Below are 72,089 nucleotides of genomic sequence, written 5' to 3' on the forward strand. Positions count from 1 at the left end.
GCAACATTTGCCTTGTGTCATCCTGGAAACAATCCCACAGTGCACCCCTATGCCTGTGTTTCCATCCCGGAAGTTTCGACAAGGAAATGGGCAGCCTGTCCTATATGATCACTCAAATCAGCTCTGGGGACAGCTCTCTACCCACTGGGATTGGTGTCTGCCTGAAAGAGGGAACAAACAAAGGGGCCTGTCGGGGTGTCACCTAACATCTGTCTGTGACAGGGGAAGCCCGTTTGAAGTAAATTGAGTTACTGGGCGCTGCCCAAATGGCTATTGTGGAAGCGAAACAGAAAACTACTCCCCAAATCTAGGCCTTTGTCTCTACTCTGGGAGCAGTTTTCACTCCTCATTTAGGGCAGCTCAAATTAGCCTCCAGAGGCTTTAGCCAGGGAAAAGGTACTTTCCTAAAAGTGCCCTATGCCTAACATTTATCAAAAGCAAACTTCACTGCTGAACTGGGCTATTAATAAATACTAACAAAAAAGGTTTAATTACAGTTCCAGCTGGTCTTTAACGTGAGATAGCAGAACTGGTATTTAATATTGCTTCCCGCTGTTTCTCTAAGGGCCAATTAATCTCATACAATGAAAATTGCTTTTGGGGGCTAGTCATTGTGAGGACATTAAATTTCTACATGTACCACTTTTAAATACCATACACCCTGCCTGATTGGCTGTAAGGCTAACATAGGAGTAACTTATTTTGTTTCTAAACAATGTTTTAAATTAATATTTCTATACACTGTTGATTACAATTGCCCAAACACTGAAATTGAAACAGTATACTTTAAAAAAATATATTGATGAGGCCCCTTCCATGGTATTGCTATTTCAGCCTGATATTTGATCAGGCTCACTGTAGTGTTTGTGGCCAGGTGGGGGCTGTCATTCAACCTTGGGAGGGGCACTAAATAAATGCCATGGTGCTGACATGTTGCTACTGTGCCAAAGGCAAGCCTGTTTATGCTCCTCCACGTCCAGCCTGTGTCCATCATCAGCCATGCTGGCCAACTGGTGAGAGATGAGACTTTTGTTTGGACCAAGGAAACATTGCTCCAACTAAAGGTGAGCACAAATATGATGTTAGCTTCTCATCTTCTTTTGAGGAAATCCCAGCAGGCTGCCCTCATTGTTCAGCTTCTCTCTTGATGCCCTTAAATACTTGGGTTGCTCCTACTACACCTGCTGATAACACCCGGCCTATCATAGGGGCCATGGTCAAAGCCTGTCACTTAATTGCTAGATCTCTTGTCAAACATGAGCTTGAAATATGGTTGCTTCTATCAACCCACAAATGGGTTCTAATGTTTGCTATAGAAAAATGGCTTAATCCTGCTGTCATTTCCGCTATTGTTTTTGCGATCTCTTGGAACAGTTATTCCATCTTGCTTCAAGACGATTAGAATAGAGTAAGTGGAAGCCTACCTATGAATTATTGCTCAATGTTCTCGCCGAGGATGAGCAGGCATGAGCTAATGAAATTAGGAGAATTACTCACTTTTCCTAATAAAATCTCTGAGAACTTCCCCCTCTTGGGTGTCCTGATTTATAGACCCTTGTGAAAGCTGGGCAACTTCCTGGATACTATGGCGGATGTTGTTATTCGTGCCTCAATAAAATATGCTAACCTCACATTCTTGGAGGACTTTAACATGCATATTGACAACACCAGTGGCACAGCCAGTCAAGCTATGATAACTGCATTGAAGGTTTTGAATTTAACCCTAAAACCAATGGGCCCCAATGCATCCCAGGGGTCACTAATTGGCCCTCATCTTTTCCAATTGGGACTCACTTCAAATTCTTCCCCCTTTGCTATTGATCTGGCCAGACACTGGCACTGATCCCATTTAAACTTGGCGTTCATGGTCCTAGTAGCTGCCATCATGCACTAGAAGGTAAAACAAGGTCCTGGCATAAAATTACCGATACCACTTTCAGACAGGCTTTTAGCTCTCACGTGACACTGACCAGTGACCACTGATCTGGATACACTTAACAAGATCAGGGCAGCATTAGATAAGATTGCGGTCATCAAAATGTCCTCAGGGAAATGTGCAAAATCATCTGCCTCATGGTTCCCCGACGAGCTAAGGGAGGGCAAGAATAAGTGCCTAGAGGACTAACTACAATGCAGGTGACAAAGTGACATGAAAGTTTGCTATGAAACTATTCAGGAAAAAAAATCTGATTCTCACAGTCTATGTATTTTCCTTTTCAAATATCCGAAACCTCTAATGAGCTCAAGGAGATCTTTAAAATAGTAAAAATATGCTTGTCGCATAGTGCCTGCCAGCAACATAGCCCCCCTTCTGAGGTGCCATATGACTCTCTGGCAGACTTCTTTACTGATAAGATACAGAACATTTACAGCCAATTTAAGCCAGTCTCTGAATCAGAGAAGCCAGTGACAGCAGGAGTTTGCTCTATAAATGTTGCTTGCCCGCCCTCCTCTTTCGGCCTGCTTACTGTGAACGAAACAGTGCAGCTCTTGGTCAAGTGCAGTGCTTTACTTCCGGATCCATGCTCTGCACAGTTTTTAAAAACTCTGGCCCGGGTGATTAGCCCGATGGTTATGGAAGTACTAAATAGTTCTCTGGCTTCAGCCTGCCAAATGAAAGAAGGCTCCGGTACTCCCATTGCTAAATAAAGTTGGGCTGACCCAGCAAACCCTTTCAACTGTAGGCCAATTTCACTGCTTCCAGGATTTCAAAAATTCTGGAAAAACAGGTGAATAAGCATCTGTCTGCCTATTCTGAGGAGAATGACATATTACATCTTACACAGTCTGTAGGGCCAATCTTGACCAGAGCAATAAAGCACAGGTAGTACTATTAGATCTATCGACTGCCTTTGGCACCATGTCTCAACAGATCATTTTAGATCACCTGGAGGCCATAGGAGTGACGGGTCAGGACTGTCACTGGCTAAGGTCCTAGGCTTAGGGCTGTCTGTCTGACTCCTTTCCTCTCCTCCTATGAGCAGTTGGAGCACGGTGCCAGCAAAACTCCACCCTGACATCACAGTTTAACATCTATATATCCCCATTGGCAGGAGTGGTGGAAAGATGAGGTTTTGAGGTTGTCTTGTATGTGGAAGACATCCAGCTGATGCTTTCCTTCAATCAGATAGAAGACCTCGTCACTGAAAAACCTCCAGGGCTGCCTCAGTGGAGTAGCAGACTGGGTAAAGAAGACATACCTCAAACCTAATGGGTAGAAATCTGAGATACTCTTCTTCGAGAACTCCATCCCCCAAAACAAACATAAATGGCAGCCTTCATGACTGGGTGACCTCCTGGCCCCATCTGCAGTAGCAAGGAACCTGGGAGTTAAGTTTGATAAAGACCTGTCCTTTGAACCACAGATTCAGTCAATGGTAGGCACATGCTCTGGCAAGATAAAACTATTAAGATAGTTCATGAAATATCTCCCGAAGCACTCTAGAATGACCATTGTATACACTCTGATTAACTCCAGGTTGGATTACTTCAACGCTCTTTACCTGGGGGCTTGAACCAGATAAATCAACAGATTGCAGAGGGTTCTGAATGCTGGCAGGTATCAAACTGCCACAAAGGCACTTGCTGAGCCAGGCAGTGAGGAATCTACACTGGCTCTCAGTTGAGAAGAGAATTCTTTTCAAGTCCCTGCTCAATACCTTCAAGTCCTTCCCTACTAAGAGACTTGCCTACCTTTTAAGGTACACATCCCCACATGTGTATCGTGCTCAGCCATTTTAGGCCTTCTGCAAGTTCCCAAGATCATCAGGGCTAGCAAGGGGAATCTCTCCTTTCCCTTTCTGGCAGCCAAGGCTTGGAACACTTTACTGTCTTCCCCATGACAGGCTTTTACTGTGGACATATTTTGAAGAAAAAGACAAAAACACATGTTTTCAATCTTTAAGCCACTTGCAATCAGCACACAGCGCCGGGACGCTTCTTATAGAGCAGCTGTTGTGCTATACAAGGCGTTCATTCATTTAATTCATTGTTAATATTTAAAAGCAAGGTTTTGACATTTGAAAAGAGTTTATTTTAGCAGGTTGAATTTCAGTAATTAAAATGATAAAGTTAGGCTGCATTGGTAGGCCTGAAGCCATGTTTATATTGCCATTGTAGTGAATGGCACAGGAGGTGTTGTAGTCCACTAATCACATTTAATTTATTGGTCCTGGTACACTGTGTACCACATACTAGAGACATAGGGGTACATAAAATATACCAATAAGGAGAATACCTACCAATTCAACCTTGTTAAAAGGGTGATCTGGGGCACTTTACTATTGGCTAGCATAGTAAAGTGTGCAGAGTTCTATAGACAGTTAAAACAAACAGGGCAAAATTCGGAGGGTATAATACCATAAATATGATAATTTCCTGCAATTATATTACCATATTATACCACTTTAAATGCAGACATATAGTTTCTGCTCATGGTTATTTTCAAATGTGTGTTTTCTCTCTTCCAAAGTGTCACTGTGTTTGTGTATGACTGATCAAAAAGCAATTTTTTGGTTTTCCTGGGGTGTTTCTGCACTGGTTGTGGGACTTTTTTCTCTAGCCTTATACCACCATTTGAACTCACTAACTGGTACAAAAAGTCACTCCTGCATTTCACACATCAACGCAACACTGCCAAAATATGGTATAAAAGTGAAAGTCAACAGTGCAGTTTGCATTCCAACTTTCTATTCACCTCTTCTACAGACTGTTGCTTCATTACATACTGGTAAGACATTAGGCATGTCTTAGGACCTTTTGCTATCAAAAATGTAATTCTTTATAAACAGTGTCCCTTTGACAGAATTTGTGACCTGTTAGAATGTGATGCATGGAATTATATACAACATTTTTTAATCCTGAGTAGAATGTCCAAAATAGTGACAGGAGGTGACATTTGAAAGTGGCAGGACATAAAGGTTGGGTATGACTTTTATGTACCTAGAGACGTCCATGAACAAATGTAGGGTTGGAGGGAAAGGTACTCCATTGAGAAAAATTTGAAAACAAATTGCCAAATAGTAAATTTTAAAGCAAACTTAAAAAAAGAATTTAGTGAAAAAGCAAAAAGGTTCATAAAGGAATTGCGAACATGTAGTCTTAAAATATATAAATGGGTTAAACAATGCCCCATGTACTACTGTATTAATATGTTCAACAGTTATTATAGTGTGCAAATTGTACAGCACGACAAATTCAGGCCCTTTAAAGTGTGTTTTGCACTGTATGTGGCATCGACTTTGGAAGAAAATTATCTAACCAGGCTTAAGAAGCACCCAGAGCTACTGGTTACAGTCAATCATACAGAAATATGTGTAGACAGGCCTTTAAGTGGGATGCAAAATGGGGGGTCTCTAAAAGAAATGTGGCTTCAACATGTAAATAAAATTTCCGTGATTCCCATAGAGTGCCAACCGGTCAGTATTTTGGTTTCTCTCTGAGCTTTTGGTTATTGCACCCAGACATATATCACAACAACAGATAGACGCCTAAAACCGGAAAACTTTTGACTTTGTCAAAGGTTGTTAGCTGTTTGAGATAAATGAGTAACAACAATGCTTTTGTTGGAAACAAATAATATTGAAAATGTTTGAATTCTAAAATTGTGAGACTGTTAATTAAATATTATCAAGGACTGTGGAAAGAGTATTGGTCTTCAGTTATGTGCACTTTATGCTAAACATGTATGGCCTTTTTCTCTCCACAAATCGCTCATCTGCATATCTTAAACCTCATTTTATTCCTCTTCAGCACCCTGTTTTCACTCACTCTTCTTCGCATCTCCTCAACTTTACCTCCTCCAAACACTCCAACACATGTAAACACTTTTACTTTCACCTTGTCAACAGTTTGACAACTGTGTACTCCTTCACAAACATAATTCCAATTGCAACTGGGAAATGTGACCGTTGCTCTGTGTGCTCTTTAGAGAGGCCAAACCACTGACAGGCATTGTGGGAAACTCACATTGTCTTCAGACTCAGAGCCAGAGCTCTCGATCCTGGCCGTCAAGGTATGCACACTGCAAGAGTAACAGGATGAAGGAAAAAAGCACAGAAAAACGTTATGATGGAAATAGTTAGTACTCTTAGGGAACGCAATGCAAGATAAACTTAAACATGTGAAATGGATACAGCAAATGAATTACTGGCATGCATTACCTTAACATTTTTAGCATTTATTGTTGGGAAATCAATCAGTGCTTTGGTACTAATGTTAAGGGCATGAATACAGGGACCAAAAGGGACCAGTTTCAATGTCTGTTTTAATGCCATATACCATATGATCAAGCCAGGTCCCTAGATTTACGTAACCACGAACATCAAGCATTCCACAGCATCTAACTGTATTTAAAATCAAAACATGTCCAGAGTGGGGATAAGACAATCTAGAAACATTGCACCGATCAAATTAAATAAATCAGGACCTTAATAGGGAGCAAATATGCACATTATATTCTAGGCATGCATACTCAATGTTTTGTTACTTTTTTTGGTCGTTCACAAATCAGGACAGTAGTAGCACAGATTTCTACCTTTGCACTGGACTCGGATATTTGGATCAACATCACAAGGAGCAAACACCAGCACATCTTTTGAATCAATTTTGCTAGAGAACAAATACAGCATCTCAGCTCTTAAGGGAGCCACCAACCTAGTGCCACAGCCAAGGGTGTCACAGTGGGGAAAGTCAGTATGACCAAGCATCTTAGCCCAATGTACCTGCTACAAGGTTAACATAATAACACTTACTATTACAGTGCTAAACCTCAGTTATGGCGCCTGCCTCCATGCCTCCCCTGTGACAAATGGGAAGGGTAGAATGTCTGTCTGTGAATGATGGATGTTTGGCCTCACGTGGGGATGCATCCAGGAATACCTGAAACCGTGACACCGGCAGCATCACTAGCCTACTGTGGATAACACCATCGACACCCATGGCACTAAAGGGCTTTGGAAACGTAAGCCCTGAGTTGTACGTCACATTGCAGAAAGTTGATTTACTGCTTGGCTTCCAGCTTCTTGTTCAGAGTGAGGCGTGGCAGGCAGGCTGGGACAGGCAGCCCAGACTTAAATAAATCAATGTAATTAATATTTTTTACAGTAGACATATTAGGAATATCATGGGGGTGTAGCCCCAGAGCCATAATGTAGAAAATGCCCCTGATCCCCAGTCTTTTAAATTTGTATTATTCATTATAGTTGATCTATTCAAAACCCTTGATTTACCTTCTGAAAAAACTGTGGCAGATGGTAACTTCATATGCATGCCTGAAACAATTTGCAAATGTTCATTATGGTTCCAGGGCTCAAAACCTGTTGCTCCACTCCAGTTTAATTGAATATTTGTCACAGATACAGACTACTCATTTCTTTCGTTAACTCTCCACTATCCAGTTGTTTACATTTTTCAGGAACTCCTATCAATAACCTTTACAAAAACTAACTTCCACAAAAACAACATCATTACAATGACATGAGGATTGACACAAGGCTCTAGACCTAAAATTCTTGAACTCAAGTTTGAATGTCAAATCTGCTAGGTGGAGGTCACAGTAGGTTGAGGTAAAGGTCATCTCGAAGTAAAGGTTTTGTCTAATCTCACATTGGTGGGGTAATGCTGTTGTAAACTTTGTGGAAGTGGAGGTAAAAAGCCACAGATATAGGAGTGCTAAAGGTCTTCAGATCTCTATTAATTTCTTATGTGCTATGTAAGGCTAAACACATTAAAACCATCAAACATTGAACTTCAGGAAAATTCTCATTCCCAATATCGAGTAGACTAATAATAGTTACATGGCTTCACAGAAACTGCACTGCAACCTTTTGCCATACATGGGAAAAAGCCAGCAGAGCATTTTTAAACTGCCAATTTGACCTGGCAAAATTAACCTGCTGCTAGGGTTTGTGTATTGCTTCCAGGCAGTAACACAAAAACAGTTCAGCTGTAGAATTGATGGGCCATCCTGGCAGGATGATTGTGAGAGGTTGTGCCCAGCCCCACTTAAACTTCAAAGGGCGTTGCCTCCTGTACACCCAAAGGAATCCCACACCAGGCCTTCTCTGTCCTTTGTCACCCAAGAAGGTTTGGAAGGGTTGGAGCCTTGACAGGGGAAAGGGTAGAAGAACTTTCCAGAACCAGATGTGGGGTTAGGACTGGGAGTCCCACCTGCACTGGATATAAATACTGGACCTACAGACCCATTCTTCAGAATCTTCAGAATGCTCCTGGACCTGTGGAAGCTACAGAAGAATGACTGACCTGCGGCTTGAAGGACTGTCTGAGAAGGAAAACTGGGCCTGCTTACCTTCATTTCAGGCTAACCTGAGTGACTTCTAGGGTCAGTTGGCTGAGCTTCTGTGTAAGTTACAGGGAGATAACAAGCTTCACAGTTCTCCCTGCAACTGTATAGCTTGCCTGCTACAATTTGACCTGCAAGAGCCCTTCTGGCTTCTCCTGGAGTGAGTCCCTGACCACCCAGAGGTGCCTTCCCCGGCACCATCCCCTGGCTGGTAAGAAAGTGTATTTCTCTTCAGAAAAAGGTGAAAATCCTGAAGTTTTGGCTCCTCGCAAATGTAAACTGGCCCATGCATGCAAAGACGCTGCCATCATCCATCTAACACTGTAGACCATGCAATGCTTATTAGTAGAATTTCAAAAGTATGCATGGTTGGCTGGACCCAGAACCCTTTCGGGCGAGTAAAACATTTCAGGTCCTAGACTGTTCATTATACTCTAACAGTCTCTGAGCCCCACTCTTTTAATTTATGTATGTACCCCCTGGCTGAAATTGTACGTTCCTTCGGGTTGTCTCTGTTCTCTTATGCCAATGATACTCAGTTAGTGCTGTCCATGTCTCCGGATCCCAACTCTAGTCATTTTTATCTTTCCCCCTGTCTTTAGGAAGTAGACCGATGGATAGCTAATTGCAAACTCAAGCTTAAAGCTTAATGAGAACAAGAAGGAGGTCATGCTACTGAGCAATATTTTTACCTGGAAAGTTTTGTTTTCTGTGCCTGACAGCCTCAAGGGGCTTCCTAGTCCCACACAAGTAATAAACAGCCTTGGAGTGTGAATTGGCTCTAGTCTCACCATGGAGTGCCAAGCCAAAACACTTGCTGCCTCTTGTTTTGGTGTCTTGTGACTACTAAGAAATGTTCTTAAGCTTCTTCCCTTCTTAGCCAGGAAACTAATTTTCCAGGTTCTTGTCATCTCTTGACTTGATTACTGCAATGTCCTCTATCTTGGTGCACCTCAATATGTGATCAAACGGTTTCAAGTCACACAAAATGCTGCAGCACAGCTTCTTATGGGCCTTCTGAGATATCAGTCAGTGAAAAAGGCCCTCAAAGATCTTCACTAGCTGCCAGAGGAGCAGTGGGTTCAATTCAAGGCATTATGTATTCTGCCCACACCCCTTCATAAGAGAAGTCCTATTCTGTTGAGGTCACTAGCTACCACGTACATCCCCAGTAGGCCCCTTAGATTGTCTTCTGCCCATTTAATACAGGTCCCCAAAATCTGCAGAATGCGCTGGGGGGGGCACTCCTTCTCGTATTGAGCTGCTAACCTCTGGAATACCCTCCCCTTGGAGCTGCAGTGGCTGCCCAATGAGCTCTTGTTTCATAAAGCCTTGAAAACAAGGCTGTTTAGTAATCAATCTTCCAGTTAGTGGATAACTATGATGACTGTTCCAGAACTGGGAAAACCTCAAGTAGCTCTGCAGTTTACACGACTTATAGAGTAGAATAGAATAGAATAGAATAGATTCTGCCCATCTAATACAGGTCCCCAAAATCTGCAGAATGTGCTGGGGGTGCACTCCTTCTCGTATCGAGCTGCTAATCTCTGGAATACTTTTCCCTTGGAGCTGCAGTGGCTGCCCAGCGAGCTCTTGTTTCTTAAAGCCTTGAAAACCTGGCTTTTTAGTAATCAGTCTTCCAATTAGTGGATAACTATGATGACTGTTCCAGAACTGGGAAACCCTTGAGTAGCTATGCAGTTTACAAGACTTATAGAGTAGAATAGAATAGAATAGAATAGAATATGCAACGGCTGCCAAAGCAAAGCTCTGGTGAGAAATGCTCATCACATCGGCAGTGACCGCCAGTGACAACTGGCAACGTGAGACCTGTATATTGAGGTACAGACTGACGCTCGACTGGCTCTTTGCCCTACAGCGATGACCATCTGCGCGGCCCAACCTTCTCTTTGTGCTATAGAGAGGACCGTTTGCAATGCTCAGCCAGCCTGCTGCTCATGGCCTCCTCCACCATGAACAGAACTCTTTGCGTTGGAATATGAAAGTAACTTTTCAGGGGACTAACCTGGTCCTGTATCCAACCCACGCTTCATTGTGGCTGGCCTCAATTTGTGACTTTCACCCAGTATAACGCAGCCAGATAACCACTTGTGTCTTTATGGCACTTTTCAGCACTATATTAAAACAACTTTAAATTGCTATTTCTGGTTCTACTGATAGGATTTTTGCCATACTAATATTTCATTTATTCAAATTTACTCAAATTTTCTAAATTGGTTTGTGATTTTCCGTGTGTTGTGTTTTTATTTTATTACTGTTTGTGTGTTGCATAAATACTTTACATATTGCTTCTCACTTAAGCCTGACTGCTTTGTGTCAATTTAGTGACTATTGTGACAAAGAATTTGGTTGTTGCCTGAGTGGGACTTCCGCTAATGCCACCCCTCCTCAAATCAATAACCCAGTTTCTTACAGTAGTGTTCGATAAATGTATTTGCTTAAAGGTTATCCTCTCCTAGGGTTGCCTTCCAGTGCTCAGCATTAACAAAATGGCTTCTGGCTAATCGACAATGTATATTTAGTGATTTTGCATAGCACAACAAATATACTGAGAGTACTGGCGCTAAGGCCCAAATGGGAAAAAGATGAAAAGCAAAATCTTAGAATAGGTATGTTGTAAGGTATATCCTGAAGGCTTGTACTGCCCATTCTTCTCACCAGGCATATTCCCTGTGGGCTGATGCCTTTGGAGGCCAGGTTTTAAGGCAATGGGACACTGTTGGTGCCTTTGTCACTATCCACTTTCTCCAGCTTCCCTGAGTAAATACAGCAGTCACTGGTGGGGGGGGGGACTTCATGACGGAGAGGAAGAAGACAGAAAATAGAAGAGAAATGGAAGAGGAAGGGAGCAGGCTGGTTTGGACATTTTTGCCAGGCCCTGGCTTCCTGAAGGTAGTGGGATTAGGAATGGACTACATTCTTGCATTCCTCCTTTTCCAAGCACTATAAATAGCAGATACTATTACTTAATTTTTCAGAACTCAGCTTACTGTCCTGGGAACGTTGAAGAAGAAAGCAGACGTTGGCAGCGAACATTTTGTTTACTGAGGCGTCCTCCCTGCCAGGGCCTAAGTTTGAAAAATGCAGTTCTATTACTCAGTGCACAATTTATCACTATTAGACAGCAAAATGGCTTAGTGAGCTCTGCTCGGAACTGCATAATGCAAGTTCAAAACGCCGGACTAAAGATTCAGTCTTTCAGTATTCCGGGGAGGGTTAAGTACAATTAAAATGGATAGCTACTGTTATGTACAACATGTACAAACCACAGACGTGTAGTATGAAAACTATATAAATAAATAAATAAATTTAGAGTTCAGCAAATTGTACTTTTGGTATGTGGCATATAAAGATGTGCACACTTGAATTAAATCCATCTGATGGGTCGACTCAAAGTTCACTTCCATGGAAAATTGCGTACAATGTTTTCATGTTTTGCCAGTTTTGTTTCTATCAGGGCTTGGATAAGTTTATATTCAATTTAACGGCTATTGATTTATATGTAGCACGCCACAGTATGATAAAATGCATAGATAACAGTTATTCATTACGAAAAGCACAGTCAATATAGAATCGTATGAATAAAGGGAATTAAAACAGATACTGCACGTATATGAGTAACAGTCAGTCAGTGAGTCATTTGTCGAGTCAACGAGTCAGTGGTTTGATGGATCACCCACTGCCATTTTCCCAAAGGGTCTTAGCTTCAGGGTTAAATGAGTCTTTATTTAAAATATTTCACAATATTCATTACAAGTCAAATGTGCTATAAAGGAAACCCGCAGTTATTTTCAAAGCCTTAGCAAAATTATTAATCGTGACTTTTCTGTCGTGTCAGTGATTCTGATACTGAACTTGAGAGTCATGTAAAACTTAAGTGCCTTGAACCGCCATAGGTGAGAAATAAGATATTCCTTGTTGCCCGTTAAACTAAAGGTGTATTTTGTTTGTACTAAAGATGCGGCATTTTATTTGGAAGGACAAAAACATTATTAATTTGACAGTACTTATTAAACTAGCACATACTGAAATAATTTGCAATAAAAATAGGTTGCTTATATGACAAAACGTTCCTGTTGCAAATTGCTCAGACCTTGTCTCAAGGAAAAGCTTAGAAGGAAAATATGGCAACACCCCTTAACTATCAGACAACACGTCATAAGTACTGCACTTTGGTATAATGTAAAATGGAGTCCCCAAAGGATTGTGAGTCTGGCGACAGTGCTTAATTTGTAAATAAAAAGGTGCTGGTGCTCAAAGCCTTTCTCTTAAACTCGCGGCTGCTGCAATGAAATGTGCGAACATGGAGTACTGAGAAAGCTTAATCCTGAAGCCATCTCGGGACTCTTTAATCCATTAAAAACCACTCCCTGCTTCTTCAGCTCACACTTGCAGTTTTCTGCTTTCTCTCAATGTGACGCTTTTTTATTTTCTCTTCCTCCGTCTATCCCAAACGTGTTTTTTGCTCGCTGCAAATGCTTGAGGCAGAAGACTAAGCCCCGCCCTCAAAAATAACAAGCACAAATTAAGCACTGTCTGGCGAGGGTCTGCAATACCCAAATGCATAAGGGAGAACAAGTGCGTCAATGTTAGGCCATATGAGAACGTAAATGGCGAATTAAACTGTGTGGCTGTCAAGGAGATTCATTTAGCGGTATCACTCTAGCATTTCTTTATTGGAAATGGGCTCATAAAAAGTTTAAGAGGCTGATTTTTTAATAATGGCTATAAATCGAGTACTGGCATCAATGTAGCACTGGATTGAAATGATAACTATATTGAGAAGGATAATAGGATTCCAGCGATAAAATTATAGCAAAGCGATATCCCTAACAGTGTGCTTGAGATTTAAAAAAAGGCTGTCTAAAAGTATAATTTCACCTGTGATATTTTGTAAAGGTAAACAACTTGTCACCATCACAGTTGCGTTGTTTGTAATTTATGTAAACGTTTTAAGGAGAATGCTGTCTTGAAATGATTTTTCTCTAAGTATGTTTCAAAATCTCTATTGCTTCCTCACACAGGACACGCCCCTTTTAAGCTAAATAAAATGAAGGCCCATATTTATGAAAAGTTTGCGCTGCCTTTGCATCATTGTTTTCATGCAAAAGCAGCACAAACCTACCGCCATATTTATATTTTGATGCTAGGCACGTCCAGCATCAAAATACTAGAGTTAGCGTAACATTTTTGGAAGCGCCAAACCACCTTGCTTCGTTTTGCGACAATGATATGAAAGATAGGCATTCCCTCCCAAAACTGACGCTAGCCCTTCAGCATCAAATTTACCATCTGATGCTAAAACGGTACAAAGAGAGGAACTGCTCCCCAAAAATTACGCAAAGCCCGATTTGCGTTAAATTTTAACTCCTGGTCAGACCAGGTGTTAAAATGAGGCCCAAACACCACTACTTAAGGAAAACACACAGAAGGAGCATTGGCAACCTCCTGGACAACATGGAACTGTTATTGCTCCAGCTTAGCATAACACCACAGATGTCAGTGATGAAAACAGGTCCCTCTGGCACCACCGCAGCAACCCTAAACACTACCACAGCAGCCACAACGGAAGTGCAGAAGGCGGAAGAGGATATTCCCACAGGTACAACCATCCTTGTGCTCAGGGAACAAGATACCATCAGGAATTACAATCTGAACCAGGAGTCAATTGTACGCCTGCTGCACCACATAGCACCAGACATCACTGCAAGGGTGGAAACTACAACAAGCATACAACCCATGACCAAACTCCTCGCTGTTCTCCATATGCCGGTGTCAGGATCCTTTAAGACAACGGGCGCACAAGTGGGTGGTATCCCCAAGCCATCCTTATTAGCCCTCCTACCAAATGTCCTGGATACAATCATCCGCCTCACACCTTACCACATCTGCTTCCCCAACACCCAGCAACTGCAGCAGGAGACCAAGCAAGGTTTCTATCTTACTGCTGCGTTCCCGCTTTTGCTGGGTGCAATGAACTGCAACCATGTCTAACTGGTGCCACCTGCAGCAACGGAACACCTATACAGGAACTGCAAGCACACCCTTTCAATAAATGTGCAGGCCATTGTGGACCACTGTGGGCTCTTCTCAAACATCCTTGCCAAATACCCCAGCAGCATCCGTGATACATACATATTTCAGCATTCCGCTATCAACGAGCGGTTCCAGGATGGGCAACATGGCAATGACCTACTTGTAGGTAAACCACCACACCAATCAGTACACAGACAACACACCAACCTTGTAGAATAAACAAGACATACACCACACTAAAAACACATGGGCTGGGGAGCACAGATGCACAGACAACAACACATATGCCACATCCCACACTACACCGCAATCATTGCAGATCAGACACACATACACCCACATGCACATATAACAGTCACAGCCTGACTGGCACACCACGTGAGGACAGGTGGAGCTAAGTCCCCTTTGCATACAGAAGCTGGGCCCAAACCACTACCAGTGTCCACTGGTTGACAGCTAAATACAGATCCCACATCAAACATTGTTTGATGTAACATTACACATTACATCAAACAATTAATAGCACAGCTATGTGAATGGCATAGGCCATGTCAATGTAAGGAAAGTCACACATAGGCAAATGCCACCCAAGTTTTGCAATTACCAGTGATATATCACCTACACATACCTGTAGTGTGCACATTCAGCTGTCTGCTGCATTGTGTCGCACACATAGGAATACAACATTACCTGCCGTGAAAGACCATGGGCTAGAATGAGAAGTGGTGCAGCACCTAGTCCAGTGCTACCTCACATGCGCCCCTTAGTGCCCCCTAACGCCACCAGGTGTGCGTTGAATACAAGAAATGGCCCACCATGACGCAGAGCTCTTGCAATACTGTAAAGATAATGTATGCCATAGAAGGACTCTGTAGTAGTATAGAGAACATACCTGACCTTTCTTTCATGGTACATAGGGACCGATGTAAGAAAATGGTGTCCGTTCACCCAACGCCTGAACTCTGCATGTGTTGAAAGTGTCTGTGCTAAATCATGTATAGGAACTTAGGAGATTCTACTGCACCAATTTTGCTCATCCTCCAATTGTGTGATTCACACCCTAGTACACTTGATGGCTGGCATCCATCATCTGCCACAAAAGGTCACTAAGTGTCGCACTGCCTGCGTAGTGCCACATGGTAACATGGAGACCAGAGTTTGACTTTGTAGGGCTAACATGGTGTGTCTACATATGACACCACTGTGGTGCAAGGAGGTGGTAGGTTCCACCAACAAAAGGACACTGCCTCAAATATGGACAACACAACACATATTTGCAATGGTTGCACCATCAGTTTAAATTGAATTTTACAATACCAAGGTCCCTGAGCCATACCCCAAAATTGTAATGTGCATCAACACAGACCAATTAAATCATTTCACAAAGTAGGAACATGAACTATACCAGAAGCAAGTCTGAGTCACCACTCCACCTAAAACTAAAAACTGCCAAGGTATACCAAACCACTATTAAGCATTACCAGCACATGTTCTCTCATTCCTTTACAGTGACCAAGGTTGCGGCATCCAGCCATGGGTGATGACTCCATTTGACAACCCCATAATAGTAGAAAAGCGTGCATATAATGAGGGACACAGAAGGACACAAAATGTGATGGAGAGGACATTTCGGCTTCTGAAGTCAAGGTTCAGGTGCCTGTCCCTGACAGGAGGAAGCTTGTTGTATGGACAACCACTGGTATGCAAGATGATACTGGCATGTGCAATCTTGCACAATATAGGTATACGGACCAATGTTCCTTTGGATGAACAGGTAGATGTCCCCAGCGTGGAGGAGGATGACAATGGTGCAGCACATTTGGAGGGGGAACTACAAAACACTGTTACAGGAGTTCGCAGGAGGCTATAAATTGTACAGAACTTCTACACATAGTCACTGTACAAATATTATCACTTTGTAAATATCACCAATGAATTATTTTGCTCCAGAATGTCCATGGTCCACTCAGTCTCCACTACATATACCACTGAAATGTTACTCATACCTCAGACAGCTGGAAAGAAACACAACAGTTACAAGTATGGTTGTAGCATAGTTTGTGATGTCTAGAGCTGCAATTTCACACATCAGTGTCACATATCACACGGGCATGTGGATCGTGAAGGCCTAGATCCACGCACCGCAAAATATATTGTGGCGTTAAGTGGCCAATGTGCAAAATCCTGATCCTTTCCCCACATCATCCCCATACCTGCCAGGATGTATGCAAGGGGGGCGTGCATAAAGTAGGGACTGTTATCAAATGGTGCTTTAGTAATGTAGGCACTGAACTGTATCACATCTCATGCGGATCGCTGATATGCCAGCACTGTGCACGTGTGACAACCAATCAATCAATCAGTCAATAAATTTGATGAGCGCGCTACTCACCCGGTAGGGTCTCAAGATGCGTGGGAGGGGTGGGGGTGCCCTCTGAAGGACAGGAGATCCCGGGTCTTGCATAGGTTGGTGAGAAGGGAGTTCCAGGATTTGGCAGTGAGGTGGGAGAAGGACCTGCTGCCGGATGTGGTGCGTTGGATGCGAGAGACTGTTGCGAGGGCGAGGTCGGTGGAGCGGAGTTAGCGTGTCGAGATGTGGAAGTTGAGTCAGTCTTTGAGGTAGGCCGGTCCGGTGTCGTGGAGGGCTTTGTGAGCCTGGATTAGGATTTTGAAGACGATCCTTTGTTGAGGGGTAGCCAGTGTAGGGTTCTGAGGTGGGCGGAGATGTGCTTATGGCGAGAGATGTTGAGGATGAGATGTGCGGAGGCATTCTGGATGCGCTGGAGTTTTCTCTGGAGCTTGGCTGTAGTTCCCACGTAGAGGGCGTTGCCGTAGTCCAGTCTGCTGCTTACGAGGCGTGGATGACCGTTCTTCTGGTTTCTATGGGAATCCACCTGAAGGTCTTGCAGAGCATACAGAGGGTGTTGAAGCAAGAGGACGATATGGCGTTGACTTGCTGGGTCATGGAGAGAGAAGAGTCTAGTATGAAGGCAAGGTTGCGTGTGTAGGTGGTGGGTGTCGGGGGTGGTCAGCCACCATGAGGCATTCCATGCAGACTTGTTGGGTCTTGTTTTTTCCTGAGTTCAACTTGAGGTGGCTTGCTGTCATCCACTTAGTGATGGCGAGAAGTCCGGTGTGGGGGCTGTTCTTGGCGGTTGAGGGGTTCCTCGTGAGGGAGAGGATGAGCTGGGTGTCGTCTGTGTAGGAAATAATGGTGAGGACATGGTGTCGGACGATGCTGGTGAGCGGAGCCAGGTAGATATTGAAGAGGGTGGGGCTGAGTGAGGATCCCTGGGGGACTCCACATATGGTCTTGGTGGCTTTAGACCAGAATGGGGGAGGCAAACTCTTTGGGTTCTTTCGGAGAGGAAGGAGGTGAGCCAGTCCAGGGCTTTGTGGCGAATTCCGGCGTTGAAGAGGCATGTGCAAAGGGTTTGGTGGGATACAGTATCGAAGGCTGTGGAGAGGTCGAGAAGGATGATAGCAACAGTTTCACACTTGTCGAGTATGGTCCTGATGTCGTCGGTGCAGGCGATGAGGGCGGTCTCGGTGCTGTGTTTTTTGCAGAATCTAGACTGGGAGGCGTTGAGTATGTTGTAGCCCTCCAGGAAGTGGGAAAGTTGGTTGTTGACTATCTTCTCTATGACCTTCATGGGGAAGGGGAGTAGAGAGATAGGTCGGTAGTATGTGAGGTCTTCGGGGTCGGCTTTGAGTTTTTTGAGCAAGGCGTTGAATTCGGCGTGTTTCCAGATATCTGGGAAAGTGGCGGTCTCGAAGGAGCTGTTGATGATGGACCGGATCTGGGGAGCGACGATTTGGCTGGCCTTGTTGAAAACGTGGTGGGGACAGGGGTCTGTTGGAGAGCCTGAGTGGAAGGTGCTCATGGTTTTGGTGGTTTCTTCATCGTTGGTGGGGGTCCAGGTACTCAGTATGTTGGTGCGGTATGGTGCTGTGGTGTTGACTGGGTCAGTGGTGGTGATGGGGGATGGCATTGCGAAGCTTTTATGTATGTCTGCGATCTTACGGTAGAAGTAACTGGAGAGGAAGTCGCAGAGGTCTTGTGAGTAGGGGGGAGTATTGGTAACAATGGACCTTCATTAACTGTTCAAGGTTAGTAACCAACATAAGAGCCAGATCCTGCACTGTATATCAATGGGCTTAGGTCCTGGCACTGCCATTGGGCTCAACCCTGCCACATGGTGCGCTCTACCTCAAATATAGCAAACACACATTGGCTGGCGAGTGTGCTAAGTGTTGCTAGACAAATGAAGCAGCAATGGGTGCTGATCCACTCCCAAAACATATGGCCCATTGTCAGGATTTAAGAATAAAATGGGACAATGCACCACCAAATTAATGGATGGAATATAGGCAGCGTGTGTTCCACTCCCTATGTACATTCTATACACACTTGTCACACAAATCTGCTGTCTTATCACATGTCTACAACTAATCCAGATATACATGTGAAGACTGATGTACGGGTGTATGGCTTAGGTAGAAAAGGGTTTGCAATCACCTACAATGGTTGACATGTGTCACCAAGATAACCTAGTATAGTCTGTATTACCCCATCAGACAGCACATATCAATTCACACCTCTCATTGACACTCACATGCCAGACCAAGAGAAAGTAACCAACAGCAACAAAGTTCCCTAATATATCTAGGTTTCCAACATGCCACTCAAGTGTGGGATGTGCAAGTATGTCCAGCAATGTCCAAACATGTCACAGAGCCATCCAAAAAAACATGGGAGAAGAATGAGACAGATATGTTGCATGTGGCTAATAAAAAACAAAGCACTGAGATGATTTCACACACTAACATCATACATTCATGGTGAAAGTAACATAGGTTGTGGAATGCAGGATTTAGTGCATGCCCATGTACAACAAGGATGTGGATGGAAAGCTGAGAGATACCAACAGATACTGGCAGATACAACACGGGGAGATCACCTGGAGATGACACAAGTGCTGTGGCAGGTGTAATGTCATGTGTGTGTGTAAGTCATGAAATCTCGCAAAGCCAGGCAATTGGGCGGTAACTATCATGTAGCCAGTAGTAGAAGATGTTTACATCTTTAATTTACACAAGTCACATGCTGCATCCTGTCCATGTATGACCAGGCAAAGTTGCTGTAGAAGATGTGTACAAAGTGTAAACAGCCTAAAGATTGGCAGCAATGTAGGACACAATCTATTCCTAACAAGATATGTGGTAAAAGATGGTGAAGGTACACACATAGACCAAATCTGACTGTGCAACACATCAATGTCACCATGTGATCATCCAACATATGTATAGAGAGGATGCCTAGGTCAGTACATAACCCACTCATGTTTGCCACTACAATAACCTGTTAGTTGCCCATCATATACTATTCTGACAGGAGGCAGTGACAGATGACATCATCTGTCCCCTGCCTTGTTCCAAATTTACAAGCCCTAACCAAGCTGCTGATGGAAATGACTAAGGACATAAAATCATGTCTGTCAGACCATGCCAAATAATGAGACATGTTCTACACATACAAGTAACCAGTCATCAGTACATGATAGGGCAAGGCTGACATCAAGTATCCTAGAGGAAAAATTAAATCCCAGTCCTTTTGATCACAGTTGTGCATGTTTTTGTCTGTAGAGGACTGTGCATTGCTCTTCTGAAGTGCTATCATGAAGAGGCTCATTCCCCACCTAAGACCCCCTAACCCCACTGCTGAGGCTACATTGAGATATTCAGGGGCATGATGCATGTGCACAGTAGACTGAGTAGAGAAGAGCACCGTAAATCTGTGTCTAAACATGCAACCATGGGTCTGTGTGGGCATGAAAACTCCCACAGCAGTGATGATGGCTAGGCTGCCATCTTTGCCTGACTGCAACACTGCTACACAGTGGTATGCCATTGTATGTGACAGTCCACACAAGCATGATCTGGTTGATTGTAAATACCTAGTTGGTGGCATGCACACCCATCCCAGATATCTCAGCACACATGTACCACTTAAATGGCATAGGCCTGGTAATGTGTATTGGAGTCTGCACAAAAGGCATCTTTCCACAAATGAAAATGCATATGTATTACAAGATCATTGACAGAATAAAATGAACTTCAAATGTGTTCTCACATAGGGAAACATAGGTGGCACTGATATCACTACATAGGCTTTTAACAAAGTCCAACATGTGTCCATGCAGGAAGATAGATATGTGAGGTTTCATATCCTATAAACAGACATCTGTTGTCATATTTTACAGATTTGACACTACACATGTCTTTCCACACACATGCACATATCAACCTTCATTGACACGTGTGTATACCATCTCCTGCATCTAACATGTGCAGCAGAGCATCATAAAGGCTGAACCTAACCTACACACTACAGTGTGCACACACATGCACTCACATTGCATGGGGTAATGTGAAATCAACCCAGCAGTAGTCCACAGCATCCTCTGAGTACGATTTGACATGGGTATCACATGCATTACCATGTATTGGGCATAGCCTAACACATCTACTGTGTTGTTGATATAAGTACTTTTGTACATCAGACATTACAATATGGTAGACCCACAAATATGTGTTAGATCACATATGTACACTCCTAGTACACATGTGGTAGCATGTATGTGGACACAGTCTAGCAACACATGCACATATGCACACAGTATTATTCATCACATGCATCACACACATAAACATATATATCATAAATATATGAACGTACATGCACACACAGGTAGACCCTACCATACTGACTACATACATGCATAGCCCATGTGACATGGTATGTGTATATGGGTGCACTGTAAGTCTTTCTAAAAAAATCCACGCATTCCCGCCATGCGTCAAAATATTTTGAAGCAAATTGAAATATTCCATACTCTGCAAGGCAATAAAAAATTATGCCGGGCTGTGCACGTCAATCGCAAGTCCACAGGCCTTGTCAGGCTTCATGAGAAGGAATACCATACATGACTGTGATGCATCAAAATTTTAGATGCAAACATGAAAACGTCATACTTTCCTATTCAGAAAAATCATACCTGGCCCATGCACATCAATCACGAGTCTTGAGGCCTTGTCAGCCTCAATGGGCTAAAACGAATGCGTGCCTGTCAATATGTTTAATATGGTGCGCATGTGGCGGGGAAAAAGGGGGTTCTAAGGGGCACAAGGACAGTAGTGATGCACAAGGTGCAGCACCACTTTCCTTAAATCTGCCCCTTCGTGTCACTGGCCAATGGCATTTAAGGGAGCTTGTCTATGCACCGGGTCCAGACTAATAGGACATTCCTCTTCCTGTGCATTGTGTATCACAGACACACCATAATGTGTCTATTACCCCACACACATGTGTTAAATTTGTACCACAGGCCTGCCGCGTCTTACAGGCAGTATGGGGCAGGCCTGCCAGCCTTATCACACTACTCAGAAGCCTGCACCAGCACAGGCATCCTTGGACCACACAGCAAGTATGTCTGTGTTGAGGTGAATGTATATGTGCATGTTAGTAACCCTTTCTGGACAAGAAATGGTATACCATGGCAGCAATGGTTGGACTCACAGTATTGGCAAGACATCCGTAATGTTATTCAGTTAATGTGTAGGTAGGGACAACTAATGAACATAAGTAAACTGCCATGGCTTAATAGCCCAAGTGTGTGTGCCTTGTTATGGCACACACATATTAGATACAAGAAACAAGAATTTATCAATGCATTTCTCAACACTTTGCAATACTCACACAACCCCCTGAGCAGTTGTCAGTCTTTTAGCCCTGATAATGAGTTAGATGTCTTTAACATAAGGGGCAGGGTCAAAAGCAATGGGTGTTACAATGTGATGGCCACTGCAACAACCATTGCATGCCCCTCAGATGCAGAATACTGTGTCATGCAGCCCCATATAGTCATTGAGGCATAAAGCAATAAAACAGCTGCATGGCAATTTCATGTACATATTGTGCAATAAAATGCACCGCAGGAGTGCCAGGGAAAGTGATGCTTTGTTGGTGCCAGGGTCTCCATTATCTGACCCTATGTCTCACCGACAGATTATAGATGTTTGACAGTTGTTCAGATCTACCACTATGTTGACTTGCTCACTCAACTTAACAACTTTATTTTGAAAGTGTTGTTCATGCACAGGAACGTCCAAATATCACGAAGCTATGTTTTCCTTTCATGTATTGCAGGTGTTGCACCAGTGGAGAGATGTCCAGATTCAAGGATCCCAGTGCTGCCAGTAAGTGTCACCTTGTGCGTCATGTGTGGCATTCCAGTGATTTGTGTGAGACAGTCTGATGTGTGCAATGCAATGATTAAATGTATTGTGTGACCAATGATATGAAATCATCTGACCTAGGATGTCGTCATCATGTCTGATGCAAGGTTGAGAATTGTGAATAGGTTGATTGTTTCTCAAGTGGCAACGTATGCTGCTATGGAATTGTGGGTGTTAGGAAATTGAAAGCATGCCCACATATACATTGATGTCAATTGTGATAGGTGTCAGAGCTGCTGATTATCTGATTAGCAAGCCCGTTGCCAACAAATTTGTCACTACACATTTGACAGTCATACATAGCTTTCAGTTACTCATGAAATGGTACAGATGAAGTAAATGTATTGAGGTCTTTAGGAGGCTTATGTAGGATATACTTGTACCACTGGTGCCTCACTACTCTTCAGATTTTAATTGATGCTGCAGTTGTGCAAGGAACCTTATAGTGCTGGCCAACAGTCAGTAGAGTACACAATAAGAATACAGCTCCAGATCGTTGTGGAAAATGTCGACGGACTGTAGCAAACTAGATTTTTGCGGATTTACCAACATGGTCTACCCATCATGATATTTGTGTGTGATCTTGGTCACATCACATGTTGAGGTAATGTGAATGCTGAGTGTGCACCTGGTACTTAGAAGATGTCTGACATGCATGTGCACATGTTGTTCAAATGTTAGGAATACTGTAGCTGCACCCGGTGCAGTATCAATCTTACTGTGCCCCTAAGGCTAACCATACAGCCACCATGTGTTTGCCGCATTACACTTTGTTCACAACATAGCACAAGGAAGGGGGTAATACTTATAAAAACTGTAGACAACTTTGATGTGCTGTTCAGGCTTTGCCCAAACGATATGGGCAAATTGCATGAATTGTGCATGTGGGCATATTGTGAACAATGGTGTGCCCCCTTGTAACGCGTGCTCAGAGCAGGTGTTAACCCAGGATACATGAATGAAGCTTTACCTAACCTTAGTATTGCTGGTAGGAAGTTTCCTGTACCCCCTATCAGATGACCCCCACCTTGCATCCATGATGCCTGGGCAAGGCATGATGTAGCACCAGAGGTGTCAAAGTGATGGATTGCATACAAAGCGTTGCGTATTGACAATGGCACAGGGATTCTGGACTTGTTGAGCCACTTGATCCTAACTAGATTGATCACACAAATATTGAGAAAGGACGCAGTGGTCCACTTACCTCTAGGCCCTGAAGGTCAACAATGGATAGCTGTTACCCCAGTGACATGCACATGATACCGTAGATGGCTGGTAGGAATCTGGTATAGATTTAGAGTCAGTCAGTGTTGTGAAATGTGTGGTGGACTGCATGTGTCATCTGAGGATGCTGTGTACATTGCATGTCTGTCCTACCTCCACCCAATGCTGTATTTAATGCTTTATTCTCCTCATATTTTAGCTCCCAATATGATCCCAGCAGAACAACATGCTTTCAACAAGCGGGCTGACAGGTACAGGGACATAGTGGAGGTGAACACCGAAAGCAAAGGATGGAGAGAAGATTTAGAAAAGAGAAGGCCACTGAGGCTTGGCGTGCTTTCACACATGGGTGACCTCTGCAACAGACAACAACAAAGCAGGCCACATCAGGAAATAAGTCTGGGTTCCGGGGGAGACTCAGCGGATCCTACCCCCTCGACATCTGTTGCACCTGTCTCTAGCCATGCACCCCTACAGTTACCTGCTCCAGCCACAACATCTAGCTTCAAATCAGACATGAGACAGGACATGGCCACCATGATGGCCAGATTAGAAAAATTGGAGAAAGACAATGAAAAAAAATCATAAGTTACTCAAGTACTGCAAGAAACAACATGAAAAAGCTGTGAACTGTTTGCACCACAACCTCCCAGTTCTTTCCCTCTCCCTTTTACTGATATTACATATTTATAGTGGGCCTGTAAATTAAATACTACTAGTGGGCCTGGAGCACTGATTGTGCCCTTAAACACATCTCAGGCCTGCCATTGCAAGGCCTGGGTGTGCAGTTCACTGCCACTTCGACTCGGCATTTAAAAGTACTTGCCAAGCCTTAAAACTCCCCTTTTTCTACATATAAGTCACCCCTAAGGTAGGCCCTAGGTAACGCAGAGGGCAGGGTGCTGTGTAGGTAAAAGGCAGGACATATATCTGTGTTTTATATGTCCTGGTAGTGGAAAACACCTAAATTCGTTTTCCACTGCTGTGAGGCCTGTCTTTTCATAGGCTAACATTAGGGCTACCCTCATATACTGTCTGAGAGGTAGATTCTGATCAGAAAGGGGTAGACACATCGTATTTATTATGGACAGAATAGTAATACAAAATCCTGCTTACTGGTGAGGTTGGATTTTATATTACTATTTAAGAAATGCTACTTTTAGAAAGTGAGCATTTCTCTGCACTTAAATCCTTCTGTGCCTTACAATCCACATCTGGGCTGGGCTGGTTGACAGCTTCCTTGTATATTTCACCCAGACAACCACAAACACAGATGCTCAGTCACTCCTGCACACATCTGCATACTGAATGGGTCTTCCTAGGCTGGAAAGGTGTAGGGCCTGACACTTACATTTCAAAGGACCATGGCCTACCCTCACAAAATGGACTGCCAACCCCCTACTGGGACCCTGGCAGACAGGGTAGTACTGAAAGAGGATCTTGTGCACTTCAAAACCACTCTTTTAAGACTCCCCCACTTCAAAGGCGCTTTTGAGTATATAAATTGGACCCCTGACCCTACCAATTCAGGCACTTCTGAACACTTCAAGATACTCCTTGGGACAGACCCAGAACCTGCAAACTGCCAAGAGGAACTGCCTGGCAGGCCAAAGGACTCACATGGACTGATTTTCTGAGAAGGACTGCTGGCTTGAATTTGCCCTGGTGCCTTGCTGGTCTCTGGCTCTGCCGAGAAGTGCTTTCCATGGGCTTGGATTGAGCTTGCCTCCTGTTCCTCAAGTCTCAGGGCCAAAAAGACTTCAACTCTGCAAAGAAACTCCTTGTGCAGTGAAAGAATCACTGCATCACTGACCAGAATGACGCAGCCCGGCTCCCCTAGTGGAGACTGATGCAGCATCAGAGTTCTGACCGGAACTTGGACGCACAGCACACCGGATCGTCGCATCGCCTACCCGGAATGACGCAGCCCAACTTCCTGTGTGAAGAATCGATGCAGCACCTGCTGTGTAACAGAAACTCTGACGCATCACCCACTGGATCGACGCAGCCCTTGTGACTTCATCCTGCGTGCCCTGGAGCTCTCGGCATTGTCCCTGGGCGTCTAAAGATCCCACATCCCAAAGAGGATTCAAGCCTGCATGCCGGAATTCGATGCAAAGCCCTTGCCGCGTAGAAAAGAATCAATGCATCGTCTACATGCGCCCAGAAATCCGACGCACACCATTCATTTTCTACGCATCTCCTCCTCTGCGGTCTCCATGCATTTTGACATTAACCAGGTACTTTGTGCTTGCAAGAGACAATTGTTGTTTTTAAGAACTTAAGACTATTCTTATTTATATCAAAGTGATATTTTCAACTAGAGATTATCAAATCCTGCTCGTTTTGACCTTAAATTAATCAGATAAATATCTTATATTTTTCTAAACCTGTGTGGTGTCTTTTTGTGGTGTTTTCACTGTGTTATTGCATGATTTATAGCAAAAATACTTTACACATTGCATTCTAAGTTAAGCCTGACTGCTCAGGGCCAAGCTACCAGAGCGTGGGCACTGGATAATTTGGACTGTGTGTGACTTACCATGACAGGAGTGAGGGCCCTTGCTTGGACTGGGGGTAACCTGACTGCCAACCAAAGACTCCATTTCTAACAGTTAAGTTAAGTTAGTTTATGTCTGGGTGCTCTCCTGTGTGCACTGGTCAAGTAGGAGAAATGACTTATGGTTTCTATCTTTAGTTCCATGGATGACCATGTGCATCCCCTAAGACTAAGGAACTGTCAGATTGGCTTCTAAATGACATCGGCTAGTCAAAACATTTGTCATCCACAGTTCCAGGCATTCACATTGTGTATGTATATGATATCTTGGACACGTAAGTATGGAACTTCAACTGTCACTGCTGAGGTCTAGCACTATTATTGTTGGAAAGTTTGGCACAGATGACATTAGCCAAATTTGGGTCGGTATCCTGAAGCACTGACAGCAGCCCTTCACTGATTAGATTTGCCTCTTCTGAACCACTCATATAAATTGTACTGGTGCTCTCATCGGGGAAATTGCCATATACTTGGTTTAAACCCATACATGCCATATGTCTACTTCCATGGATATCTGTTCAATACATGTATTTAAGACTCTGCACGTTGGTTGTAGCCCACAACACCATCATTCACCTTTTTCATGTTAGAATCCTAGTGTGTGGCTTTTTGTCTGACAGTAATGCGCATATATAATTATGTTCTGTTCTCATTGGCATAGCTTCACACAGTGCATACATTTAGTTGACCTGATGGATCATAGTAAACGTAGAAATGTTACATGTGAACAGGGTGATTTATTTACTGGTGCAAGTGTATTTTCCAGTGATATACAATGTCCAGGTTACAGACCCCATGAGAGATCCTGAGCCATGTGTTGTACAATCAGAGTCCAGGGGTGAGGGAGATGTCATGACACATGGTTAGGAGAAGTGTTCATTAGTGAGGCGGTGTCCAAATTGCCAATAGGTAAGATTTAAGACAATGATGTACATAGCAGACAAGTCAACAGTGGTTGAGTGAAGAGGGCGCATTGCCTGCTGTCACAACACTAGGAGTAATCTAAGCACAGAACTAAGGATTTACTGTCCATGTGGCACAGACTGGTGCTACTGGGTGTTTTTTCTTGTGAATGTTGTTCCTTCCACATCTTCATCCTCTGATGTGTGTGCTGCCTCCTGTGTCATGGGTAGTGCTGTTGTTGAGGTTGAGGGGGCTAGTGATGTGGAGTCAAATGTTCCAGCAGCTGCCATTTGTGGGAACACATAAGGCATCACTACAGCAAGGAGAAACTGCTGATTTCTCAACAAGGCAGCAACATCACAGTGGGAGGCAGCCAGGTTTTCTCTGAGGGAGGCCACTTCCCACTGTATGGACTCCAGGGTATTCTGTATAGCCCCTGGCCTGTTGTCCGTCATGCTGTTGCCACTTTGGGAAGGCAATTGCTGAAGCTTCTGCCTCATGACAGCAGCTAAATCGGCCATGGACTGTTGAAGTACATGTAGCAGGGAGTGGGTGCATCTGATGGCAGCTGAGTTGTCCTTAATTGGACAGAGGCACCTCTGCACTCCCTCTAGGCTGTCTGCCATGGCTGTCTGCCATGATCTCATCCCAACCCACACCTGCTTGGCCATCTCCCGATGGATTCCTACCACTGTCCTCTGGAAGGTGATGACTGGGTCCTCGGAGTCCAGGGCTGTGTCATGACTGGCTGTGCTGTGTGTCGGTAGCCTGGGTGGTTCATGTTGAGACCCCGAAATGCTGGGTGTCCTCCCTGCGACTGGAGGTGGTGTCTGGAGGGAACCTAGGACATCCTGGAGAGTCTCTTCATTGATGGTCGGCAGTTAGTCATCCATGTCATCTGTAAAATTCAGGACAGACAGTTTGACAGGAGGTAAGGCATAATCCTTTGCAATGAGATAGTGATATGTCAATCTTTGAATGTGGTGGCTGTTGACAGGGCACAACATTTAGTTGGTACTGGAGGGTCAGTGACATGTTACAGACCCCAAGTTGTAGTTGCATATTATGTGTAGCATTGTGCATCACACATGGGGCAAGCTCAGAAGGTGTTTTGGGGCATATTTATGAGCCCCTGGCACCACCGGAGCGTCACTTTTTGTACCTTAATACCACCTTATATTTGCGGCCCCTTCACAGCACTTTGAGTGGAAGAGGCGTGCAATGGGAGTTGCTGTGGGCATGCAACACCAATTGCATTTTGACGCCATCTCAGCTTTACGAGTATTTACCAAGGGAGGTGTTAACATGGCACAACGAGGAGAAATTATTTTATTTCTCCTCATTTTTTGCTTTTTCAATCTGTGCAGCAGTTTGCAGCACACACAGAAAGAGCAAATCACTGTTTCAGATTTTTTTTGTGCCGGAAGGTGTCCCTTACTGCACAAAAACAATCTCCCCCTCAACGCAGCCATCCTTGCACTATGCATGGAAACTAATTTAGCGCTGACACAGGGGGAAACACAGGTGTGCACCAAATTCTTGTAAATTCCGCGCATCCCTGCATTTTGAAAGTGGTGGGGTGCAACACTGCCAAATTTGGGTCAGCGCTGCGCACCATAATTTTCTTTTACATCTGGCCCTGGTGCTTTTATCCCACACCAGCTACTTCCTCCAGGCTTCCTGTCCCTGCCACTCGCACCATGGTGACATGTAATGTGCCCTCCTATTCATCATGGTGGACATTGCCACAGTAGTGTAATGTGTGCTGCCACTCTTTTGGTGCTATGATACATTGGCACCATGAATTATGGCACTAGTGTAGCATAGTAAAGGTAGGACCATTGTGTACAATGATTGTGTTACATTCTCATCTGCCTGTAGCAGGCCCCACACATGTGCTAATTGGAAGAGACAGTGCAGCCATTATGGATTGTCTGCCCCGTTAGTTTGTCCCTCCCTAAATTTGGGACATTTCCTTCCACACAACATATCCGCAGCAGGCATATGTTGGTGTAAGGATGTAGATTCTGGATCAATACATGCATGTTGAGACTTTGTTGATGTGGCACAAGGGGGATGGGCAGCTTGGTTCCACATGGAGAACTATTTGTATGATGATACAGTTGCATTACAGGCTAGTGGCATTGTGCCAGTAGTCAACTTTGATGCCACTTGTGCAAGTTCTTAAGCATGTTGATTATACCATTAAGCAGTACACCAAACATTCACAAAACATACTCAATCTTGTCAGATGGTGAGATTGCAGCTACTTGTAGAGCTGCACAAATGAGGTTCATAGACATGTCTCATGTGTTCTATGAGTTGACTTTTGTGGCCATTCCTAAATGGCGCATGGAGTTGTGTGAGAGTTGTTGTTGGTTCAATCTGTGCGGTTTGCATTCCACAGGTTGCACACTTAAGACCTGATTTTGTTTCTCAAGTGGCACAGCTCAGTGCAGAAGCAATAGGTGTTGCACGGTAGGGAAGGGTTATTTCTGATTACTGGAATACGGCACACCCCTGCGATTTTCCCTGTGCCTGTGCAGATTTGTTCTCCCTGCACCAACGCACGCATTGTTGCAGGAGGATGAAGGCGTGCCTGCGTTGAGGGGATAAATTGTTGATGTGCTTTGAGGTGTACCTTCCTGCACATGTACAAGCTATTTTGGCAAGATGGCATTTGAATGTGTGCCCCAGGATGCAGCACACATGAGAAGGACAATGACTCAAGGAAGAAGAAAAGCATTTTGCCCTCTTACGCCATCCTGACACCACCCCTGGGGTGGTATTAACTTCACTCCCAGTCTCTGATTTGCATGTTGTGTTGGATCGGGGGCAATGACAATATGCAATGGGTGTTGTTGTGGGCCAGCCACAGCTACACTAATTGCACGTCCCCTCCAGGCAATGTGCTGCATATTTACACGGTAGTGTAAAGCCATAGTGAGTGGCTTATGTCCACGTTGTGTATATGTCGGAGTGCACTGCACAACCAGAGCGTTACTAGAAGTGTGACTTGGGTGGCGATGGGACATTTTGATTTAGGGCCTATGTGTCTCTATGCAACCCTTTAGCATGCATTGAATGTGTCCTATGTGTCTCTCCCTTCTGCCATTTGTGAGATTCCAGGTAGTCCCCACCTACAACTTACCCTGAATTTGTGGTAGTTCTTGGTTGTCTGCGCTGCCCTGCGATTCCAGTGACCAGCTCCTCCGGGAAGACCGCTGTGACTATCTCCTCCAGCTCATCCAGGTCCTCCTGTTGTGCGGGGCTTTCACTTCCAGTCTGCAGTGCTGACTTCGGTTCCTGGACAGTTTCTTCTTAGTCCTGCCCTTGCGCTTCTTGCAATCAGTGACAGTCCTCCTCACCTCCACCAAGCTCTTGACATTGCCTACTATTGCCTGCCATATGGCATCTATCCTATCGACTGGCTATTTGAAGTTGACAAAGAGCTGGAGTTGGTGTTCCACCACCTCTCTGACCAGGATGCCATGCTCCTCCTCACAAAAGCAACACTTCTGCTTCCTCTTCTCCTTCTCCTGGGACTATGCTGGATGCTCCTGGCTGGTGATTGGGGTCTCCCTGGGGTCTCTCCTGGCCTGCATTCTCCATCTTGTCTTCCCAAATGTTTATTTCTTGCTTATGTGGTTTTTTTTTACTCTTATGTGGGTAAATATGGCGCTAATCCTTTTTGCGTCAAAAATACATGCCGCAAAACGGTCTAGCTCCACTTTTGCAGCGTTAGCGTCATTTGTTCTTACAGCATGTCACAAAGGTTAGCGTCATTTTTTTTACGATAACCATTCGTTAGCACCACCTTGCGTCATATTTTGAATATATGGCGCACTGATGGCACAAGGCAAGGGAATGACGATAGCTCACATTAAAATATTTTAAAGCACAACTGCGCTAGCGCAGTTGTGCATCATTATTCATAAATCTGCCCCTTACTGTGCACAATTTGCATTCTACAGAATAGAGCGTGAATGGCACTTCCCTGCACAAAACAATTTAGCATTAAATGAATTATAAAATGTGATTAAAGGTTTTGTACATATTAGTTTTTAGGAAGGAGTTGGTTTATAGAGAATAATTTACAAATCAAGGCACTTAAATTATTCGTTTTTTGTCATTGAGGTTAAATGTTTTTACTTCAACTGGCAAATGTTAATGTTTGCCCTTCACCATGTTAGTAAAGATTCCCGATTTTAGTCTGCTTTCCAAAGGTTTTTCTTTGCATTTACCAATTAAGTCCTTTTAGTAAGTTAACTTTGGCATTAACAGAAAATATCAACATGACCTGCGAGGCACTATCCACACTACTTGCGTCTTTTTGTCATAAGTCCATACTAGGAAACATTTTGCAGATTTTTTAAATCCCAAATTTACATTCGGTAGAACATTTCCAAACACACTGACCTTGCCCAGGAGAGGAACATTGCTTGCTGCAAAGTATATCATTTGGAGAATTTTCTTTTTTAAATTAAATAAGGATATATGGTCTAAAACCTAACAATGTTCACACATCTGTCCCAAGGAGAAGAGATTCGCAAAATACATAAAGTTGTGCCTTTTTTAATGGTCAATATAAGGATTGCAGGAAAAAAATGCAACTTGTCAGAAGTGCCTCTCAGAAATAAAAACGTGCAACCAGGATGGCTCCTCCATTGCAATAACATAGATGAAAACAGTATATGAGAAAGGATTAGGTTTTGTAACACATAGTTCAACTCTGTTGTTCCATATGACCTTCTCTGACTGCCTAGCACCTGCCTACACTGTCAAGACGTTTGGGCACCAATCACAAGTGAACTGAAAACCTCCTGATACCTGTCAAAATTTCTCTTTGTACAGGGATCAGAATTATGAACTGCACAGCATTGTCATCTTTCCACTTGAGCCTGGTGAGGGTCCCAATGTTCTAATAGTAGAACAATTTCCTAATATTCATTTAGGAGTCGGGACTGCCTGTCTTTGCTTTACATTCATGGATTATATTTGAGATATGACATACCACATGAAGAACACTCACAAACCTGTTTAGAGACTTGTTTTTGTAAAATTAAAAAATTGATGGAGTGAATGCTTGAATTAATCTTAGCTACTGGGCTATTTTATCATTTTGTGGCCCCTGTTTCAACAATATGCAAATTAGTCTTTCCTGAATCCAAAATAGAAGTATCTCTTAGGGAGTTGAACTAGGGTCAGATGTATGACAAAGGTAGTCTCGCAGCCATCAGTGCCATTGAGATTTAGGCAGTATGTCAGTATAGCATTTGTGCACTGTTTAATGAGCACACTTGGAGCCTCATTATGAGTTTGGCGGTCCTCGGACCACCAAACTCATGGTGGCGGTCAAACCGCCGCACTCCTGTTGGTCTGACCGCCAAATTATAATCCTAGCAGTCGGACCACCAGAGACCGCTGCATCAGCTGGGATCAGGGATCCCGGTGGGTTGGCGGTGGTCAAAGTGGTGGCCAACCACAGCGGGCCGAGTTCGACACCGCTGTGCTGATCCTCCAACCTTTTCATGGTGGGGTCCCTTCCATGAAAAGGCTGCTGGAAAGGCAGTGCTGGGGCCTAGAGGGGGGCCCCTGCACTGCCCACAACCATGTTGCAGGTAGTGCAGGGGGGCCCCAGTCAGCACTCTTGGAATGCACACCATTTGCATTCCATTGGTGCTATGTGTGACGCCATTGGGTTCGGCTCCCTAAGGGAGCCAAGGCCAACGCTGTTGAACTGTTTCCACTGGGCTGAACGGTGCAAACGTCGTAATACCACGGTTTCCGCCGGTCAGCCTGGCGGAAACATTGTAATAAGATGAAGGTGAGGCCGCTGCCTTGACAGCCGTCTGACCACTGCCATATTGGAGTTGTGGCGGTTCAACCGTTCAACTCCTAATCATGCCCTTAGTCTAGATTACAACGCATCCATAGCACATCTGTAGCAAATCAATGCACTGGAATACTAATACACTAGAGTTAGGTGATCAAAAAGATGTGGAGTTGGATCACAAAACATTTTTGAATACTGCTATTTCATGTCCTTGACAGTAAATTTTGACAGTCTTTTTTGCAGACACCTTTTATCACTGAATTAGGAAATCAGGCTTCTTTTGGTCATTATGTGTGACAAGAATGTTGATGTCTATTTGTTGTGGGCATATTTGTTATGGTGGTAAAGTGTTCTACAGTTTTTGTGCAGTTGTGTTTTTGTGCTGAATTATTGCAATGTGATGATGTGTTTACTGCGGTCATGTTGCAATCAGGTTTGGCTGATCTGTACTATTATTATGCCCTGGTATACTTTAGGGTTGTCATGTTGCTCTGTGTTGTGTTTGTTATTGTATTATATAATAATGTATACTTTAGGTGTCAACATAGCAAGCAAAAGAACAGATTAATTTACTACAGACTCTACCTTGAGTGTGTATAGAATGTTTAAGTCTGCTTTCTGTGGGTAAAATTGTGTTTGGTAGTGGGTTTAGCAAATCGTATTTTGGGTAAGAGTGTTAGAAATCATGCTTGAACATTTCTCGAATGCTAATGGTGCGCAGTAATAACCAGAACAGAATCTCACTGGGCACCCCTGTTTGAACTCTGTTTGACACTTTGAGTTTGTTTTCCAGAACATAATTATGGGGGTCATTCTGACCCTGGCGGTCATGGACCGCCAGGGCCAACGACCGCGGAAGCACCGCCAACAGGCTGGCGGTGCTTCCATGGGCATTCTGACCGCGGCGGTACAGCCGCGGTCATAAACAGGAAACCGACGGTGTCCCGCCGGTTTCCCGCTGCCCCTGGGAATCCTCCACGGCGGCGCTGCAAGCAGCGGCGCCATGGGGATTCCGACTCCCTTCCCGCCAGCCTGGTTCTGGCGGTTTCCACCGCCAGAACCTGGCTGGCGGGAACGGGTGTCGTGGGGCCCCCTAACAGGGCCCCACATAGATTTTCAGTGTCTGCGTGGCAGACACTGAAAATCGCGACGAGTGCAACTGCACCCGTCGCACCCCTTCCACTCCGCCGGCTCCATTCGGACCCGGCATCCTCGTGGAAGGGGGTTTCCCGCTGGGCGGGCGGCCTTCTGGCGGTCGCCCGCCAGCCCAGCGGGAAACTCAGAATGACCGCCGCGGCAGGGGTCAGAATGACCCCCTATGTGTGGACTTGTCTGTTACTATTTTCCTGATTAAAGTGCACCTGCTAGATCAGTTTCACAGCATGCTGATGACTCATAAAAGAAATGTGCAGAACCAATCAAGCCGACACAATGAGCTCCCCCACAAGCGTTCTAAAATGACTCATCATAATGAAGTAAACACAAATCATCTGTCACCACATCCTGAATGACTCATCGTAAGGTGATAAAAAAAATCAGCCACATGGTTCTAAATGACTCATCACCAGATGGTAAACATATTTAGTAATCATGACCATTCTAAATGACTTATCACAGACCAAAGACATAAACTATTCAAACCCGCTCCACTCTTGAACCAGTGCTTTGTGTTGAAAATCCAGAGTCTGATCAAGCCTCCTTGGACCTTCAAAGAGCATAAGTTCAGAGCATCGACTAACTGTGAGTAGTTTCTTCCGGATACCAGAACCTTCTTCCTTGACTTCCGGACAGGTCAACATCTGTAGGAAACAAGAAGACACGATTAAATGGTAAACGTTAACTCCAGGGCTGCGCAGCATGAATTGATAAGAAACAGAAATCAGCACAAGCATGCACCCCCCTTGTTAGATTGCACTAGTATCAGTATGACATCAGGTGCCCTGAGCCTTCCAGAAAAGAAGCAAATTGAAAAAGTTAACTATTTCACCAACAATATACCACTACCAGATGGACTCAGCCACAAAATTCATATACATGTTAAATCGAGACACTTCAAGTCAAAGGAAACAATGCATCCTCACGACTACCAGCACAACTCTTCATATTACTCCCACAATATCCAGCAAATTTCCATCATACCCCCTGTTGGACTTTTGCTTTTGCAGGGTCATCCCCAGACTTTTTTGCCTCCTGCCTCCTATATTTTTCTGACATGTTGCTGTTGGCTTTTCAACTCTGAGCACTTTACCACTGCTAACCAGTGCTAAAGTGCATATGCTCTCCTGTTTAAATTGTATGTAAGTGGTTTATCCATGATTGGCATATTTGATTTACTAGTAAGTCCCTAGTAAGGTGCACTAGAGGTGCCAGGGCCTGTAAATCAAATGCTACTAGTGGGCCTGCAGCACTGGTTGTGCCACCCACATAAGTAGCTCTGTAATCATGTCTCAGACCTGCCACTGCAGTGTCTGTGTGTGTATTTTTACACTGTAAATTCGACTTGGCAAGTGTACCCACTTGCCAGGCCTAAACCTTCCCTTTCCTTACATGTAAAGCACCCCTAAGGTATGCCCTAGGTAGCCCCAAGGGCAGGGTGCAGTGTATGGATAAGGTAGGACATATAGTAATGTGGTTTATATGTCCTGACAGTGAAATACTGCCAATTTCGTTTTCACTGTTGCAAGGTCTGTCTCTCTCTCATAGGATAATATGGGGGCTACCTTTAAATATGATTAAAGTGTAGATTCCCCTAGAGAAGAGATGGACAGGTGGAGTTTGGGATCCCTGAACTCACAATTTAAAAATGCATCTTTTAGTAAAGTTGATTTTGAGATTGTGCGTTTGAAAATGCCACTTTTAGAAAGTGAGCATTTTCTTGCTTAAACCATTCTGTGACTCTGCCTTGTTTGTGGATTCCCTGTCTGGGTCAGTTGACAGTTGGGTTGTTTTTCACCTCACACCAGACAGTGACACAAAGGGAGCTGGGGTGTGATCTGCATTCCTGATTAGCCATCTCTGCTAGGAGGGAGGGGTGGAGTGGTCACTCTCATCTGAAAGGACTGTGCCTGCCTCTGACAATGCTGTCTCCAGCCCCCTGGTGTGTGTCTGAGGCCTTGCCTGGGCAAGGCAGGATCTCACAAGAAGGTGTGAGTCCCCTTTGAAGAAAGGTGACTTCAAAGACTAAAATGAGTATAAGAAGGGCACCCAAACTTACAAACTTTAGAAACACTTCTGGAATCAAGGGGAACCTCTGCCTGGAGAAGAGCTGATCGCTGAGGAACAAGTGCTGCCCTGCCTGTGACTGTGCTTTGTGGAGCTTTCCTGCAGTGCTGCTTCTGCCTGAGTAAGAGGGCAAAGACTGGACTTTGTGTGCCTTCCATCTTGAAGAAGAAATCTCCAAGGGCTTGATGTAGAACTTGCCTCCTGTTGTTGAAGTCTCAGGGATAGCAAAGACTTCTTCCTGCCAGCACCTGGAGTCTCTGGAGAGACCCCTACTCTGCTCTGTGGTGCCCTTCCAGTTCCTGGGACCCTGAAAGGAGAGGCTGGCAGCCTAAGGACAAAAATACACGCACCGAGCACCGTGCGGAGAAAAGATCGACGCGAATCCGATCGCGGCTGAGAAAACGACGCGACGCCGGCTCCGCAGCTGAGAAACGACGCCGCTGGAAACGCGACCGGAGAATCGACGCCCGGAGCAGGAGAAACGACGCGCAGCATCGCTGACGAAGGCTGAGAGATCGCAACCAGCGCCGCGGGACTTCGGACCGTCGCGTGGCTGGCTTTTTCGACGCGCCTCGCCGAGCCGAGCTGTTTTCGACGCATATACCCGTGCCGGGTTATTTTCGACGCACACCGCCCGTGCGGGGTTATTTTTGCCGCAAACCAGGTACATTTTCACGCTAGCAGCGCTAGTGTGGTGTTACAACTACCTAAAGACTCTTTTTATTTTAAACCTTTAAAAATCATAACTTGACTTGTGTATGTTGGATTTTTGTCGTTTTGGTCTTGTTTTGTCTAGATAAATATTTCCTATTTTTCTAAACTGGTGTTGTGTCATTTTGTAGTGTTTTCATTGAGTTACTGTGTGTGTTGGTACAAATACTTTACGCCCAGCACTCTGAGGTTAAGCCTACTGCTCTGCCAAGCTACCAAGGGGGTAAGCAGGGGTTAGCTGAGGGTGATTCTCTTTTATCCTAACTAGAGTGAGGGTCCTTGCTTGAACAGGGGGTAACCTGACTGTCAACCAAAGACCCCATTTCTAACATTGGTGACCAGCGGTCGGGATTTGGATTTGTATTTGTACTTGACATACAGTAATTAAGTGTACACTACTGTTTTGATCTCAGACCACTACGTGACCACATACTACTTGTTTGGTGATCTTTTGATTTTTCTCTTAAGGACTCTTTTTATTCTACTTCCATGATTTTGCTGATCCCTTGACTGATTCTTTTTACTTCATTGGGAAATTATTTTTTTTCTGCCTTTTGGAACTTTGCACTTGTGACCATCATGTCTCAATCTGGAGATGCAACAGCTGGAGCTGTGTTTGAAATGGAGAAACTGAAGGAGTACTCAGTTGCTCAATTGAAACAGTTCCTTAAAGATCTTGACTGTCCCACTGAGAGCTCCACCAGGGAGGGGGAGCTGCAACAGGCACAGAGGGCCTGGGTGACAATCAAGAAGGCTGGAAGGCACACAGAGGAGGAGAATATGGGGGGGGAAGTGCAGAGGATACACAGTGGTGTAGTGGAGGAACCTGTTACGCCTGGGGGGAGGGTCCCCAGGAGGGATGGCAGGGTGTCACCCAAGGGTCTGACTCCTGAAGAGTTACAGGACAGACAGGCAGAGAGGAAGTACCAATGGGAGCTGAAAAAGCTCGATTGGGGGTTGGAAGAGTTGGAAGAAAGGAGGAGGAACTTAGAGATTAAAAAAATGATTTATGCTTACGAGCTTAAATTGAAAGAGCTGGAAGTCATGAGGGCTGAGTCCAGCTGGAATGGTGGCAGCAACAATTGTATATCCAGTGATGCTGCAGAAGTACACATGCCCAGAGAGGTGGTGCCCTACTTGAAGGAGGGAGTTAACACACGCCAGGAGGTTCAGGGGTATGAGGTAGCTCCAGTGATGCACAGGGTCTCTGAGGTGGATTGGGGAACTGGCATGGGGAGTCATATTCCTACTGGTGGGAGGGACACTCTACTGACTCTAGTTGAGAGTGACAGGGAGAGGGGTTCCCCCCAAGTAGAAGTCCTGGTTATGGAGTGTGAAGACATCCCAGAAGAGTGTGGGTTGAGTGTCAGGGACAGTCAGGTACTGTCTCACCAGTCTCAGGAGGGTGATGTGGGGTGCTTTGTCAAAGCAGAGTCACTGGATGGTTGGGTGAAGGGTACTTTGGTTAATTCATGTGAGGGGCTGAGTGATGTAATTGCTGGAGAGCAGATGTCTAGTCCTTATTTTCCAGAGCTATGCCAACACCAGGTGGAGTGTGAGTTCTCTGACCCCAGGGAGCTTACAATGGAGGCAGACTTCTGGGTGAGTACCAGAGAGTCTGAAGAGGCATTTGGGGGTGCTCCTGAGAGGAGTGGTCTAGGTAGTTCCCAACCAGGTGAGGTAGGGAAGGATTGTAGTGTCCCAGGTAGGTCCCAGTGTAGTGGGATGGGTGAGGGACCCCATGTCCAGTCTCAGAGGAGAGGGAATGGGGATGGGTTGAGGCCCAAGGTGCCCGAGATCCGGTCCCAGGTCCTGGAGGGTTCCCTGCGGGAACCCCAGGAGGGGAGCCTAGCCTGTACCATAGGGCCATCTGTTGAGGGAGACCCCACAGTGTCAGGAGAACTTGGGGGGGCGGCTGTAGCCAGCGTCCCACCAGTTCTGGTGTCTGGCAGTACCACTCCTAGTGAGGGGTTGCAGAAGTCCAGACAGAGGGTTGAGAGGGGGTTGCGGACCCCAGTGGAGAACCTGGAGGGTCAGGGGTCAGCTCTGAGAGCAGAGCCCCCCATGAATGACCTTGGTGAGACCATTTCTGGGTTGGGGGGAATCCAGACTCTGTCAGATGGGCAGAGGTCAGGAGACCTGCGCCAGCCAGACTCTTGTGTGGCCCTTCGGGACAGTGTGTCCCTTGAGGGGGGTAAGTGTGCCCCCCTGGAAGTCCTGGTGTGCCAGGCAATGGTTCAACCGCAGGGTGGTGACTCTGGGTTGAATAATCAGGTTCAGGGGGTAAACTCTGACCTGATGGGGGGTAAGTGTGCTCCCCAGGAAGTCCTGGTGTGCCAGGCAGTGGTTCAACCGCAGGGTGGTGACCCTGGGTTGGATGACCAGGTTCAGAGGGTAAACTCTGACCTGGTAGGGGGTAGGTATGCCCCCCAGGAAGTCCTGGGTTGCCAGGCAGTGATCCAGTCTGTGGGTACAGGCCCTGGATTGGGAGGCCAGGTTAAGGGTGTCCCCCCTGACCTGGAGGAAGGGGCTACTGCTAACAGTGCCCCTACCATGTTGTCTTCTGGGGGGGCCGCTCCTAGTTGGGTGGTTCAGGACCCCAGAAGAGAGGGCAGGGGGAGGGAAGCCTCACCCCTGGCCCTGGTCCAACCTGAAGGTACAGACCCCAGGTTGGAGGATCAGTTGCAGGTTAACATCCCTGCACTGATGGAAGAATTGTGCAGGACTGCTTCTACAAGCACCCTGACAGTTTTTGACTCTGGGGGTGCCGCTTCTGCAGGGAGGGTACAGAGCCCCAGAGGGGAGGACCAGGGTCAGGTTGTCATCCCTGACCTGGTGGAAGAGAGAGTGGTCAAAGGGTGCCAGGCACCTGGGGCTACCACCCCCCACTCTCCGCAGTCACAGTGGTTAGAGAGGCCTGAGGTCGGGCTCTCATCCCTGACAGTTGTCTGGGGCCACTGTGGCTTGCTGTCCTGGTGGACAGAGTTGCCCCTGGGGGGGGAAGGACGAGAGTCACACCCCAGGGGTGGAGTGGGCAACACCATTGTGTTGGCCCTGGTGGTACTATCTGCCCATTGCAATACATCTGTGAGCAAAGTAAAGTTAGGTGTTGCACAGATGGTGTCTGTAGATGTGGAGAAGGGTTCCCCATGGGTTAGCTTAGTGGGCCCTGAGAGTATGGACAGAGGGATCCAACTGGAGTCAGGAAGGCGTAGAACTGGAGCATGCCCCTGCTGTTGTGGGCCTGGGTCCCTGTTCTATCGCCCCAATCAGGGAAGTACATCAAGGTATTGATTGTTCTCCCCTGGCTTTAGGCTGGTAGGGGGTCGTGTTGGACTTTTGCTTTTGCAGGGTCATCCCCAGACTTTTTTGCCTCCTGCCTCCTATATTTTTCTGACATGTTGCTGTTGGCTTTTCAACTCTGAGCACTTTACCACTGCTAACCAGTGCTAAAGTGCATATGCTCTCCTGTTTAAATTGTATGTAAGTGGTTTATCCATGATTGGCATATTTGATTTACTAGTAAGTCCCTAGTAAGGTGCACTAGAGGTGCCAGGGCCTGTAAATCAAATGCTACTAGTGGGCCTGCAGCACTGGTTGTGCCACCCACATAAGTAGCTCTGTAATCATGTCTCAGACCTGCCACTGCAGTGTCTGTGTGTGTATTTTTACACTGTAAATTCGACTTGGCAAGTGTACCCACTTGCCAGGCCTAAACCTTCCCTTTCCTTACATGTAAGGCACCCCTAAGGTATGCCCTAGGTAGCCCCAAGGGCAGGGTGCAGTGTATGGATAAGGTAGGACATATAGTAATGTGGTTTATATGTCCTGACAGTGAAATACTGCCAATTTCGTTTTCACTGTTGCAAGGTCTGTCTCTCTCTCATAGGATAATATGGGGGCTACCTTTAAATATGATTAAAGTGTAGATTCCCCTAGAGAAGAGATGGACAGGTGGAGTTTGGGATCCCTGAACTCACAATTTAAAAATGCATCTTTTAGTAAAGTTGATTTTGAGATTGTGCGTTTGAAAATGCCACTTTTAGAAAGTGAGCATTTTCTTGCTTAAACCATTCTGTGACTCTGCCTTGTTTGTGGATTCCCTGTCTGGGTCAGTTGACAGTTGGGTTGTTTTTCACCTCACACCAGACAGTGACACAAAGGGAGCTGGGGTGTGATCTGCATTCCTGATTAGCCATCTCTGCTAGGAGGGAGGGGTGGAGTGGTCACTCTCATCTGAAAGGACTGTGCCTGCCTCTGACAATGCTGTCTCCAGCCCCCTGGTGTGTGTCTGAGGCCTTGCCTGGGCAAGGCAGGATCTCACAAGAAGGTGTGAGTCCCCTTTGAAGAAAGGTGACTTCAAAGACTAAAATGAGTATAAGAAGGGCACCCAAACTTACAAACTTTAGAAACACTTCTGGAATCAAGGGGAACCTCTGCCTGGAGAAGAGCTGATCGCTGAGGAACAAGTGCTGCCCTGCCTGTGACTGTGCTTTGTGGAGCTTTCCTGCAGTGCTGCTTCTGCCTGAGTAAGAGGGCAAAGACTGGACTTTGTGTGCCTTCCATCTTGAAGAAGAAATCTCCAAGGGCTTGATGTAGAACTTGCCTCCTGTTGTTGAAGTCTCAGGGATAGCAAAGACTTCTTCCTGCCAGCACCTGGAGTCTCTGGAGAGACCCCTACTCTGCTCTGTGGTGCCCTTCCAGTTCCTGGGACCCTGAAAGGAGAGGCTGGCAGCCTAAGGACAAAAATACACGCACCGAGCACCGTGCGGAGAAAAGATCGACGCGAATCCGATCGCGGCTGAGAAAACGACGCGACGCCGGCTCCGCAGCTGAGAAACGACGCCGCTGGAAACGCGACCGGAGAATCGACGCCCGGAGCAGGAGAAACGACGCGCAGCATCGCTGACGAAGGCTGAGAGATCGCAACCAGCGCCGCGGGACTTCGGACCGTCGCGTGGCTGGCTTTTTCGACGCGCCTCGCCGAGCCGAGCTGTTTTCGACGCATATACCCGTGCCGGGTTATTTTCGACGCACACCGCCCGTGCGGGGTTATTTTTGCCGCAAACCAGGTACATTTTCACGCTAGCAGCGCTAGTGTGGTGTTACAACTACCTAAAGACTCTTTTTATTTTAAACCTTTAAAAATCATAACTTGACTTGTGTATGTTGGATTTTTGTCGTTTTGGTCTTGTTTTGTCTAGATAAATATTTCCTATTTTTCTAAACTGGTGTTGTGTCATTTTGTAGTGTTTTCATTGAGTTACTGTGTGTGTTGGTACAAATACTTTACGCCCAGCACTCTGAGGTTAAGCCTACTGCTCTGCCAAGCTACCAAGGGGGTAAGCAGGGGTTAGCTGAGGGTGATTCTCTTTTATCCTAACTAGAGTGAGGGTCCTTGCTTGAACAGGGGGTAACCTGACTGTCAACCAAAGACCCCATTTCTAACACCCCCTATAAGAAAATCTTCAACTGGATGAAGGGCCAACTAAAGAACAAGGAGTCGAGGTGAGTCACTATCGTTCCTGCAACCCAAAAGGAACGGCTCCTCTTCTCACGTAAGAGCATTCCATTGATACTAACAAAGAGCATGCTTTGAAAGTGCAGGACAGCATTTTTTGATGTCTAAAGTGGGTCTTACCAACAGATTTCAAAGAGGAACTATAAAGTGTGAATTAGGCCAGTAAACATGGCTATTTCCTAGATTTACTACAACAGTCACACAGGGGCACAACAAAACCCAGAAAGCAAACACACTAACAAGTGCAATCCACACCTTACAGCCCATAATTACAAACAAGTCAACCGCAAACTCCTTTCGATATAACAAGGGCTGGCCTATGGTTCTCTATGGCATTACATAGTTACTTTTTTATGCACGTAATAGTTATGGCTCACGATAATACTAACACTATAATACTCAGTGGTCCATAGCAAGTTAGAACTTATACCTTTTCAATTCACATAAAACAGATCTGCTATGAAGATTGCCCATCACCAGGATCATAGAGCCAATAGGGTCAATGAAGCACCACAGCAAAATCTCTGATTGGACAACTCCGCGGAGTAATTATCTAAGCAGACTATATCATTGGATAGAAAATAAAGGGACCTGCAGAGCTGTTCAAAGCTACCAGCATACTGAAAACCATAAACTGTGTCTGTCTCACACACTTCATTATCCACCACATTGCTACATGCTGCAACTCATAACATATTAATCACACCTTGGTGGTCATCATGCATGAAATAGAAACCCTTCCCATAAAGTATCAAAACAAAGACTACATTCTCCCAACTACACGGTGTTGCGTGCTACATGTGTAACAAGCACTTTGGCACCTCTACATATGGATAGTAAGAGCTATGTAAATGCTGCTATACAATACTACAAATGCCACTAAATGTCCAGAGAAAGCAGCACATGCCTTTAAAATTTCAAGACAAGCCACCATTAACCTCCTTAGTAAATTAGTGTGTTTTAGCTCTTTAACTACCTAAGACACCATTTAGGACTGTGGCAGAGACCGCGAGTTGTAGCACATGAGCTGAGCACTAGAACTCATAATTTAGGACAGGTCTCTGCCACCATTCTGGGCAGAAGTGTGTCTTAAATGGTAGAAGAACTGGATCAGTGCTATTTTACCACCTTGGGCAGTGGTAAATCGTTGCTTGCCATTGAAAAATTAAATACATGTGCTGCATTTACTTTGAAATTTAGGGGCATTTGTTGGGATCTCTAAAATAATCAACAGAACATATCACTATGACATACACAAAGAAACATAACAAAATTAAAAAAAAATAGAGCACAACAAAACACTTGTGAACACAACATACTAGAGCACAATGTCAGAATGCAATAATGCAGCACACAATCCCTACACAGTTTGACACCAATGCCACACAACAAATATGAACAAAGTTTTTGCTACAATTTGCAGCTACAGAATTCTGTTTTCATAATAAGGTGGAGATAAGAGGTGTTTTCAACTGACACTGCCTTGGCTTACAAACAAGGACTTGTGACTGTCAAAAATGTTTTGTGACCCAGCCCCTTCTTACATTAGCCCTCGCAGTGCTCACTTTATGCCATAGGGCCCGTTGTGTGCCCATCAGTGTCAGCCAGGTATGATTCCACGACTCCTTGCTCCAGGCACGCGGTCTCTAAGACATCACCCTCGCACACAAGCGCCGCTAGGGGATCTAATCTTTAGTTACTCATTTTTTCCCCATTTGAGGGTGTGAGGACTGGAACAAGTTGTACACAAAATAAGAATCAAGGTTTGCTTTTGAAGCCAGCGGTGTGCCACATTTCCACGGAATGGATAAAAAGTGTAAGACTGCACAGTCTATCTCTATAGGATCGTTAACATACTGACGGCCCGTGACCCGACCAACATTTGCCAAGAATTCCACTGATGCCGAATGCCCAGCAGGTAGGAGAAGCAGAAACACGTGCTTCAACCGAACCAAAACTGCCCACTTCTAGAACTTCTGACGCGGAGAAGGCGGGAGGAGGCGGAGGAGGCCTGGGGTTGGCTGCAGGAGTGTTAAGGCGGATGTAGATACACTGTCGGTGTTTTTCATCAGCATCTGGGTGCGTTTCACACCATATTGATTATTGTGAGTAGGATGCTAATTTGGCACTCATCTGTTTATGTATATTTCTGCCACAACGTAATACCGACGCCGGATATGAAATGGGGCAAAACACCACAATCGTACGAATAAGTAATATGTGCTACATAGAACCACCCATTCATTTTGTTATATGTAATCTGTCCTTTAGTGTTTGAATGCGTTCGCAGTGCGACTGTGGCATAAAGCTCATGTGTCAATTGTCAAATAATACAGGCTCCTCACACATCAGGCACTCTCTGTAGCTTCAGCTACTTAAACGTTATGTGCGTCTTGCGTCTATGCATGAATTACTAACAGTGGCCTTTCAGGGATCGGTGATTTTACGACGCGTACTATCATTTCTGAGTAACGCATTATTCAGGAATGTCAAAGTCAGAGCCCCACCTTGGGAAAGCACAACTCCGAAAAGTCAGATTATCCTCTTAACATTCTAATGAGACAGATTTGTAACAATTTGCCCAATACATTTTAAAGCGCTTGATGCAGTAAGGCTGCTGAATACACTTATCTCTAAAAGTTCTTCTTATGCACCTGTTTTTAAACATGCAGTTCTGCAAATGCAATCAGCAGTGCTGGGGTGTCATGAGTTATTATCCAAGGAGTGGGGAGGCAGAGCCAATAGAAGAGTAGACCTTTCAAGAGGTATTTCATCCACACTCCCCCTTTCTCATCCCGACCGTACCTCACAAAAGCAGGGGCTCCTCAAGGCTCTATCATCTCAGCCATGCCTTTCACAACATCTGCATGAAGTCATCACTGGTAAAGATCAATGGATTTCAGCTCACATGCTATAATTAAGCAGATGACACAAAATGCATCTTAAACTGGAAAGCCCCTTAGACATTGGAAACTCAAAAAATTCTCTCCTGGAATGTTTACAAGCTTAAAATGGAGGCAACTAACTGTAACCGAGGAAGCTTCGTACAGCTAGACCTCTTTTGTTGTTTAGTTGCACTTCAGTTTGTAACACTGTATATGTAGTTGGGTATTATGAGCACCCCATGCGTCAGCAAGGCCTTTTGGCCAAAACACCCAGCAGTGGGAGGTTTTCAGCAATAAATAATTGGATACTCACTCTAAGTGTGCATGTGTGCATGACTATTTCGGAGAAGGGTTGCTTTGTATATCTCTCTGTCCATATATATATATATATATATATATATATATATATATATATATATATATAGTCCATCAAACGGTCCACCTTGTGGCACGCAAATTCACGGGTGCACACTTGAGGAAAGGACCATTCCTCTACAATTTCCAAAACAAACAATTGCCAAGCAATTGACTTGTTGCACTCCAGGAGATGTTATTGATTTATCCAGAGGTGTACTTTAAACGGTACCACCACCAATGCATTTTGACCTCACGGTCTTGCTCACAGTTATATTGGTCCCAATATGGCTTCCAGCACTTCCTGGTTGAAGTGCTGACACCCAAAGAGATCTCACCATGAGATCTGTGCTTAGACTTTACCCAGATATACAAATTTAGATTTTCTTTAATTTCTCCTAAACTACAGATAGGATTTACACCAGATAAAGAAAGCACAATCTGCAGAACAAAATCTATCTTTCTGCCAAATTTGGCGTAACGTTGATCAGTGGTTTGAGCTGTAGTCGTGTTCAAAACTCATATGGGAATTAACATTAGAAACACACTCTTTTTGCCCCTCCCTCACTTGACAGATCACCTTGAAACTTTCCATGTCCAACAAGAGTCACTGTCACACTTTTTTTGGAAAATTTTGGGAAAATTCATCAAACGACACCAAAGATATAGGCAAGTCAAAAATGCTTTTCATTTGGAAACATCATCCTAACTATAACTACCTACTAGTGACCACCAGTAGATATATATATATATATATATATATATACATATATATATATATATATATATATACATGCAAATACATATATATATACAAGGTACAGTTTACAAAATATATAGCTATTCATACAGGTCTGCTTAACAAATGTTTAAATGCATATATAATTTATGGTTAAAGAATAGATAAATATCATTTTGTGTTTAACATGTATATGTCACTACATAGTTTGCATATAAGCTATCTGAATATATGCTTATGGATGTCTGTTTTATTTATTTTATCTTTCAGAATGTGTAAATATGATCATGACAATTGTATCTATGAGTGCTTTACTACTGAAATATTGGAAAAAAATATCAAATGAAAATAAATAACTGTAAATAGTATAAAGAAATTAAAAATAAATTAAGAACAATGCATAGATAAATCAGCTTTATGCACAGCAACACTTCAAAGTTTGAGTTTGTAACTATGTATACATACATGTACATATGGCACTTTATATAATACAACTTTATGTCTCTTTATTATTTTCCATACAACTATATACCTTTTGTACTGTCAAAAAAACCTTCAACTCTCTCCAATTCACTACTCTGTCTCATCCTATCCCTCTTTCAATATATCCTCTTCCTCCACTCTCCGACTCATCCGAAGCCTCATTTTACTACTATGATCTCCCTATAGCCCTATATAGACTGTTTACTCCTATACCTCTCCTTTGACTCACCACAAACCTCGTTTTCCTACAATAATCTTGCAAATAGCACTTTCAAGACTCTTCCCTCCTCTTTTTCTTCTTTGAGCAAGCCTAAGTTTTATTTTGCTGCTATGATCTCCCTTATAACCCTTTCCAGACTCTTCCCTCCTCTATCCCTCCTTTGACTCATCCAAAACCTCATTTTACTACTATGATCACCCGAATAACCCTTTCCAGACTCTTCCCTTCTCTATCCCCCCTTTGACTCATCCTACACCTCTTTCAATATATCCTCTTCCTCCACTCTTCGACCCATCCCAAGCCTCATTTTACTACTATGATCTCCCTATAGCCCTATATAGACTGTTTACTCCTCTACCCCTCCTTTGACTCACCACAAACCTTGTTTTCCTACAATAATCTTGCAAATAGCACTTTCTAGACTCTTCCCTCCTCTTTTTCTTCTTCGAGCAAGCCTAAGTTTTATTTTGCTACTATGATCTCCCTTATAACCCTTTCCAGACTCTTCCCTCCTCTATCCCTCCTTTAACTCATCCAAAACTTCATTTTACTACTATGATCACCTGAATAACCCTTTCCAGACTCTTCCCTTCTCTATCCTTCTTTGACTCATCCTACACCTCTTTCAATATATCCTCTTCCTCCACTCTCCGACTTATCCCAAACCTCATTTTACTACTATGATCTCCCAAATAACACTATCTAGACTCTTCCCTCCTCTATCCCTCCTTTATCCTATTAAATCCAACTAACAGATTAACATGTCCGGTGCTCCAATTAAAAACTTTTATTTCTCTTTACTAATCCACCCTGCTTTCTGGAGCAGCGTACTTCTCACCAAAAGGCACCTCAACCCCTCATCAAGGGTAGTAAGTGCCTCGTCAAGGGTAGTAAGTGCACTATAAATACAATTACATTACACAAAAATACAATGCATTTATAAGTGCATACATGTAATTCAGGTTTCTGCAATATTCCCAAAGCTGTCCCAAGCTACATTGCTGTCTAGATATAGTAACCACCACTGCCCTTCAGTGAACAAGCACATCTCCCAGCCACCGACCTGTCAATAGAGTCTCCTTGAGAATACTAACCTAACCAACCATCTGTACCCATTTGACTTATCCTCTCAGCTCCATTTCGCCCCCATCAAAAAGTGACAAGGCCTCCTCAGGGTTTGTTGAGCATCAATTCTTTCCCTTCCTTTCTCTAGCCTGTGAGAAAGTAAATCTAGTGTGTACTCCAAAGAAGGCCATTGTCTTGAGTCTCAAGCTCAAAGACGATCTCCGATTTAACAATATTCAATTTTTGTTATTTGAGAAGGCTATGCTGACTGCTATTGACTACAAATTTGGAATTTGTCCAGTCATGTGTTGACCTGCGTTAGTAGCAGCTCCTGGGAGTGGCAGAGAACGCCTATAGAAGTTTGCAGATTACGCCCTATCATCTGAACAACACTTTCCTAATTCTGTGCTTTATGATTGTTAGTCCAATTCAGTTAAATAAAGACTACAACTCATATAATGCACCGACCTGTTAAACGAAAGTCCAACACAGATACAGAGGTGTCTTCCTCAAAGGGAGTGATCTGGCAATCTTAGTGTGGACATTTCCTCTACCACTTCACATTTGTCCTTCTGTCCTGTATGCCTGTGTGTGGATAACCATACTCCTCAGGTACGACTGCAGGTATAAAAAGTGTTTTGTGGTCCATAAATGGTTTGGCAATTGCTACAGTAAAAGCCTGGACTTCACACAGAGAAATGCTTTCAACTGAATAACAGGGAGAGGTCGTTTTCGTGTGAATTCACCTTAATGCACATGCCTGAACAAGCAGTCCACCTGTCTCCACTACTCAGCACTAAATATTTTACCAAGTGATTCATTATGATTAAGCAAACAATTAGCCATGCTTCATAGCAGAGAGTTGACAGAAAGTAACCTTTATAAATGGCTGAGGGTAGTCATAAAACTCAGATATGCTGAACAAGATTAAATGCTACTTCCAGGAAACACGAACAAAAGTGTTGATTGCTGTGTGAAAAGCATTTACAGCAAGTGACAGTGCAGGCAAAGCTTAACATTCACACTACTGCCATGAGCAATGGAGGGCATGCCCCTTTCTAAAAAGCAATATCGATCCTCTGACTAAGAGAATATTTTGGCAATATGATCACGGACATTTCCTCCTCATTATGTTCCTTCTCTAAGGCCATACTGCCATGATAAAAGTGTGCATGTGTGTGACTGTGTGTGTTAGCATCTCCCAGAAAGGCACCTGGTTGCCTACCTAAATACAGCGGCCCGAGTCTTAGTGCTCCATGGTCTCACCCTGAAGCCAGGAACCCTTATAATGTTAAGCCTACACAACCACAACTCAAATGTATTTCTCTCTTCAAGTGATGCCCTGCTGTACCCTCACATAACAGTTCACATTTGTTTTATTTTCTTTCTCCTGAACGCCTCAACATGGGTTTATAGGTTTAATTGTGCAGTCAGTGTCCATGCAGGAGCCAAGGGATCGTTGTGTTTTGGGGTCCTAAGGAAGGTAGAATGAAGTGAATGATGCAGTTCAACCTCTAGGTAATAGGCTGCAAAAAGGCCTTCTGCCAAATTTTCCCCTCCCCTTTCTGGGGCTTAGGGTTCTTGATGATATTTCGCTTTTAGATGTGGAATGGGGGCCTGCCATGATCCCTGCCGCTCCTCTAACCTTGGGAGTGCGAGCTATGGCCTCCCTCCACCTCAACTCTGCTTTGCTCATCTTGGTCCCTGTGGTGTATGCCCAGGGCTGTTTTCAGCTTTTCCTTGGCTTAGAAAGGAAAAGGAGTTGTTGAGGGTGAGGATAAAAGCATATGGGTGCGGACTATGGCAGGACTATGTCTTACATAGAAGAGATTGTTGTATTCCCACATTATATCTTGTCTCCCTTCGTTTGTATCCTACTTCCTTTTTATTTTATATTACCCATGGTACTCTCCTTTTCTTCCCAAATCCCCTCCCTATTCATCCCTTGTTCGTTTTTCCCAAAGGAATGTTGAGCTACATTTTCTGACTAGACTCTCTTACCATTAACAGTGTTGACAGTTGGTGATGTGTGAATAAACCTACCTGAAGAACACATCCAGAGGATTTCATTTCTTGATATACCACTGGCGATTAGTTGGCAGTGCATGGGACGGCATTCCCATCATCACTTCTTTGTTTTCCTCAACAGTATCTGTCCATCATTGCTTGTGGGTGGTGTTACGTTACCATCATTGGTTGGACTTGGTGAATAGCATTCCCTCAGGAGGGACAATCCCTTTTCACCTGACTTGCAATTTTGAAGGCACTTGTTGTGCACTTGCTGTGCCTCTAATCTTTTCTGCATTACTGTGCTCATCGAGGAACAGCTACGTCATCAGGCCATGTGCCTTATTCGTTTCTCTTGTGCTCTGGCACTTCGTTGGTAGTCCTCTCCATGACTCTTGTTGCTGAGCATAGCATTAAGTATAACGCCTTCACTCTTCCCATGTGCTCGTTGTCCTAGTCTGGTTGTGATGGCCAGGATTGCTGCTTACATCCTCCTAAGAGGAGGTTGCACCTGTACCCCAGCACTCTGGAGGACATCCTTGCAACCGCACCCTGAATCTCCAATCCCAGGTGTTGCTGGAACGGTAACTAAGCGCAGTGGTGAACTTCCTCCCCCCAACTCAGCTGTTTAAACAGAGCATGTGACTTACTTCGACTACACAGCACCGGAGTGATGAGCAAAACAGTCTCCCTCCTCTCGCTGCTCTCTTTGACTGTTGCCAGACCTACTTTTTGATCAGCCCCAGCTGATATTCTCCAGCCATCTTTCACCACTTGTTTCCTCGTCATATTAAATTGCAAGCTTCATCTGAATATCAGGTAGTTTTCTATCAGATTTCTGTGTTTTTCTGCATTTCTCCTTGTCCCTGTTAAGTGCCTTCAAACCATGTGCTGCCACACCTGCTGTCTTCTTGTAGGAGTTTCCTCCTCCAACAAGCATAGAACAGACGAATACTTCTTTCTCCATTACGTTGGATTTTCTTTTACTGGAAAGAACACTAAAAGTGTATTCCCCTGTAACCTTCCCTCTTCTAGAATGGATGCTGCAGGAATGAGTCAACCACCTCCATTTTAAATTAAACAGGAAAACTATGATTCCATGGAAATGCGGGTACAATTATTTGAATCCTTACTCAGTTCCAATGGAGGCAAAACGTTTTTGCCACTATGCAAACAACTCGTGTTATTCAATAACTGGGAACTGAAGGAACACAAGTTTATGAAAATCTACAGGAACAACCTATAGGTGGGTGTGAGGGTCCAGATGCCCGACTGCATGACTATAAAAGCATGTTTAGGAGATTTGAATTTGCTGAAAAAGTAATGCTTTTTTTTAAATAGACATAAGTTATTTGAAAAGCCCAAAGGATGAACAAAAGGATGCTAATGTATTTTGTACCAAGGTCTGTCCGATATATGTGACTTTGGACTGCTGTGTGACTCATATATCTGAGCTCAACTAGTTCGCTATATTAACAACCTACGTACTCAAGAGAAACTACTTGTCAAAAATCCCAGTCTAAAAGATGCAGTGGACATCGCCAAGAGTGTAGCATGAACAGTGGAATGTATAAAACAAATAAAGATCCCTACAGGAACAACACGTGCTATCAAAGAAGTCTTGCATACTACAAAAGAGAACTGGTCCATACGGAACATACTCATAAAAGACAAGAATAAATGCTCAGCTGCAGAAGCAACACTCACTTCACTAATAACCCCACTTGTCAGGACACATGTTGTCCTTAATGTGGAAAGTGGTCATTATGCAAGGGTGTGTAGAGCCCATTCTAATGATTCTTTTGATATGGTTGAACCTTCACGAGGAAAAGATAAGATACTTGTTCCACATGTTCGAGGAGGGAGTTGTGATATCAAGTTGAAAAATAAGGCTGTGTCCGACTTTGACAATTCATGCTCTTTTTTCACTTTATTAGATAGTCAAACATTTAACCAAATCTTTAAAGATGATTTCTATGACCAGGAGCACCCATATATTGGTTCTGGGAGGTACAAAAGTGATTGCATTCTGTTGGAGGGCATGATTAAGATGAACATTTCACATAAACGATCTTTTATGAATGGGGAGCCAGTGGAGGTCTTTAAGGTGCTGGTTGATATTGGTCCTCTTAGGCAGGTTGAGAATCGGTCTTGCTGCTGAGTTCTGGAGTCTTTTCATGAGCTCAGTCGAGATGCCGTTGTAGAGTGCATTGCCGTAGTCCAGTCTGCTTGTGATGAGAGCCTGCGTCACTGTTTTTCTGGTATTGACTGGGAGCTACCTGAAGACTTTGCAGAGCAGGTGGAAGATGTGAAATCAGGAAGAGTTGACAGTGTTAATCTGGTGTTTCATGGAGAGATCATTGTCCAGAACGATGCTGAGGTTACAGGCATGGTCTTTAAGGGTGGGGATGGGTCAGAGTTCTGATGGCCACCAGGAGTTGTCCCAGAGGGAGGTGTGTCTGCTGAAGATCAGTACTTCAATTTTGTCCATGTTGAGCTTCAGGCAGTGGTTCTTCATCCAGGTTGAGATGCTCTTCATGCAGTTGTGGAAGTTGGTCTTCGTCGGGTGTGTAGGGGAGAGCCTGAGGCAAGGAGCCTGGCAAGGGTGTCAGCAAAGGGAAGCTGGTAAAGACCTTCTCACTTGAGCTGTACTGCGTCCTTCATAAAAAAGTCGACGAGCTGGGGGCAGGGCACTGGGGAGGCGTGAAGTGCGGGACAGGAGCAGGTGGAATACTGCGCAGGAGAAAAGGTTGGGAACAAGAAGAATGCAGGGAGAGAGCGGCATGGTGGTCAAGGGGTGCACCAGGCCCGTGGAGACCTTCTTCTGGCCCTTGGCTGCCTGGGTGCGTGGGGAGTGCCTGAGGCAAGCAGCCTAGCAAGTGCTGCAGTAGAGGGGAGTTGGTAAAAACCTGCTCACTTGGGCCACACTGCGGCCTTCATACATAGGTCAACAGGCGGGGGGTAGGGCTCTGGGAGGCAGAAATTGAAAGACAGGAGTTGGAGAGATGCTGTATGGGAGAAAGGGGCAGGAAATAAAAATGCGGAGGGAGACTGGTGTAGTGGTCAAGGGTGAACATGGCCCTTGGAGGTCTGGTTCTGGCCCCTGGATGCCTGGGTGTGGAGGGGGGAACCTGAGGCAAGGAGCCTGGCCCGTGCAGCAAGTGCGGCAGCAGCGGGGACCTAGTAAATACCTCCAGAAAAGAGATCCAAATTCAAAGAGGTCCAACTTACTAGGAGGGAGCCTCAGAAGAAACTCTGAAGGAACTAGGAGTTAAAGTAGACCTTAATGAATTAAATCTCATCTTTCTATATTATTAATTAACTCATCCTACTGTACGGAAGATATGTGTAATGAGTTTCCTGATGTTTTCTCAGACACACTTGGATTATTGTCTAATTACTAACATCATATTATACTAAAATCTTAAACCAAACCGGTTGATCAGAAAGGTTGAGCTAAACCACACCTCTTGCATAAGTATCACAAACAGCCCTCCTTTCTCTGGTCTCATTAGGCCTTGTGGACCATATCCTCTAGAGCTGTTTTTTTGTTTAATTAAAGGGGATGGGGCCATGTGACCCCCCATCTCTGAGCCTTATTAAGCCCTGGGGACTCCCCAGGGTCCTTTTAAAAAAATTAAAGGATGGGGGTCTGTGTGCCCCTCGAACCTTGTTAGTCTCCAGCTCCCAGGGCCATTTTGTTTATTATGGCGGAGGGGGTCCACATGCCCTCCTGCCCAAGCCTTGTTGGACCCTGGGGACGCCATTTCCCAGGGCCATTACTAAAAATAAATGGGAGGAGGTTGTGTAGCCCTCCTCTCCCAATCCTCCTTAGCCTCGGGACTCCCATTCCAGAGGGCTGTCATGACCACACAAACTTGCCAAGTCAAATCAAAGAAGTGCATGAGAAAAGCAAAGAGATATCCTCAGTGGAGACAGCAAAGCCCAAACTGGAAGAAGGTTTGCAGAGTAATCTTGTGCTTATTTCAAAGGAAGAATCAAGAAGAGAAGATCCAAGATGGCCGCTGTGAGTCCTGAAGGTTAGTTACAGTTCTAGTCTTGCAATCGGTTGGTTGCTAGGTTACGAGCTCTCCAGCTGGAAGCCTTGCACTTCAACTGAGGTCTGACAGGAATCAGCTGTGTGGAGAGAGAGCACGCTTCAGAACAGAAACTCCTGTGAGGTAAAATTACATTTGAAGATTATATTACAGAAAACGGATAAATATTGTCAAGGTTTATTCGAAGAGTTTGATAGTAGACCGTTCCCGTGGAAGTCGGCAAGGCTACAGAGTTAATGTATGAATTAACCTTATGTTTACAAGATTCTTGTTTAAGATATTAAAGTCAAAGAAAAAACGAACTTTAAAAGGGCAAGTATCTACAAATGTCAAGGTTATAAATAAAGGCCAAGTTTAAAGGAGAAACGAACTGTTAACAAATAAGCATTTACAAATTCAATGGTAATAAACCAAAATAGAGTTTAAAAGAGAAACGAACTTAAATAAACAAGCATTTACAACTACAAGTCATCGACAGATGTCGAAGTAAGGAAGGAGAAACAAACTTTAATAAACAAGCATTTACAAATACAAGTATTGACAGAAGTCACAATAAGACAGGAGAAATTAAATAACATCAGCTGATTTGAAGAACGCATTATCACCAACTATATATATATATATAGCAACATAAAACCAATCTCTAACAAAGGTTGACAAGTTCTTCCAGAATCAGTAATAAGCATTTTTTTAAGAAGAGCTATCATTTATAGAGAGTAGCAAGGATACAGAGAACTCAGGGTGAGTGAAGAAATAATAGAATTAAAGAGAATTAAGTGTTGAGAGTAGAAAGTGAAAAACTGATGTTGTATGTCCCTAGAAATTGTGACTGTGACTCTTGCAGGTGCTGTATCCAATCTTAGATGTGAAGAGGCAGACAGTACTGGCGTTCAGCATCTCTGTGGCAGTCTCTCTATCATCCCATTCCCCTTTCCCCCTCCGGGGTACTCAGCACGAAGGATTAATATTCGTTGTGAGTAGCTCGGGTCGGGACTGAGGAGTTATCTTCTGCTTCTGAGGAAATCGAATTGAAGTATCCTGACAGATTGAAGTGCCATCACCCTAATTTTAGGGAAAAAACAGATTTCCTCCTGAGCAGAATGGCAGAAGGAATTGATATAAAAGCATTAGCCACCGTTTTGGAAGGGTTACAGAAACAATTAAATAACACCATAGAAGAAACAGTCCAAATAAAACAGCAAATAAATGAGTTAGGGAACACCGCTAAATCAAATGAATCTGTGTTTTCACAAATCCCTAGCCCTTCTCAGTCTGCAGGTATATCCACTTAAGTAATTCATGCGGTTTCCCCTATTATTCCTTTGGCTCAACCCGAGCTCTTCGGTGGGGATCCAAATAAGGCGCAGATTTTTCTGACCCAATGCTCACTGCATTTTTTATGTAGACCAGTCATTTTTTCCGAAGACCAGTCCAAAGTGGCATTTATATTGTCTTATCTGACAGGAGATGCGGCCGCATGGTCCATGCCAATAATTTCCAGAAATGATCCAGTTTTATATAATTTCCAAAATTTCAAGGAAGAGTTCTTAAGAATATTTGATCGGCGAACTGCAGCTCAAGCCACTGACAATGAACTACTGGAAATCAGGCAAGGTAATAAAGATCTAGTAGCCTATCTGGCTCATTTCAATAAACTCATTGTAGAGACTGCCTGGCCGGAGTCAAAAAGAGCCGCCATATTTTATCGTGGACTGAGAGATGAATTGAAAGATGCCTTAGCACAAGTTCCAAATAGACCCACCGAAATTTCGGAGTTAATTGATCTTGTGTTACAGATTGACCACCGGTTAACTGAACGAAGAGCAGAAAAGAGAAGAGAGTATCGACCATTTCCCCTGAGAATTGATCGTGTAAGAAATGATCATATGAGAGCCGGAGAAGGGATAACGATAGAAGAACCAATGCAAATTGGTTCCATCCGAGGTCCTTTATCTAAGGAAGAAAAAGAGAAAAGAAGAGTGAATCAACTATGTTTATATTGCGGAGCATCTGGGCATTTTGTTAAAAACTGTCCCAAGAAACCCAAAGCTCTTCAGTCGGGAAAAGGCCAGCTTCATCAGTAGAGGGAGTTGCCCTGATGAAAACAGAACCCAAGACAACTCCTTTAGATCAACGAGTGGCGAATACCTTACAAACCGCAGCACCACATTTGGTACAAACAGTATCAGTTAAGACCCTTGAGAAGGAAATTCAAGGGATCTCAGTTATGATAGACTCTGGAGCTGCGGGCAACTTCTGTGATATCAAATACGCTCGTAAAATGGGTATTCGATTTATCAAGAAACCTACTTTGGAAGTAGTAAGAGCTGTGGATGGAACCAATCTTTCTTCAGGACCCATTTCCCATGAGACCGAACCAATTCAGATGCAAGGTTTTGGTGGACATCAGGAGCAGATAATCTTTAATTTGATAGATGCTTCACAATTTCAACTCATTTTGGGTCTGCCCTGGCTTACAGATCATAATCCACAAATTGATTGGAGCAAAAGAACGATCAAGATGAATTCCTCTTACTGCAAAGAGAATTGCTTTCATGATGGAGTGGAAGTGTCCACCAAGTCCCAAGCGGCCTGTTTATCATCACACTCTTCAATGATCTGTGCACTAAAGACAGCAGAAATCCCAAAAGAATATGAGGATTAAGTCGCCGTTTTTGATGAAAAGGAGGCTGAGAAATTGCCACCACATCGACCCTACGACTGCAAAATTGAACTGGAGCCAGGTGCGATATTGCCATGTAGCAGAATATACGCATTGACCGAAGCAGAGAATCAACATTTAAAGGAGTATTTGGATCAATATCTTGCTAATGGTTTTATTCGTCCTTCTGAATCTCCAGTGTCATCCACACTATTTTTCATACCAAAGAAGGATGGTAGTCTTCGAACTTGCATTGATTATCGAGCCCTCAATCAGGTTACCATCAAGAATCGATACCCACTGCCTTTAGTGTCAGTTTTATTAGATCAAGTAAAGAATGCTAGAATCTACACCAAATTGGACCTGCGAGGAGCATATAATTTGATTCGAGTGGCTTCAGGGGATGAATGGAAAACCGCTTTTCAGACTCGATACGGATTATTTGAATATCAAGTGATGCCTTATGGGTTATGCAATGTTCCCGCTGCCTTCCAGGATTTCGTTAATGATATATTACGAGAATTCCTCGACCGGATTGCCGTGGTTTATATAGATGACATTTTAATCTTTTCCGACAATCTACAGGCGCACATTTCCCATGTTCGATCCATCCTCACAAGGTTGCAAGAAAACCATCTCTATGTAAAATTGGAGAAGTGTGCATTTCATGTGGAACGAGTTGAGTTCTTAGGATTCATTTTGTCACCAGAAGGAGTTAGTATGGATCCTCCCAAGATAAAGACAGTGCAACATTGGCCTTCTCCTTGCAATGTCAAAGAGATCCAGAGTTTCTTGGGGTTCGCTAATTTTTATTGAAGATTCATATCCAATTTTTCTCAAACAGTTACACCCATTACTCTATTGTTGAAGAAAGGAGTGAAGTTTGAGTGGACAAAAGAAGCTGAAAATGCTTTTAATTTTTTGAAGAATTCCTTCGTCTCAGCTCCAATCTTGCTCCACCCCAATCCAGATGAGCCATATTATGTGGAGGCAGATGCTTCAGATGTTGCCATAGGAGGTATCCTTTCCCAGCGTCATAAAGATACAGGTCAATTACTTCCAGTGGCCTATTTCTCTCGAAAATTAACACCACCAGAGATAAATTATTCAATTGCGGATAAGGAGCTATTGGCAGTCAAAGAAACTTTTCGTGAGTGGAGGCATTACATTTTGGGAGCTAAGCATAAAGTGACCGTTTACATGGACCACCAAAATTTACAGTTTTAAAAATCAGCTCGAACTCTAACAGCTAGACAACTGCGTTGGTCCCTATATTTTGCAGACTTTGATTTTGTTATCACTTTCAGACCAGGAAAAGTAAATGGGAAGGCAGATGCTCTATCTCGAATTGATACCGGTGCAGTTAAAGAGCCTCCAGAAAAAGAATTGATTATTCCACAAGAGAAGTTCATATCTGCCATATTGTATGAAAATGTAACCAAAGAAATTCAAGAAAACTTAACATTCGAAGGAATGCTGAAGTGGTCCAAAGAAGGCCAAGGAAGAGAAATCAAAAAAGGTTTGCCATACTTTAAAGGTGCACTGTATGTTCCGACTGTGGAGCTGCAAGAAAAAATTCTTCAGGCTTATCATGACGATCAATTGGCTGGACACAAAGGAATTCAAAAGACTCAAAATCTAATACAACGAGAATTTTGGTGGCCAAAAATGAAAACTCAGATAAGACAATATATGTCAACTTGTGACAAATGTCAAAGAGGGAAATCAAATAGAACAGCTTCACAAGGTCTGTTAAGACCTTTGCCCACTGCACCCCATGCCTGGCATACTGTTACTATGGATCTTATAGTGGACCTCCCTAGTAGCCAAGGTTTTAACACTATCCTAGTTTTTGTAGACACTTTCACTGAAATGGCGCATTTCATTCCTTTGAAAGAAATCCCTCGAGCCCCACAGGTTGCACAGTTGTTTACACAACACATAGTACGCGCCCATGGTATCCCAAAAATTCTAGTTTCAGACAGGGGGTCCCAATTTGTTTCTCGCTTTTGGAAGGCCTTTAGTAAAAGATTAGGAATTGATTCTCGTTACTCTACCAGTTACCATCCTGAAACCGATGGGCAAACAGAGAGAGTGAATCAAGAGTTAGAACAGTATTTAAGACTCAATTTATTCGATAAAGAGAAGGAATGGCCCGAGTTGATGTGGGCAGCTGAATTTGCTTACAATAATGCTGTTCATTCCACCACTGGGTTCACCCCCTTTTATCTGAACTATGGTAGACATCCTAATGTAATGTTGGGTAAAGAAGATGATTCAGTGCCTGCAGTAGAAGAGAGGGTGAGGGATTTGCAGACCACGTTAGTTAGGGCTAGAAAAGACATCATTCAAGCAAAAGACTCAAATAAGACTCAGGCTGATAGAAAAAGAAGAGAGAGCCCCATTTATTCGAAAGGAGACAAAGTTTGGTTATCCACTCATCATTTACGTCTCAAAGGAAATCGCAAATTTCAGCCACGATTTATAGGCCCATTCAAAGTTGACAAGATGATCAATCCAGTGGCAGTTAAATTGCAGTTGCCAGCTCATCTAAAGATACATCCTGTTTTCCATGTCTCCTTGTTAAAGAACAGTCCTCCAAATTTACGTCAAAACTCCCCTCCAATTCCTATCCAGATTAGCTCTGCAGAAGAGTATGAGGTCAATCAAATCTTAGATTCCAAAATCCGTAATGGCCAGCTTTATTATCTAATTGATTGGAAAGGTTATGGTCCAGAGGAACGATCCTGGGAGCCGCACGAGTATGTACATGCTTCAAGATTAGTGAGAAACTTTCATAGAACCTACCCAAGCAAACCTAAATTGGAGAACTGTTCCTTGAGGGGGAGTACTGTCATGACCACTCAAACTTGCCAAGTCAAATCAAAGAAGTGCATGAGAAAAGCAAAGAGATATCCTCAGTGGAGACAGAAAAGCCCAAACTGGAAGAAGGTTTGCAGAGTAATCTTGCGCTTATTTCAAAGGAAGACTCAAGAAGAGAAGATCCAAGATGGTCGCTGTGAGTCCTGAAGGTTAGTTACAGTTCTAGTCTTGCAATCGGTTGGTTGCTAGGTTACGAGCTCTCCAGCTGGAAGCCTTGCACTTCAACTGAGGTCTGACAGGAATCAGCTGTGTGGAGAGAGAGCGCGCTTCAGAACAGAAACTCCTGTGAGGTAAAATTACATTTGAAGATTATATTACAGAAAACGGATAAATATTGTCAAGGTTTATTCGAAGAGTTTGATAGTAGACCGTTCCCGTGGAAGTCGGCAAGGCTACAGAGTTAATGTATGAATTAACCTTATGTTTACAAGGTTCTTGTTTAAGATATTAAAGTCAAAGAAAAAACGAACTTTAAAAGAGCAAGTATCTACAAATGTCAAGGTTATAAACAAAGGCCAAGTTTAAAGGAGAAACGAACTGTTAACAAATAAGCATTTACTAATTCAATGGTAATAAACCAAAATAGAGTTTAAAAGAGAAACGAACTTAAATAAACAAGCATTTACAACTACAAGTCATCGACAGATGTCGAAGTAAGGAAGGAGAAACTAACTGTAATAAACAAGCATTTACAAATACAAGTTGTCAACAAATGTCGAAGTAAGAAAGGAGAAACGAACTTTAATAAACAAGCATTTACAAATACAAGTATTGACAGAAGTCACAATAAGACAGGAGAAATTAAATAACATCAGCTGATTTGAAGAACGCATTATCACCAACTATATATATATATATATATATACTGTAGCAACATAAAACCAATCTCTAACAAAGGTTGAGAAGTTCTTCCAGAATCAGTAATAAGCATTTTTTTAATAAGAGCTATCATTTATAGAGAGAAGCAAGGATACAGAGAACTCAGGGTGAGTGAAGAAATAATAGAATTAAAGTGAATTAAGTGTTGAGAGTAGAAAGTGAAAAACTGATGTTGTATGTCCCTAGTAATTGCGACTGTGACTCTTGCAGGTGCTGTATCCAATCTTAGATGTGAAGAGGCAGACTGAGTACTGGCGTTCATCATCTCTGTGGCAGTCTCTCTATCATCCCATTCCCCTTTCCCCCTCCGGGGTACTCAGCATGAAGGATTAATATTCGTTGTGAGTAGCTCGGGTCGGGACTGAGGAGTTATCTTCTGCTTCTGAGGAAATCGAATTGAAGTATCCTGACAAGGGCCATTCATATAAGATAAAAGGGAAGGAGAGCCATGCAGCCCCCCCTCCTTAAGCTTCTTTAGGTCATGGGACCCCATCCCCAAGCATCATGCATATAAGCTAAAAGGGGAGGGGGCTGCACAGTCCCCTACCCTGAGCTTCTTTAGGCCTTGGGCACCCCATGCACCCCATACCCCAGGGCCTCACATATATGTTGAAAGGAGTGGTGCCATGTAGTCACAGTATCCCTACCCTCCCCCATTATTATATATATATATATATTTCATTCAGGACAGGGGGCTAAGGGCCTGATTTAGGTCTTGGTGGAAGGTAATACTTCATCACAACCATGACGGATAGCCTGTCTGCCGTATTACAATCCCATTTTGTCCTATGGCGATCATACTACAGCGGACTGGATATCCGTCACGTTTGGGATGGAGTATTCTCTTCGCCAAAATCTAAATCAGGCTCCAAGTCCAGGGCTCCTGTAATGACTACCAGCATAATTTTCTCATGTTACTGGTAGCCAATCAGAGCGCTTGCTCTCATTGGAATTTGACTCCCAGAGGAGCAAATTAACCCAAGGGGAAAAAAGCACCCTAGGCCAATCAGAACACTTTTTAATTGATGCTCAAGACTCTCATATACCCAACAGACCAGACATACAATTATTTTGTAACCTACATTTCTCAAAAACTTCTGGGCGGATTTACACCAAATCACAAAAAGCGCAATCTGTTGACCAAGATCTAGCTTCCTGCTGAGTTTGGTGTAATTCCGTTCAGCAGTTTTTGCTGTAGCCCGTCTTAAAGAAGTTGATGTAAAATGCACAGGGATTCTGTGTTTTGGGTCCCCCCTTTTTTCTCGGCCCCTGCTTGAAAGATCACCCTGAAACTTTCCATATACAAACCAGTCAAAAAGCACACCTTTTTTGGAATGTTTGGAGTTAAGATTGCAGTTTTGTAACCGATGGAAAATGAAGTGGAACTCTCTCTAATTTTCCACTCTGTACTAGAGACTATATTTTCTATTAAGGCTGAGAGCAAACAAAATTTGTCATTTTCTTTCAACCACTTGTACCAGCTTTCACAGATTTCAAATGAACAGTGTGAAAAATTGTTATTAATGTCTCAACAATATTAAAAAAAAACAACAAAGGCCAAGAATATAAAACTCAAAAACCAACAGCTGTCAGGAGGATTATCTAGCTAACAACATTGTCTTCTTTGCTCTGCATTTCTGAGTTCTGCTTAGAATTGGACCTTGATATTAAAACATAGGGCCTGATTTAGAAGTTGGCTGACGGGTTACTCAATCACGACCGTGATGGATATCCCGGCCACTGAGATCTAAATCCCATAGAAGTTAATGGGATTTAAATTTGATGGATGGGGTATCTGTCACCGTTGTGACGGAGCAACCTGTCTGCCAAGTTTTAAATTAGACCCATAGCCTTTGCTTTCTTTAAGTTTTGCATTAAATTGTGAATATAATTAATAGGTTTTACAAAGACAAGCAAAATGCCAGGATGAATGCTATTCTGTTCACATATTTGCAGGGATTAGTGGCAGAAGGATATTCTGTGACACAACTGATGCATTACAATTTTTCACCAGAGTTATCTTTACTTGCTGCATCTTGGTTTTACAGAAGGAGGATGGCCTCATATGTAATAACCAATGTGATGGTTCTCCAGCAATTTTATGTAAACAACTACCTCAGAAACACATTTTCCATTGTTGAATTTGCTGCTGGGACAGAGCCCCTTCTTCATGGAACAATCAATACAGTCTATTCATGGTGACCTACAATCGCCTTAAGAGTTTGTCATTTTGAAGAGGACAAGAAGGTCAAAGTACGTACCAACTTCCATGGACATTGACCTTGCCCTAAGCAAGTCGACGCTGGCCAGACAGCTCTAGCCATCTGAGAAGTGAAGCTATCCTGCTAAGCTTAGTTTACGCTCATAGGAGAAGGTTGTTGCCAGTCTCATTCATGAGCTGTAGCCCGTACTTTACAAGGCATTGTAGCAGCTATGCCAAAAAGCCTACAATTTTAAAAATAGCCATGCAGAATATAGCACCTATGGGGTCTGGTCTTTCATACATATCATAAAAGTGCCTATTCCACATCACATAACCTGTTGTAGAATAAAAAATTGGAAAAAATGACCTTCATACCATTACTATGGTTTACGTGATGGGGGATGCATTTGTAAGACACCAACCTCCATCTTTAAGATATGGAAAAACAAACGGCTCCTCTGAGTATTTGTATTAAACTAAAAAAAAAGAGAAATGTCTATAGTTAAAATTATTTGTTTGGATTTCTCATCGTAACTTGGAAACTAAAAGTGTTGAACAAGTGTGCGACATATGTGGTCAAGCTATTAGATGGGGTACTGAAGAGACAGCCTGGCATTAATATCTGATGAGTGTCACAGTCTCTTTAAAGTACACTATAAAAGTACTTTTTAGATATAAGTTGCTAATGTACCACCGTCTACAAAGTGTACTGCCATTTCAAACATGTGTACGTGTGTTTTGTGTAATGTACATTATGATCTTCAATGAGTCAATTGCTAGGTTTTGCTGGGTCTTTGGCTAAATGCATTAATGCTTTCGCTCACAAAATCTTTGTTTTACGTTATAGTCACAGGTTGAATCCTGGCCAGTCTATTCGTCCTTTCTTCCTTTCGAGGTCGGTTACATTAGTCCCTCATCCTCAACTGCGCAAGTTCTTTGTGCGTGTTTTGCGTGCTGTATTGAGAACAGAGAAAACAAACACTGAGACCTCTTTTGAGAATGCTAGATATCAGGGACTGTGGCAATCGCTCCAATCTGATGTGATATGTCAAACCGTTTACAGAGTTATTGCCTCTGTGGTCAAAGGTAGGCGAATATTTGGGAAATAGAAGAGTCCTAATGAGTGGTGAAATTGAAATATCCACTGTTTTTAATCCTGCAATTCAAATCAATTTATTTTTGACAAACCATTTGATGATGTTGCTTGATAGGATTTTTATGCAATAAATCACTTTACTTATTTATTTATCACACCGTATCTTATTGGATTGGATTGCACGATGATACTGTTTTTAAAAAAAAGATTACTTTTACTTTTTTAAATGTCTTCTATTAACATGTGTGCTTTTATGGTTTGTCTTCAACCAAATAAAGCTTTTCTTGATGAAGATGATGCTGATGAGTCCCATTGATTCGGGAAACAAAGGTCTGTTATTGCAGCACCAAGAGACCGGAATGCGGATGTGTGCTTTACAAATACATGCTAGGTTGCTCGAGTGGAATACCTTCCAAAGAAGGACAGCACCAACAAACAAGCGAGTTTGTTAATGCCAAACATTTTTAAAAAACAGTCTCTCCCAGATAAAGATGTAAATTACCCTTTGAAGGACAAAACAACTGATTTGCATATGGCTGGGTCCAAAGTGGGGTGGGCGGTGAGCAAAAGAATTGATGGATTAGACCCAGATCTGTTTGAGGTGAATTGATTAGTTCTCCGTTGTGTCCTTCATTTGTGTTTGTTTGCTTTTGTCGCCCTAAGTTCGCCGTGTATGCCCAGACATGGGTTCCAGGCTCACCATGCCACTGGAGTCAAGCTAGCCTTGCTGATGAAGGGTGATATCCCCCTCTTTCTTCTTTCTCCTCTTGCCAACCCATATACCCATCCACACCTCTTCTTCTTTCCCCGACTCATATTTGTATGAATTGTTTCTTCTTTTTTCCACTTTTTTCTCTTCCTTTTTCCCCCTCTTTTTTTTCCTTTTCTTTTCTTTTTCTTTTTGTTTTGGTCTTTATTCTGATAAGGGTTAAAACTGATCCCTATAGTGAAGGATTGTATTGTCAACATCACTCCAGTGTCAGATAGCGAGGGTATGACAATCCCTCGAGCAGCTTGATAATGGGATAAAGTACACATTCATGAGCACAGCGGGAAAAATGTTACCTTTTATTACCCCTGTGTAAGATAGCGATGGTAGTGAAGGATTGTATTGTTTGTATCCCTCCCGTGTCAAATAGCAAGGGCATGACAACCCCTCGATCATCTTAATAATGGGATAAAGTACAATTTCCTGAGCACAGCGGAAAGAATGTTACCTTCTATTATTCCTGTGTCAAATAATGAGGGTAGGGTAACCGCTCAAGCATCTTGAGAATGGGATAAAGTACATGTTCCTGAGCACAGTGGAAAGAATGTTACCTTTCGCCTTGCAGGTGTTGGTTTCCCTGTGGTTTTTGCCACTTCAGCCTCACCTGGTTGGAGTGGACATTATGGACTACATTTCCCATGATCCCATCAACTATAATTACAACACCCAACACCCAAGATTCCCTGTAGATTTATCCAACACAGCTATTGGTACGTTTCTAGTACCCAGCTGCAGCGAATGATGTCGACCCAACTTTCCCCTTTAAAAATGAGAGCGGTGAAAGAGATCTGGATACTAGTCCACCCTGACGAGGGGAGAAGTAGGTGTATTCAAGAGGTGCTCCTTTTGAAGAAGTAAGTACAGGAGACCAGATCTACTATTGTTTTTTTTCTTTAAACCGTGGGAGTGCAACTATATTTTTTCACGCGGTTGGGTCCTGTACAGCTGATTCGGCCTTCCTCATCCGTTTGGGAGTAGCCCAGTAAGGTTTGTGGGTGTTTCCAGGTAAATCTACACACACACTGGCTTGTGTGTCTGGATTATGGGCTCCCTGTTTTTTGGTAATTGCAAGCATGCCTTATAACATGATCCCCCATTGAATGACAACAGTAACGATGGCCTTTTGTAATCGTGCCCTCATTCCGCTTCTTGACTCTGGGTTTATTTGCACTTCCTCGTCCACTTGGCAGTAACCAAGGAAGGCCTGAGGGTGTTCTCAGGTATATGTATACACGCACAGGCTGGTGTGCCCATATCACCGGCTCCCTGATCTTTGATAATTGTAAATATGCCACACAACACATTCCCCACTTAATAATAACAGGAACTATGGGTTACCTGGAATCTTGCCCCCGTACCGCTATTTGTGTTTCCATTTTTCAGTTAATGGCTAATTAGGCATATGAAAACAAATCCTTTTTTGTTTTAAACATTTTGTGCTTCCGCAGGGTGTGACTATGAAGGGCGTCACCCCTCTCATGGACCTAGATAATAGAGACTCCCGAATCAAAGGTAAGATTGTAGAGGTGATTTGGAATCAGAAATCCTGTTTCTCACATTCGTCCTCCAATGGTGTTTGGTACAGATTATTGTAACTGAGATTAAATGAGTGCATGAATTCAACCACTGTGTGTCACTGTTTTGAGTATTAAAATATATTTTTATGTGTGGTAACTGGGCTCATTGAGTGGGGTGTGTTTTTACAAAAGTAGAGGCAGACGTGTGCCAACTTGCTTTTTGTACTTACAGGTGACTAGTACAGATGTGGTACTATGTAAGGTAGAACCACTTGTGGGTTATTCCCTGCACAGTGACTTCTAGGGTGCATTGAATTTTTGGTGAATAGGGATCCGAGGACCTGATGAATGCCTGAGAACCGGATTTTCTTATAAGAAAGGGCAGAAACATGTTGGCTTTAGCGGGTGACATGAGCCATTGTGGTTTCACCGTATGATTTTAACAATACCTGTGTTCTCAATTATTAAAGGAATTGGGAGGGGTAAACACAAGGTATCTGTATAAGTATGGATCCCAGCCTTTTTCTCCAGTTAAGATTTATTAAGAACTCCCATCTGCTCAATGAAGCTAGATGGTTTAGTCCGCCCTGGTGGTACGAACCCTACCAGGGTGAAGATAGAAGCCAAAGATGAAGCATGACACTATGAGGTGTGTGAGGCTTCTACTTCCATAAAGGGGAGTGACCTGAGTGAGGTCTTGTGAGCTCAGTAATTTACCTTAAGAGGTGTTAAGGTTAATAGTAAGAGCTGTCATTTTGTTTTTTTTGTATTTTTACTATTTGGTGGTGGTAGCACCATCTCATCAAGTTGTGGTGCCCAGCTCTAAAAAAAAAGGCTCTCTTTGTGTTTAATGTATTTTCCTTTGATTGTCTGTGAGGGTGATTTCTTGCCATTTTCATGACTGGTTATGTTGACCCAAATAATTGTGGTGATTTGCTTTCATAGTCTGAGATGTCTTCACATGGTTTCCCAAGTGAAACATCTTATGGTGCTGGTGTAATAAGTGAATTCAATTAACTACTGGAATGCCATAAACTGCTCCTTTAGTAAGAGGCATCCTTGTGTATCTCTCCCTTACTCAAATGATGGTTATTCTCTTGTGCTCTTTCACTTTTTGTGTTGCTTAGCTTTGGAGTGGTTTGCTTAGGTCTGACAGGCTCCTGTTCCTACTTATCCCTATTTAACAACTGCAGTTGAGGTTGTTGGCAAATGACCCATGCTTCAATTCGGATTGGGTGTGTTCTGCCCCTGTTTTTGTTTTTTGATATTCAGCCATGCCTCTCACTTGTCCCCTTTTTGTTGCATCTGCCAAAGGTCCTTTGGTCTGATTTCCACAGTGTGGGTATGTTGCTTGATCTTGTGCAGCTTGTCTAATTTTTTTTCTTTCTGGGTTTGCTCTTGTCCATGCCACTTTGTTTTGAACTCTACCACTGTTCCATTTTTCTTCAGGTGTGTCTGAAAGGCTTGACGCCCTGTATGTTGAACAACATAGTGATTTTGCTGGGGATTGTGTGACCCAGTCTCTGGTTGCCCAAGTCTGTGCTTCTCTCTTCACCTCTACCTTATGTGTTATTGGGCCATAACATAGTGATATACATCTCCTGCTGTGGTGCTTCACTTCTGGCTGTTTTTTGCCCCCTTGAGAGCTTACTTTGCCCTCACATGTCTCAGCTTCCCTATCAGTTGCTCCAGTTTTCTTAGATAGTCTATGAGACATCCCTTCTTTCTTTCTCTTTTTTCTAGCATTACACTGAGATACTTTTTCTTTTACTAACTCATCTTCCTTGGCCCTCTCGAGAATCTCATTTAGGCAGAGTGGCTTCTTGAGAAGTTTGCATCACATAGTTTGTGACAAACAGCTTTCGATGACTTGTGGTCAAATTGCGTCTTTATTCGTGAAGATATTAAAAGCAGTGTTGTACCAAATTTCCTAGTCTTGCAATAAATGCTGTTAGCGGTTCACCTGGCTCTTGGCGTGTTGAGATGAAAACTTAGCGCTCTTGTACATGCTTTTTCCTAGGGTTAAAATGCACGTACAGTGCATCTTTTAACTTTTCATATCTTTCCTTCTCCTTTCTTGAGAATGTCCTAATCCTGCATCTGCCATCATGCCCTATTAGGTCAATCAGAAGTTGTTGCTTTTGTCTGCCCATTGATTCACTTGCTTTTTCAAGAAATTCATCAATCACCTTCTGGCATGATGGTGTAGAGCAACAGTTTGCAACCGATTTAATAGTTTACTATAATGAGTTACTAAGTAGCTGTAATGATTTGTTGGTTTCTATGTGCTGGTCTTTTATTAGTGTTTCACGCATGTAAAGCCATGGAATACCAGTTTGCTGAGACTGCTGTACTGTTAAGTACCAGTTATTGTTACAATTAGGTCCATTCTTGCACCCTCTTGATTAGTAAATCTCTTTCCTCGTCTACTGCTTGTTTTTTAGTTGTGTGCGTGTTACTGGCCTCAACAGGATGAATGTTGGTCCTGTTGGAGTTCCAGTATTTGACTAGAGGATAACTGCATGTCTATATGGCAAATGTTTCTTTCCATCTATGGATTTGTTCAAGTAGCTCCGCTTTTTTGTGACTCTCAATTTTTACCAATTTAAATCATTTTTTCTTTGTTTTAGTTCAGGAGGCCTTGTTTCCTCACTTAATTTCTGTCAGTCTCTTTTTCAGCTTTTAAAATTATTTTGTGTATCACACTTGACAGGCATGTTTTCTTTTTATTTATTTACAAATGTTTCCACTGCTGACTTTCTCATCTCTTTGCTTGTTGCCTTCAGTGTTGTGAATCACTTGCTGCAGGTGTTCTAGTTTGGTTGCACTGCGAGATAATACTGTTGTATTTTCCCTGAGTTTCTCTCTGCCTCTCTCTTTAGTCTCTTTAGGTGTTGGGATGTGTGGCACCGACTGCCGGGTCTGCTTTTGCACTATACTTTTGTGGGCATGGCAGCCCATTCCAAAATGACCACCCCTATCGAACACTGGATGCGAGTGTGGAGCCTGCTCAGTGATCAGCCAAGGTTCGCAGAGTCATGGCATATATCAGCATTTCATGCACTCTGGCTGTGAAGTTCTCGCACTGTGCCAGTGGAGTGTATAGCCTCCTGGCCCACTCTAGGATTCTGTTCCTGATCACTGCTCCCTGCAAAGATCATTCAAGCTATTGTGTCCTGCCCACAGTTCCTCCAACCCAGCAGGTTGCTACATGCGTTTGGACAGTGAATTGCCTTTGGCACGTTTTAGTTGATTTATGCTCTCATCCCATTTCACCTCTGCATGTTGTCATTCTTCAACAGATGGATTTGAGAATGTGAGGATTTGTATCTTGACCTTTATCACCAGTTGTAGTTGTAGTGTGCTGATGCAGAGATTCACAGGTAAATTATGTCTTATTCTTTATTATTGAAACCCTCTCTGTCATTGTTGTTCCTCTACTAATCTCCCCCTACTCTCCTCTGACCTGAGATACCGTACTCCTACCCACACTTCCCTTTCTGTCCAGTCCCCTGGCCAGGAAGTAGTGCCCAGTGTCCTGGCTATAGATTTCAGAAGGACTCTGCCTGGAGGGTCGTAATGTCCCCACAACACAACTGTATCAGCTCCTACTGAAATTTTGGTGGATTGTTCAATATTACTTCCAATGTATCCTCAAAGCTTGAAAAATTAGCAGGATTGGGTGCACGACCTGGTGATAAGAGGTAATTTGAGGTTAGTACCATCGAACCTCTCAGGGTAACTAGTGAATTCTCAGCAATTTCTGAGGTTCCTTATGGTTATATCAAAGCATTTTGGGCTAGAGCAATTCTATGGTCATATAGATAAGCATGCCATTGTTGGAATAGCTGGTGTTTGGAAAGGAATTGGATCAGTTTCCAGAGATGTAGTCAGAGGTCTTAATTTTTTTGCCTCTTTAGCAGCTACTCCAAAGTGTTACAGGATGGTGAACTGTTATAAGTCTGGCATGATAAGGTAAACGTGAAGCCTTTTCCTCCCTTGTCAAACACGCAGTAGAAGTCTGGGACCTCCTCCACTCAACAGCCCCGGATGTCACCTTCTTCACAGAGACCTGGCTCACCCCCACTGCTGCCCCAGACATCACCACGGCCATCCCGGACAACTACAAAATCTTCCACAAGGTCAGAGCCAACTAGACCGTAGGAGGCATTGCCATAATCTACAAGAACAACCTCCGCCTGACTACCAGCATTGAGTCGCCGTCTCAGTCAACGCACAAGCACCTACACTTCCAGATCCAGACCAACCCAAACATCTCCCTACATGGCATCCTCATCTACAGGCTACCCAGACCCCGACCCCAGTTCTGCAAAGACATCGCCGACATTGTCGCCCCCCAAGCGCTCACCTCCTTCGACTACATCCTATTTGGCCATCTCAATTTCCAGCTTGATACCCTTGATGACCCCAACACCTCAAACCTCCTGGACAACATCACAACTCTCGGCCTCAAACAACTCATCAACGTGACCACCCACAGAGCCGGACACATTCTCGACCCCGTCTTCTCAGCAGGGGACAACATTACCATTTCCCACACTTCTGAACACGATTGGACCGACCACAAGTGCACCCATTTTCCACTTCAAAAAACACTGCACGCTACAACACCCTCTGTCCCCCCGGCAGATGCTGGGGCAAAGTCACAGAAAGACAGCTCACCAACGCTCTCTACCACTCTCTCCCACTGGACACAACGGACGCTAAGGAAGCCTCAGGCAACCAACACCGTTGGCTCTCAAACTGTGCCAACAACATAGCCACCCCTAAGGAAATCAGCAGGGAATCGACAGAGCAAAACACCCAAGTGGTTTATGCCAGACCTACAGGAATCCAAGCGGCTGCAGATGATTGGAACGTAAATGGAGGACAGCCTACCAACTAGCAGTCACCACACACCACCAGAACATCAGAACCACCAAAAAAACCACCTTTCAAGCACAACTCAACACCAGCACTCACAACAGCAAAGAGCTCTTCACCATTGTCAAAGAGTTCACAAACCCCAGGGCAGACAACACATCCATCCCTCCCTCTCAAGACCTCTACAATGACCTTGCCACCTTCTTTCACCGTAAGATCCAACACATTTACGAAGGCTTCCGGAACCAAAGCCTTCCAGCACCACTCACCACCACCGACATTGCACCCCACCAGAAACTGAACTCCTGGACCCCCATCAGCATAGAGGACACCCAAAGACTGAGGAACTCCCTCCATTCAGGAGCACCCTCAGATCCATGCCCTCATCACATCCTTAATTTGGCCAGGCCTCCATAGCACCGAAGCTCTGCCAAACCATCAACCTATCCTTCAAGACCGCCACATCCTCTTCAGCCTGGAAATACACCAAAATCAGCCCGCTACTCAAGAAACCCACCACCATCCCTAGGGAGCTGAACTACGGAGCCATCTATCTGCTCCTTTCCCAGCCAAGGTAACCGAGAAGGCCATCAACCAACACATTTCTGAGTTCCTCAAGACACACCGCATCCTGGACCCTTCCCAGTCCGGTTTCAGAAGCAACTACAGTACCAAAACCGCACTCTTAGCAGCCACCGATAACATACGCATCATACTGGACCATTGATGCACTGCTGCACTCATCCATCTT

Source organism: Pleurodeles waltl, chromosome 4_1, assembly GCF_031143425.1.
Source record: "Pleurodeles waltl isolate 20211129_DDA chromosome 4_1, aPleWal1.hap1.20221129, whole genome shotgun sequence".
Classification (NCBI taxonomy): domain Eukaryota; kingdom Metazoa; phylum Chordata; class Amphibia; order Caudata; family Salamandridae; genus Pleurodeles; species Pleurodeles waltl.